The sequence below is a fragment of the Rhinolophus sinicus genome, linkage group LG15 (genome assembly GCF_036562045.2).
Source record: "Rhinolophus sinicus isolate RSC01 linkage group LG15, ASM3656204v1, whole genome shotgun sequence".
Lineage (NCBI taxonomy): Eukaryota > Metazoa > Chordata > Mammalia > Chiroptera > Rhinolophidae > Rhinolophus > Rhinolophus sinicus.
The window spans coordinates 23266304-23337972 of NC_133764.1; the positions used below are offsets into that span (position 1 = coordinate 23266304).

The following is a 71669-nucleotide window of genomic DNA, read 5'->3' on the forward strand; positions in this document are numbered from 1 at the left end:
TGGGGTGGAGTCCCCAAGGCAGGGAGCTCCTGGCCCTGCCCAGGCCTCAGCAGCATGACATCCCAGATCCCTCTCCATGGAAATCTGAGGTCTGCTGGTGAGGTTCACAGCAGCTTAATTACCAAAGTGATTTTAATTTGTTTTTGTTAATTGAAATCTCATTAAGCAAGTAATTTACTCCAACACAGTTCAGGAGTCCACAATTCTACGGGTGAGGAGACTAAAGGGGACGCTCCTTAATCTGAGGATTGTGCCACTTTGTGCTGTGGCCTGTGTGTATCTGAGTGGGTGTCCACATGTGCCTCCTGTGGAAGGGCCCGCCCAGCTGGTCAGGGGCACCCTTTCTCCTTCTTGGCCTATACTCCCCTGCCCACCAACCCAGGGCCCTAAACCCCACCTGCCTTGCCCTGCACCCTGGAATGATGAGAAAAAAGTGAATCCAAGCCCTCCTTCTGGAGAGCATGTGTGCACCCAGGTGTGTGGCAGGTGGCACAGACACACACAGACACCATTTGGTATCCGTCTATCCTTGTGCCAAGCACTGTTCTAGGCATACACTGGAGATGCTGGGGGAACAAAGGGCATTTTTTAAGTGAGGCCCTTTCTGAACCCTGTGCTTTCTTAGTTTGCCTGCAAATGTCCTGAGTCCTCTTTCATTACACCCATTTCCCACGTGGTAATCCCTTGCCATCATCATCCTTCCTGACTGTCATCACCAAGAGGGCAGGGGCCACTAGGCTTCTTCATGACTGTGGCCCTGGCTTAGCTTAGGGTTCTCGTCTGGGTTTGGGGTGGGCAATTCTTTATGGAATGAGACTGTGCTGGGAATTGCAAGCCATTTAGCATTCCTGGGGAGCTTGCTTACTCAGTACCGACAGCATCTCCGCAAATAATTGTGACAACCCAAACATGCCCTCCACACGTTTCCAACCTCCCTGAGTGGGGTGGGGATTTGAAACCAGTGCAAGTGCCCACACACTGGCTGGCACATAGTAGGTGGTCTGTGAGCATTTGTTGAGTGGGTGACAGAGTGTGTATGAGCTATGCTTCTGACCTGGTCCATGTTGCTCCATGATGTATGTGTGTGCATGCGTGACTGTGAAATGTGTGTGTTGCTTTTCTGGCCTGTGTCCCTGGGTGCAGCAGAGGATTCTGGGCCCTAATGCAGTCTGGGGCCCCAGTTCTCCAGAGCTCTGTCTGCACTGGGCATTTTCCCTCTTCTCTCGTGGCCTCCTACCCTGGCTGCCTCTGTAAGGCCCCCACCATTCTGCTGCCTCCTCCTTTTGCCCCTGACTATGGACACTTGGTAGTTTTCCAGGCCTGACATTTCGAACATGCAATGCCATATGTATTGCCACTCTCAGGTAATTATCACGTAAAATTAAGCTAGTCTTGTACATGAAACCAGCAATTAGCTAGGGATTGAAGGTCAGGGAGAGCTCGTTTATAGAGTCGCTAACAAAATGTTAAGTGGGAGTAAGTGTCAGATGGGCCAGGAGGCTGGATTAGCTGGGGTCGCAGTGGTTGGACTGGAGAGTTGCGAGTCTCCCGACTCCCTGGCTCTGCAGTGCTGGGCACAGCAGGAGGAGCTGGGGATTTATGGCTCACACTTTTCTCTTCCAGCTCTCAATCTGGGGCACGGCTTTGAAGGAAGGTTGCTAAGCCTGCTAAATCCGTACACACCAACGCTGCTTCCCCATTCATCCGGAAACCTGGCAGGTCCTGCTTAAAAGCCTGTAAGTCAATTCCACCTCCTGCCTGGCTGCCCACACCCCAGCATTTTACACTCGAGCCTTTCAGATCTGCTTTGGGTCTCTGAAGACAAGATGCGCTTTCAAGGCTCTGAAACTTCGCACATGCCATTCTCTTTGCTTGGAATGCCTTTCCCTCTCTCCTAACTCCCTTATTATCAGCTTGGGAATGTTCTATTTCCCGTCCCCAAATCTGTCTTCACTTCTCCAAGCGCCTTCCCAGGCACCCTCACTCCCAATTTTATTCCAGGAATGACTTCGCTTTTGTACCGTGAGCAGGTTTCCGCATTGTATTTACACTCTATGGCAATTTATAGGTGACTTATCTGCCCCCACTGCTGGACTGTGAATTACTCATTTCTTCCTGGCAACCTGGAGCTGCTCAATAAATGTCTGTGGAATGAATACAGAAATTATTCTCTTTTGCTCTTTGTTCTTTTATGTATTCTTCAAGGCCCTGCTCAGATGTCACCTCCTCTGGGCGGCTTTTCTGGATTCCCTTCCCTTCCCTGCTAGAGTTATTCATGCCTTCCATGTTCCCACAGCACTTGGAACAAATTTTCATTACAGCACTTACCAAATTTCCTCCTATTTCATTATAGGTCTACCTAGAGCTACCACATTGCACACCTCCAGAGAGCACCATTGGTACTACCTGTACCTGCCCACCAGGCAGTGACCTCTGCAGAGCAAAGATCCTATGACTTTGCTAATAACCTGCCTATAATATGCTCTCATTGGCCACGTTAATGTCCATTCAAAGTAGGTACTCAATAGACATGCAATAAACATGCATTTAATTATTGAACAGGAACAGATGGTTCAGGGGAGAGAGCTCTAGATTTGGATTCTGGGGACCTGGGTTACAGTTCTAACTCTGCCACTAAATTGCTGTGCAGCCTTAAGTGAATCACTCAACATCTCTGGTTCTTATCCTTTTAAATCAGATCATATGTGTCAAAGTGCCTGGGACAAAGTATGTGCTCAATGCATATTAGTTTCCCACCTTCCTTTTTTCATCTATAAAATGAGGAATTTTAAGATTCCTTTTGGTCTCGTAGAATTACGGGCTCCCAGGATTAGAGGTTTTGAAAGGCACCTGGTCTGACTTCTGGCGTCTCCAGTAGGTGGTCATGCAGTTCTGGTTTGTACATCTCTAATGATGAGAAGCTCATTTCCTCACAAAGCAGGCCATTCTATTTTCAGACAGCTCTGCCTTAAAAAGAGCCCCCTTCTCTGACGGCTTCCCAGAGCTTCCATCATAGGCCCTGCTTTTGCGTCATGTGGCCAGTCCCATTGCCCAACATGACATTCACAGACAACGATCTGCTCCAGACTCCAAGACAAAGTTCCATCACCGTCCCTCATGTGACTTGATTTCAAGCCTATTCACCCTCTTGGTTACCCTCCTCTGAGCTGGCTTCCCTTTGTCCAAAGACCTCTTGAGATGGGGCATCAGAACAGGGTAGGACTATCACCTTCCTTGACCTAGAATCCGTGCTTCTCTTAAGAAGCCAGGTTGGAACTCAAGGCAAGGTTCCTGTGACCGATATCTCTTTCAACCCTACCAAGTTATTTCACCATGGGAGGCAAAGCTGGGAATGAGCAGAATTCTCCTTAAATTCTATTTCATACTTTAAAAGGCTGCATTAAAAAAATCAACCATAAACAAAGTTCAAGTACAAATGACAAGCTAGAGAAAAATTATTTGTAACTCATACCACAGGCAAAGGGTTTATTTCCTCAATAAAGAGAATCCACAAATCAACATGAAAAAGATCCATCACCTAATAGAAACATGAACGAAGGACAGCAGATAATTGACACAAAAGGATCTGAGTAGTGTTCTTAAATATATGAAAACATGTGTAACCTCGTTCATCACAAGAAAAATGCAAAGTAGCACTACAATCATTTTTCATCTGTCACATTGGCAAAGATCAAAAAGTTTGATAAGATTTTGTTGGTAAAGGATGAGGAAATTCTTTTACACTGCAAGAGTAAATTGGTACAACCTCTCTGGGGGGAAATGTGACTTTATCTACTAGAATTTTAAAATGTACTGACCCTTTGATTCAGTGATTTGACCTCTAGGAATGCATCTTGCAGATCTACTCAGACACATCAGAAGGTATGCTCAACGCGGGCAAGGGCTTTTGCCCGTTTTGTTCACTGCCCTATGTGTGGCACCTGGATTGCTGTCCAGCACATAGTCGGTGTTCAATAAATGTCTGTTGAATGAATGAATGAATATGTAAAATGACACATGTTCAAGGTGATTCATCACAAAGTTTTTGGTAAGAGCCAAAGACCAGACATAATGTACGTGTCCAACTATAACAATGAAATAGTATACTGCTAGTAAAAAGATCAAGGCAGCTCTTCAAGTGCTGATGTGTAAAGATCTCTAAGAGATGTTATTAAATGAGAAAAGCAAGGTACAGAAATATGTGTATAATAAAAATGCAGCTGGATATTTGCCTGAGTATGCACAGAACATCTCTGGAAGGAAGTTTCCAACATGGCCACTGTGCTTGCTTCTAGGTAAAGGAACTGGGGGCCTGGAGCATGGAATGAGGGGGTAGCTTTATTTTTCAGTGTATTCTCTTAGATTCCCTTTTAATTTGAGGTCATGTGAATGTATCACCTATTCAAATAAACAAGTACAATTCAAAATTTAAAAAGAGCTGGGCTCAGGAATTAACCTTATGCTTTTGGGCTTGTGTATTTGTGTATATGTCTATCTTTACCTTTCTGAGGATGTACACGTGTGCATACATGTACATTTCCAATTTACTTTGCTCACCACTGTGGGTTAGTCTTCCTAAATGAAACACAGTGCCCGAGGCCTTCCCCTGCTCAACAATCTTTGATGGCTCCCTATTGTCGATAAGGTCCAAATACCTTGTCCTGGGTCTTGGGATCTTCTGCCATCTGATCCCAGCCCACCTCCCACCATTCCTTTCACACAGCCTTTGCCACAGGAAAAAGGAGCTACTTGCTCTCTCCATGCCCACCTGCTAATATCCCACCTGCGCCTTGGATGGTGCCCCTTGGCAAGTTAAGAACCCCTTCTCCTTTGCCACATCAAGTCACCCTGCTCTTCAAGGCCCATTACACAGAGGCTGGGAAGCCTCTTTCCCAGGAGGGCTTCCTTCATGTCTCAAGCTGAAAGTGGTCTCTCACTTTTTATCTGTATCTCTTACAACATTTAGGTTTCCTTTCACCTTATATTAAAGCCTTTTCTGTAACTGAAAACTGTTCTCATAAGCTATCTGAAGGAAGGCAGAGTTCAGGTTTGATTCCTGTTTGTATTGTTCTCAGGGTCCAATAACATGCCAGGCACACAGTAGGTATTCCAGAACTGCTGAAGGAATGGATATGCCTACATCTAGGGGGTGGGCCATAAGTCTGTCTGGTCTTTGTACCATCTGAGCCATCATTACGGTCTTCATTGTCACTGGGGAAAAGCCTTTTGCATACCTCCTTGCACTCAGCCTGTGTGGGGCCTTCTGTAGAGGAGCTCAGCGTGAACCACTGCAGCCCATCCACGCCCACCAGCCTGGCTGTAGAAGAGGGACCCAGACGTGACCAGACGGTGAGGCAGCCACATTCCAGACGGATGAGGCACGCCTGGGAAGTCACATGTCTGGCTCACCAATCCACCTGAAGGCACTCAAGCTTTGCAGACCCTCAGGCTGACCTGAGGTTCGAATCTTCACTCTCCCTGTGTGACTGTGCAAATGGCAACTTGCTGAATCTCAGGGTCCTCACCTATAAAATAGGGCCAGCGAGACCTGCCCCATGTGCAGCTGTGAGGATTGGAAAGAATGTCTGGGAGGTGCCTTGCCGAGAACCTGGCATCTGGCAGGTTCTCAGGGGCTGATTACCCCAGAACCTGGGGCTGCCAAGCTGCAGACATGCAGGAAACCACATCAGCCTGAGCTAAACCTAGAAAGGTAAACGTATTGCCAAAAACCCCATATGCCAAGCAGTACTTTATTGCAAAGCCAAACAGATTTTTTTGGCTCCACCATTGTTTGGGATTAGCTTGCCACAGTTAATGCTCTGTTGGTGAGAACATGTGAGACCTACCCAGGGTGTGGTATGTATGGTGGGTACACGTGGAAATGAACCTGTGTGCATATCCATCCACATGTGGATGTGGGTGCTTCTCATGCAGAGGTGTGCAAATACGTTCACATGGATGTGGATTCCTCAATGGTCATGCATGTGAGTGTCCATCTATCCATACATGTATGTGTTTGCATATGGCCATTCATGCAATAGTGCTGGCATGGTGAGTGGATAGACTGGAACACACTACATGAAGGAATAAAGGCTGATTAGAGAAATGCTGCGAAAAGATGGGGCAAAAAAGGAAAAAGGAATTTATAGACTAAATGTGTATGTGTGGGGTGAAAGGTAGTAGAGTGTGAGGGCTAAGAGCATGAACTTTGAACTTCTATATTTGAACCCTTCCTCTGTCAATTTCTAGCTTGTGACCTTGGGCAGGTCACTCACCCTCTCTCTGCCTCAGTTTCTCATCTTTAAAATGGGGATCAGAGTCATAGCCCCTGCTGATTAGGACTGTTGTGAGGATTAACTGAGTTGATACATTTAAAGAGCTCAATGGGTCCTGGTACAAAGTAAGTGCTTGCTCAACAAAATGGTGTTGGGAGAGAGTATCTCCCATTAGGCCTCCTTCCTCAGCTTCCTTTTACTCCTCTCTAGGATGTTGCCTCCCAGCTTCTTTCCTTCCCTCCTCCCTCTCTCTCACATCATGCTCCCTCACCCCACCCCGCCCCCCAACATCCTGGTCTTTGCCAGAGCCAGGCTGGGAGCAGGCAGTGTGTGCCATTGGCAGGGAAAGAAAGCCAAAGGGAGCAGGAGGAGGTGGAGAACTGGCTCTGAAATGTTGCCCCCCCCTCACCCGTTTCCCCAGCCATGCTCCCAGAGGCGGGAGGTTTGTGGGGGGGGGGCAGTGGGAGGGCTCCAACGAACAGACAATCCCAGCCATTCCCTGGTGGGCTGGGGGTCAGGCCCCCTCCTAGCTCCATCTGCCTCTGCCGCAGCCTGTGCCATCCGGCTTGCCAGCCCAGCCCAGCCCAACCCAGCAGGCTGGGATCCCAGGCCCTGCCAGCCCCAGCCCAGCTAGGGGTGGGAGTGGGCTGCAGTCCCGGGTCTGTGAAGGGTTCTGCTGCTTTGTTTTATTTTTCCGTATCGCCTCCCTCTTTGCTTTCAAAGCCTTGGTCTTTCCCAGCCCTGAGGCTCTGACTCCATCCTGTGCCAGCCTCTGGCTGTCTTGTCCGTGCCTACATCTCTGCAACCACCTGCCCGGGGTCTCCTGCCAGCTTTGGGCTCAGGGAGCATCAGGCCCTGTCAACCTCAGCTCCCTGGCTGAAGGCTGGCAGCTCCAGCACCTGGAAGAGCTGGCTGTCTGTTCTGACTGCCCTGGGCCCATGGTCTCCCACCCTGTCCCCCACTCCTTCTTCCCCTCTCCCCAGTGACTAGAGTCCTCTCACCCCTCTGCCTCCTCCCTGCCCAGGACAGCTTGCTTCCCTCCAGGCCTTGGCTGGAGGCTCACAAAGAAACTGCCTCCCCCCACAGACTGGGAGGTGGAGAATCACCATGGCAACCAAGAAAGCCTCTCCTCCCTCCCATCCCTTTCCTCTCCTGGCTTCACTGAAGGGGCTAGAGGTCTGGTGGGGAGTCTGAGCATTCAGGGATACAGGATGGAGAATGACAGGGGGACTGGAGCATCTAATGGGACGTTTGTGAGAGAGGTGGGCTATGGAGAGATGGCCTATTGTGGGACCACAACTCTTGAGGAACAGGGTCCAAGTGTTTGACTAGTGTGGTCTCAACCACCAGTTGAGTCCCCAAATGGGGCTGTGATTCATCTGGGCAGCTTGTTAAATACAGAGCCTCAAGTGCCATCTTAGACCTACTGAAGCCCAATATCCAGAGTCGCGCCCTAGGAACCCATATTTTAAAGATTCTCCCCAGGTGATTCTGACACATACTGAAGTTGAAGACCCACCAGTATACAGAAGGCTGGAAAACCACAGTCCTGTGTTTGAATCTTAGCTTGGTCACCCAAAGTCAGGTAGTAAATCTTGTAATCTCTCCAAGCCTCAGTTTTCACTTCTGTAAAATGGTATCAGCTTTGTAGGGTGTTGTGAGAATTGGCCCTCATGGATAAAGCACCTTACCCAGAGCTTGCCATCTCCAGGGGGATAGGTAGGGTCTGTGGGGGAGCGTGACCCCCTCCCCCTGGGACTTGCCATGGCCTGGACCTTCTCTGCTGTTATGTGTTACAAGACACTGTGAATTCTCCACACCAGAGCAACATGAAATCATTAAGGCAAAACAATAAATAAAGGCCTCGAAGTTATTACAGAGCTGACAGCGCACAACGCCGCCCTGCAAAGCAAATATGAATTATTTCAGAACATTTTAAAATGAAAAATCCTCTCTTTTTGTTGCCCGGCCCTGTAATCCATTAACTCCTCTGTTCACGCCCTTCATCCGGGCGGAGAGTGGCCAGGCCAGGGGGGTCCCAGAGCAGGGCTTCCTGTGCCCTGTGTGGGTCCGACTGGAAGCCAGCCTGCTGCTTCTCTGGCCTGAAAACCTTCTGGTTCGCTAAAAGCACCTCCCTATTCTTGTGTCCACCTGGAATCAGTGCACAAGCTTTACTGTGAAGCTCTCCTACACCTAACATTGTACACATTGTTCACAGTTTACAGAGAAACCCCCAGAGAGCTCCTGGAAGGTGGGCTATGTTCTGCCTGTTTCAGAGAGGGGGAAACAGGTTCTGAAGGACTCAGGGACAGGCCCAGGGTCTAGTAAATGGCAGAGCTGGGACTCAAACCTGGGTCTCCTCACTCTAGGTTTCAATGAGACAGTGTATGCAGAGTACTTGCATGACATACTCTAAAAGCTATCGTTGTTATCATTATTTCTAAAGCCATCTGCCATTTTTGACTGTTCAGCATCCCTTCCCTGTTCTTCTGGTAGCAGTCCCCCTTTCCTTTGGAGCACTGCCCTCTGCTTTCCACGTCACTCGATGTGCTGTCAGTCCCTGTTCCATGTCCTCTCATGGCCTCTGGTGTGGATGAGATCCAGACTTGCTCAATCACCGTACCTATCCTTCTGACCACTAGGATTGGACCTGAGCTGGAACCAGCAGAATATTGAGCTGGGATTTTATTTATCAAGTTTCTCCCCTCTCTCCCTTTCCAGCTCCATGGGCCTTGCCCCATACCTTCCCACCCACCTCCCCTGATCCATTGTGGAGGCAGCCCATGAGGGGGAGGTGAGAGTGTGGCCAGCACATGGAGAAGCAGAGGAGAGAGATGTGGCGATCCCGCTGGAGTGCCTGAATCTAGCTGCACCCCAAGGCAGCCTCATCTACCCTTTCCAGTTACACAGGCCAATAATCTGTCCTTTTGGATTGAGCTAGATTAAGTTGAGTTTCAGTCACTTGCTCTGATGGGTACAGGTGCGGTGTACGTGTGTGTGTGGACTCAGTACATGTCCTTTAGCAGTGTACCCAGAGGAGCAGGCCCAACCCAGGAGAGTGAGGGTGATCATATCGCCTCCTAATTTCCTCCAGGCGTGTAGGAGGCTAACTGTGCCCTGGAGCAGCAGGTCAAGCCTGGGACTATAATTCCAGCTGAACCACTGACTAGCCCTCTGGGCAATTCGGAGCAAGCCCCGCCTCTCTCGACCTCAGCTTCCTTCTTTGTAAAATGAAGGTTAACACTGCATTATCTCAAAGGGGTCTTGCACTGCCAATGTTCTAGAACTCATTCTGTATGCCAATGTGTGCAAGCCATGGGTCGCAGGGCCTACCACACGCCCACCCTGCCTGCCTCTTCACTTTCATCTCTCACAATTCCCCTCATCCCACACCCTTGTACTCTGTACGCCTCTGCCGTTCTAAATTCTCATTTCCTTGTAGCTCCTCGAACGAACCACCCTTCCATCAACCCATCCATATTTATCCATCCACCAACCCATCCATCAAGCTCCTGACATGTGTCAGGCACTGCCCCAGATGCTGTAGGTACCACACAGTCCTTGCCCTCATGGAAAAAAACAAGTGAACACGTGTGTTGACAGTTAGGAAAGGGGAGACTCAGGACGCTACGGCAGCGTCTAGACGGGGGCAGAGGCACTGTCTAAGGAAGAAGTAGTTCTTTAAGGCAAGCCTTGAAGGTTGAACAGGGAATGGTCAAGGAAACGAAGGGAAGAACCTATCAGGCAATTGGAACAGCATAGAGAGTGTTAAGGGTAAAAGAAACTCATAACGAAAAGTGCATAGTCAGCAAAAGGGAGAGGAAGGCGTGCAATGTGTGGCCAGAAATGTCAGCAGGAGGCAGGAAATGACAACAATCCCTTTGCCACTCTGTCCACTTGGCAAACTCCTATTCATTCTCAAAAACCCTTCTGCGATATCACCTCCTCTGGGAAGTGCCCCCCGACCCTAGAACTAATTGTTCTTTTCTCCATACATGGCTTGTCCTCCTGTAATTATACTTGTCCCCTGCCCTATAATAACCTCTTTCCATGTTTGTCTCTCCTCTTAGAATGTATGTTCCTTTAAGCATGAAGCTGTTTATAGTTGCGGTGCCTGGCACAGGTAGGTATTCAATAAATACTTTTGGACTGAATTGAATCACATGGTGTGTATGTAGCCATGAGATAACTATGTCCGTGTTTAAGGAAGGGGTAGAAGGAGCGATAGGCGCGTATGTGGGTATCTCTGCATTTGGATTTAAATTCAACAACATTTCCAGAGGGCTGTTTGGAGCCAGTGGACTGTGACAAGCTGCTGACCATTTTCTCAACACCAAGAAAACTCGCTTGGGTAGGGGGTGTGAAGCTAGCGGACCTGAGGCTGAGCTGCTTCCTCCCTGCACCCCCACTCTTCCTCGCTTTCCTGCCCCTTTCTACACGGCCCATATGGATGCCCTCAGCTCTTTAAGGCTCTGTGGCAGGGTGAGGCGGTGGACTGAGGCTGTGGCCCCCACTTGGGGGGGAGGCTGTGGCCCCCCACTAGCTGCTAGCCACGCTGGCTTCTTTGGTGAAAAACCTGACCAATGGGGGCCCCATTCTAATCCATATCGACTGCTCCTTCCTTTGCCTGCCGATTTGTATCTGGCCATTGCCAGGGTTGGTGATGGGGAGCTCTGGCCTCACTCTTGGCAGTCCATGAGGGGGATCAGAAGTCCCTGTGTGGCTGGGGGATGGGCAGAGGAACAGCCCAGCATAGGGAGACAATTAACCACCCGAGTTCTGGTGGAAAGGGCTGCCTCAATGTTCTTGATCTTGTTTATATACTTAAACTCTGAGAGGGCTGGTCCTTTCCTGGAACACGAGAGGACAGCCAGTGGGGAAGGGAGAGGAAAAATGAGCTATTACACCCCCTCCACCACCCCACTATGTCACGTGCAAGCCAGGCCCAGAGCAGAGGCCCTTTACAGTCCCAGCAACCCCAAGACATGATACCCCCACTCCAGCCATTCCCATCAATAGAGAAGCATGTAGCCCACCCCCACACTTTCAGGGCAGCCGGAAGCGGCTGGCATGTATGGAGGATCTACTATGTGCAGGCTCCTGGTACAGTCACACTAAATTCTCTCCACAATCCTGGGATGATACTATTATTATCCCCATTTAGGAGATGGGAAAACTGAGGCTCCAAGAGCCCAGAGCTTCTGCTCTCTTCTCTACTGCTCTGCCTCCCTAAGGCACCAATGTCTGACCCCAGGGAGCTGCCCCATCAAGGTAGAAGACAAGACACACCTGAAGATGTAAAGGGCCATAGTGACCAGGCATGGCCTACATTTATGAACACGTGACCCATAAGCACCTCCTCCCCCCAGTGACGGCCCTGGGGCTCTCCAGGCTTCAGCCAGGACTCCCTGCCCCTACTCTCTGCTTCCAAGGAGGCCTAAGTCCTCATCTTCCTCTTCCTGTCCTTCTGTCCACTAACCGCCAGAAACTCACTCCTCTGCTCTTGCTTTGGTGCAAGAATGCGGGGGAAGGCCCCTCCTCCACTGTCTTTCTGGGGGGAAGGGAAGAGTGGGGGATGGATCCTATGCCTGGAGGCTCAGGTTGGACTTTAGAACGACTTTTCCCTTAGCTTCCCCAAGATGACAGTGACCTTGAGCAGATCATTTAAGCTTTCTGGGCCTCAGTTTCCTCACCTGTAAAATGAGGCTATGCCTCCCAGAGTTTTATAAAGGAGATTAAACAAGATAATGTGTCTATTGCTATGTTGTAGGCACTCAGGAATGTTTAAAAATAATAATGATGAGTTAGAGTTGGAACTGAAGGGGAGAGTCAGGATAAGGTGGGGCAGTAGAGAGAATGGAGCTGTTGTACCTGGAAGGGGTGGTGGGGATGAGAGGAGTAGGGAGAGGTTGGGGAGGGTTCTGAAGGCCAAGCTGACTTTGGACTTTGTCCTATGGGTTAATGGTTTTCACACATGGAGTCCTTTGTTCAAATGAGGTCATTTGGAAATCTAATAGGATAAATGGTTGGATTGACTCTGGGGGACTCCAGAGTCCTCTTTTTCAATCCCCCTGAACCCTGGTCCTAGGACAGGCTCCATGGAATTCACAGAGTGACACTGCGCAGGTTTTCCAAGCTTCCTGGTGGAGAATGAATTAGAATGGAACCAGGAGGCCTGAGTGACGAGGGCAGGAGAAGGGCTTGGTGTTCTTGTCTTCAGGCTTCGTGGGCACTGCCCTCTGTGCCCCTCGTCTTCACCCCATATACAAGGTGACGGTGGCACCTGCTGAGAAGGCTGGGTGCAGCTCTCTGGTTTCTCCCTGAACAGGTGCGAGGGTCACGAGGAAAACCCTGGGAAGTGAAGCTGGTGTCCCCACGGGGGTCCAAGTGAGGGAGTGCAGTAGGTCTCACTGCTGCAGCAAGGCACCAAGGTGGGTGCCTCGTGGGGTACACCACCACATGGTCAAGGGCCCACTGTGCCCCCTCCAGCATGTCCCTACTGTACTGAACTTCTCTGGTCGGGACGGGCACATCTTCTCTTCCACTCCACTTCTCCACCTGGTCGGATCCTGCATGTCATCAGGCCTCGGCTAGGACGTAGCTTCCTCCAGAAAGCCGTCCTTGTGCCCCTCTGCACTGAATTGGCTGCCCCTCCTTTGTGCCTCCGCTGCCGTGGGCTAGCCTGTCCTGTAGCAAGAATCCCTGAGGGCTGTCACTGTCTGCTCATTTCTCTCTCTTCTCTGCTAGGTTTTGAGTTTGAGGGCGGGGATCCCACTGTCAGAGCTTAGCACAGTAGGCTCTGCCTAATGCAGGCTAGGTGCTTAATAAATGCTGGTGAATGAATGAATGAATGAATGAATGAATGAATGAATGAAGTCTTACTCCAGCATGGGTGCAGGGAGAGATCAAACAACAGTGTGTGCTCTTGACAGCTAAGAAATGAACTTCTGAAGAAGGGTTGCTGAAGGGGATGGAGGCCCAGCTGGGGAGAGGTTGGGAGGAGGACCCAGGCACTGGGTTTCCAGGGCTATGGCGGCACAGTCCCACTAAGCCTGTTACCTCTTTTCACTCCCATGTCTTCCCTGCAAGGGGTTTGCTCTCCAAGCCATACTTGGCTCTGGGAGCTGTACCGTCTGCCCACCACCAGTTTGCATGCCCAGGTGTGTGCATGCGTGCGCACAGATGCTGAGGTATATTAGGTAGTTCTTTGTGTCACTAGATCTGAATGAACCTAAGTGAGTGTGTGTGTGTGTGTGTGTGTGTGCGCGTGTGTGTGGGAACACATACACACATGGCAGCACGTTTGATGTACACATGTGTCTTTGTGTATTCAGGTATGGGTGTGACACCTTTGCATGCACGGCTCTGTATGCAAAACATGTCCAGGCGTGTTTTTGTTTCTGTGACTGTATATGTGCTTACACAGACGAGAGTGTGACCGCTGGGGCCGGGTGGGGCCGGGTGTGTTCTGTCACTGCGCCCTGATTAGCCTTCCCTTGGAAGCATTTAGGGGACGATTTACAGCCGCACCTGACCCTGGCCTCTTTGCCCTGTCCCGTGTGTGCTGCTGAGACTGCCCCCTGGCCCCTGCCCACCCCCTGCCCCTTGGCCACATAACTGTGATTTATGGCTGGCCTATGGGGAGTGGCCCCCTCCCCACCGCCCACCTCCCGCAGCTTCCACAGCAGATGGGCTGCCTGCTGCTCCCTGGAGCAGCTCTGCCAGGGAGGGCGAGGCAAGATGACCGCCGCCAGGCCCAGCACGGACCCCTCCCGCACACACTGCTCTCCCCCTTTCAGACCATCCCTGTCAGCGCGTCTTGGGCTTGTTCTTGGCTGTTGGGATTGTGAACTGAGATGGGAGGTCAGAGTCTGTGACATAGAACAGAAACTGCCCCCAATCCTCCATTCATCTCCGCCCCAGACACAGATAGACAGACAGATGGACAGACATACACAGATAAAGGTACTGATAGGTCCTCATGGTCAAGTGTGACAAATGCATGTACACACACACACACACACACACACACACACACACAGTGAGTGTTTGTGGGGGAGCTGCATATGTGTGGGGGCTGGGAAGGGAGCCAGGCCCCCTGCAGCCAGGCCAAGCCTCCCTGCTCCCTGCTGGGTCCCTGCCTCCCTTCCCCCATGTCTACACGCCCTGATGCCAAAGGGTATCTTCTCCAGCTCGTGCCAATCCATTATGAAGCTCCACTCAACCAGCAAGGGCATTTTGGGGGGTGTCCCGGGATGGGCCCTTGGGGGCCAGTCCCCACCTTCTATTCCCAGGCCTGTGTGGCCAGGTGCAGGGGGTGGTAAAGAGACCCTGGTCTGTGTCAGGCTGAAGGTGAGAGCTGGAAACAAAAAGATTGGAGTAAATTATTATTCCCCCCATGGCTTTCCCAAGGAAAGTGGAAGCAGCAGCCTGAGGCCCGTTTTCCTATTTGATGGGGAATCAGATAAATGGCAGGCAGCTTGCTCTGATAAGGCCTTGCTCTGGGCACAACCTCTCTCTCTGAAACCCTCTTACTATGCATAGAGGAAGGCTATCTGTGCAGCTGCACCTTGACACAAATATATCTGCACCCGAGATGAAGCAATTCCCCCAGAAATTACAGCAGGGGGATTGCATCTGAGGAGGGGGCCTTGTGGAAGGGTGGGGGCTGTGAGGAGGGAGGGAGGGATAGAAGAAGGAGAGGTCTGGGCAGGCAGGGAGGAGAAGAGGGAGGTGGCTGGGAGTGGGGAGGAAGAGGTCAAGAGGGCAGAGCCAGGAAGGGGCTCAGAAGCATCACTGTATAAAATGTATATATACATTTATATTTCCCCTCCAAGAAGCTGTCATGGAAATATTCTTTTCCTCCTGCATCATCTTCTTAATAGGGCAACCCTCCCCCCGCCCCTCGCCCACTGCCCTTACCACATTCTCCCCTGCTCATAGAATCAAAAATAAAATGTGAACAATAAAATCGATTTTACAATTAGTTGCCTAAACAGAGGAGTCTCAGCTGCCTTAAAATTTTTCTTTTCAGAGGAGGAGTGGGGTAGTAATGCGATTTAAATAAATAAGTATGTAAATAAATATTTTTAAAAAGATGGAGAGCACAGAGTTCTTACTGTTTGGGCATTTGAAACACTTTTCCAACTTGTCACACGGCTCCGTGTGTGTGTGTGCATGCATGCACATGTGTGCTTGTATGTGTGCACAAATGGGCGTGAATATGCCTGTGTGTTGTCTGGCTGTGTTGTCGCATGTCTAACTCTGCTACACACATATGCACACTTTTCTCTATTCACTTAGTCTGACAATGCGCCATACTCTCCCTCTGTCCCCTACCATCAGCGTCTGCCCATTCCTGTGAGCTTGTGTATCTTACCTCCCCACTTCCTAGTCTGAACACCGGGAGCCTCCAGCCTCTTAGGAGATCCCCAGGATGCCCCCAGCCCCAGGAAGAGAAGCTTAAGTGAGAGGCATCCATCAGGCACAAGCCTCCCCGTCTCCTGCCAGACACCCCATCCTCCTAGCTCCTCCTTGGCTGGGCGAAGGTACCTAAGGGCACCAGCAGCAGGCTCGGCGGAGCCACGTGGGATGGGGGCCCTGTTCCCAAAGCTCTGGGTCTTAGGGTACTGGGGGGGCTTATTGGGATGGGATGGGCAACAGGAGGCACTGGATGTGCAGAGGGGGGTGTGTGCGAGAAAGAAGTGAAGTGTGAGTGCGTGTGTCGATGGTCCCCGCCCTCCCCAAACTGGCACCTGCCTTGGGTCTGACTGTGGAGCAGCTGCAAGACACAAGAGTCAGTTGACAGATGCCATGGTCCAGCCTTTGTCTGAGAGACAGAAAAATCACACCCCACCCCCTAAGCCCCTGTGGAGGCTGAGGCTGGGAGGTTTACCCATGTCACCTTCCGGCTCCATCTCTAACCCTGGAAAGCAACAGAAGCCGTCATCCTGCACCCCCACCCCCCACATCCCCACCCCAAAATGCCCGCGAATTGGAGGGGTGATGGGGAAGATGCGGGAAAGGGAAGATTTAGGGAAGAGATGCTTTCAACCCCTTTGCCCAAACTGTGTGATGAACTCCTAGAACCCACCTATGGCAGGGGTGGTGGTGTTGGCAGGGCCTGGGGGGGCTCTGTCATGGCAGCTTAATACAGCTAGAAAAGGGCTGCGCTGGCTTCTAGTTCTTGATTCCGCTCAACTGTCACTTCTCTGTGGCCAATTAGTTCACTCTTCTGGCCTCACTTTTCTCATCAGTAAAATGGGGGAAAGCAATCATTCAAATGACAGATACAATGTTAAATAACACAGATAACTGGTTTTTAGGCACATATAAGACTGATAAGGCACGAACTGACTGGTTTGACTGTATTTCACCAGCTATAGGTTTGGGCTGAGCCTGGGGGAGGCCAAAGGCCTGGTTTCCCTGCGGCAAATAATCCGTGGAAAATAACTAATCTCTTCCCAGCTGGTGGAATTCTCTGGGTGCACTTGCAAAGCTAGCTCTGGAGACAGGCTAGGGAATAGGTACCCTCCAAGCGAACTGCTGTGGATAACCAGACTGGGCCATGTTGCAGGCAGAACACTGATCCCATCCCCAAGTTTTCTGCAGTAGAGGACTTAGCCAGGGGGTCAGAAGGGCCAGGGAGCTTGGGAACTGTCCCTGTAGAGCAAATAAGAGAGGGAAAAGCTGCCTAGGGAAGCCTACAGGGCACGGATAGGTACTCTATTATTCTTCACGTTGGCAGGATGGTGTCTACATGGGGACATGAACCCCATCCATTCTTATAGTGGGACTTTGGCCATCATTGATCTCACATTGGGACACTGACTGTCACACCCATCACTGTATATCATTAACTGCCATTGATCCTGGTATTGGGGCATTGATTCCCCTTAACTAACTCTGAATTGGGGCATTGATCTCTACATCGGGATGTTGATTCCTGTACCCATTCCTATGGTGGGACTTGATTCCGCTCAACCAACTCTGTACTGGGGGCATTGATCCCCACATGAGACGCTGATGACCTCAACCGCATCTTCACTGGGGTATCGATCCCGACATTGGAATGTTGACTCCCTTTCCCACCCAACTCTGGATTGAGACATTGATCTCACATTGGGAAGTTAATTTATTCTTCTCTCAGTATCTGGACATTATCCACCATTCAACCTTGAATAAAGACACTGATTTTTATTTTAGGGCTTTGGTCCATTCATTCCATCAATCATTCATTTGTTACATCTACTGTGTGCCAGTTTTTGTGCTGGTGGTTGGGATCTCTGCTTTTCTTTCTCTTCCCACCATTGTTCCCCATGTGAAGACCCCGATTCCCCTTCAGTCTTCATAGTTGAATGTTGACCCATCCTCCTGCATCCATCCCCTTACTCTTCCTCCCCCAGTGACTTGAACTAAGCTCTATAGTTATCAGTCAGAGAAAGAGAGCCTAATGAAGTTGGGGGCCAAGTATAGCATATTGGAAAGTGCATAGACTCTGGAGTCCTGAGTTTAAATCCTGGACTTCACCAATAACCAGCCTCAGTTTCTTTATCTTTCAAGTGGGGATATGGATATCTACTCTTCAGGTTTCCCCTCAGATTAAAGGAGAGAATGTATATAAGAGAGAGAATGGGGCATGGAGCATAGAAGACCACAGTACTTAAAGCAAGGCTTTCCCTCCCCTGTCTTCTCTCCGACTAGCCCCGGAGGCTCTTAAACTGACACATCCATGTGCCCTCCTCACATACTGCTGATGGAACAGAGACCTGCCCTCTCTCCAAATCCACCATACGCAGCGTGCCTCATGAAGTAGGTCCCTCACAAAATTCCAGCTCTAGCTCTCATTTTTAAAAAATCCATATTATGTAGATAGCAAAGAGAAGAGCAACTTTTCCACCCGAGCCTGTGTGTAATTACATATTTTGGCCGCGTGCTGGGCCAGGGATAAATCTGTATGGTAATGCAGACCAGGGGCTTACGATGTAGGCACACATGCTAATTTTAAACCACAAAATCGAGGCTGTTTTTCATTTTCATTTCCGACAACACTGGCAGAGATTAGGTCCTATTAAGCACCACGGGGCCTGTCCTCCCCCCACCCCCCAGGCCACCTGCGGGGCTCCTCACGGCTTTCCTGGGCTTGTTGGGCCTGGTGCTGAGGCAAATACAGCCTTCCTAATTGTAGGGCAAAGCTCTATCCAGGAGGAGGTGTCCAGGTTGGCAGACTGAGGCTGTCTACTCCCCTTACCCCTACTGGGGCTGGGACTAGGTCCTACTCCGCCTGGGGAAGGAGGACTCAGAGCCCACAGTGCCGACAGGGATTGAAATTCCAAGCCGATGCCTCTCCTCATGGGAAAGGAAAGTTGGCGATTCTCCTCGGAGCCCCGGGGCTGTCCTTGGGACCCTGAAGAGCAAGGGCTTGGGTCACTGATGCTTCATTCCTAGCCTGGCCCCAACTTGATATGTGACCTTCTGCAAGTCCCTTCCCTTCCCTGGGCTTCTGTTTTCCATCTGTCAAGCCCAGGAAAGTGCAAACGAGGTGAGCTGAACACTTCCTTCCAGTTCTGATGCTCTACATTGGAGCTTCCTGTTCCCACTAAAGGACACACAGAGCAAGGATGGCAGCAGCTAACATGGGCTGCATATGGACCATGTGTTACACTACAAATTTTCACTATCTCATTTAAATCTTCCACTTGACTCCCTGAGGTAGCAGAATGTTAAACAGCAAATCCCATATTCATCACTCACTGGCCAAATCATCTGTTTTCTCATCTGTACAATGGGGATGATAATAGTACTGCCTGATACAGTATTTTTGAGATCAAATGAATTAACTACAAAATACACAAGACACTCAGAACAGTGCCGGGCCCATGGTCAGCATCATATATATGCTGCACGCTATTATTATTTTACAGATAAGGAGATGGAGCTTCAGAGAAGGATGAATAACTCACTCAAGGTCACATTGTTTGAACTGGAATGGGAACCCAGGTCCCTGTTAGCTCCCCAATAGATGTTCTGTCTCATTCACCTCTTCCCCACCAAGAAATAGGGGTAGATCCTCTGCCTCCCATTAGCCCCCATTCCTGGGCACTGAGCAAAATGGCAGCAGTGAGATGCTGAGATCAGCAAAAGGGCCCCCGAATGGGGCCTGACTACCACCCCCAACCTTGACTCTCTGTGGTCCTTGGGTACAAGGGAGCCAGCCCAGGCTCAGTCTGAAGCTGGGGTCTGGCAGACCCTCCGCTTGTCTGAGGAGAGAGGAGGGTGGGGAGGGGCCAAGGAGGAGGAGCTGGCCCAGCCCCCTTCCATTCTCCCTCCATCTGCACCCAGAAGCAGCCAAGCGTGGCACCCGGCCACCCCTCCCACTCCCGCCCCCTCAGCATTCTCCCCTCCTGGGCGAGGGCTGCCCTGTCTCTGGGGGAAACCTGGTCTGTGCTCAATTTCATGCCACTTAATTCCCAAGTCTGCCCGTGAAAATGGCGACAAATCGGCCCCAACTGCCCAAATGTCCCGTCTCATCTCGGACGCCTCTCCTGTAGCAACCCCTCTGTCTGACAGCCCCTCACCCATCAGAATGGAGAAGGAGCATCCAGAGGGCCAGCGCAAGCTGAGAGGGCCTTACTGCTGACTCACACTCATGGGATGGGGGTGGGGGGTGCTCTCTTCCCTGCCCCCCTATAATCCCTTCTCCACCAGGGCCAAGTCCCCAATATGGGCCACAGCCCGGACCCAGAGCTGATCCACTACTTGCTCCTTTAAGTGCACAGTCAATGCCTGGGCACCATTTTATTTTGAATTTTAATGTTATTACATGATTATTCTTTTATTTGTTCATTTTCTAAGAACAATTTAGTTTATTTTTTCAATAGGTGACACATTCATATGATTCAAATTTCAAAAAGCATAAATGGGAGGGTGAAATGTCTCCCTCTTATCCTTGCATCAGTCCCTCTAGTCTCCCCTACCTCTCAGTTCCTATCCCAAGAAAACTAACACTCCCAGTTCTTGGGTATCCTTCCAGAGATCTGTTATACAAAAATAAGCAAATCCATATAGTCTTTTCTGCCTTTTCCACAAATGGCGCACTGTACACGCTGATCTGCACCTCAGTGTTTCCACTTACTGCGCCTCGGTGACCAGTCTCCTTTTCCACCCTTACCTCTCCACACACATTTGAAGTTTTCCTCCTCTCCCTTCCATATTTGAAGTTTTCCTCCTCTCCCTTCCATAAAGGTTTTGAAGTCATACCAACCAGAATTCAATCAAACTTGTGCCACCTACTGTCTGGGTGACCTTGGCAAGTTCATTTTCCTCTTTGCCCTCAATCTCCAAATCAGTAAAATGGAAATATTAATGTACTGCCACCTCACAAGACTATTGGGGGTGGGTGGGTAACACAGAAGATAATGGGTGCAAAGTGCCAGGAGATGAAGCATAACTGCCCATTCCTTTCCCCTTTCTCTCCATCCTCCCATCAGATGAATGCCTACTTGTCCTTCAAGCCCTAGATCAATGTCACCCCCTTTTGTGCACCCCCACTCAAGGAATCAGGCCTCCTCTCTGCATCGATGGTGCTTTGGACTTGCCTCAAGGAGTGTTTGTCACAGTGGTATGGTGTAGCCATCCACACTCACCTTCCCTCTACAAGGCTGCAAGTCAGTTGAGGGCTTCTGATGAGCAGGAACCAAAATATTAAGGTATAAATATTTACAGCATTTTTTCTCCCCTCATGTTCCAACACCTGAGCTGATCAGGGGGACAGGGACAGATGTATAGTTGAAGAAGCTTCCCACCCAAGAAAGAGTATAAAGTTATCAGTGGCAAAAGCTGGATCAGAACAGAATCGATCCAGTTGGCGTGTAGTGGAGGCAAGAGAGAATAGAGTTGGCAGCCCACGTGATGAGCAATGTTCACACATTCATGGCAATGTGTTTCCCAGAAAGCTCCCAGATTTTGAAGACCCACCTCCCAATCCCCAAAATTTGCCCTAAGATTTGTAATTGGCACAACTACTAAGGACATAAAAACACTCCCTCCCAGTGGTTGTGGCATAGTCAGGAGAGGATGGGTATCGGGTGTGATTCTCTACCAGCCTCTTTCTTTTTCCCCTTCTCAAGAAAGCTATCAGGAAGTAGGTCAGCTAGATACTTCTATATAAATATTACCTCATTTTATTCCTTCCAGCAATCTTGTGAGGTGTGATTAACATTCCTATTTTAATTTCAATTCCCAGCTGTTTATTGTTAGCATGTAGAAATATAATTGAGTTTTGTGTATTGAGCCTGTATGCTTCAACTTTTCTAAACTTATTAATTCTAGTAGCTTTTTTTTGTTGTTGTTGAGGGATTGATTCCATAGGGTCTTCTGTGAAGATGATCATGTCTGTGAATAAAGGTGGTTTCTCTTTTTTCCTTTCTAATCTATATGTCTTTTATTTCTTCTTGTCTTATTGCACTGGCCAGGATCCCTAGTACAGTGTGGACTAGGAGTGGTAACAGCAGACATCCTTGCCTTGTTCCCGATATTAGGGGTAAAATTGTCTCCATTTTATAGTTGAAAAATCGAGTCACAGATGTTCAGTAACAAGCCCAGGGGCCCCCAGCTAGTCAGTGACAGTGAGTTCCAAAATCAGAACCCAGATCTTCCTGGCTCCAAAGCCTCTGCCCTTTCTACCTCTCCAAGCTTTGAGGACAGTAAAGTGCTGTACAAAAATGTGGAGTTAAAATAATAATTTCCTCTTTGTCACTCCCCTCACCCCCAGTTCCCTGCCCAATCCCAGGTACATAGCAGCTACTTGGTGAAAACTTGTTTGATTGGAAGTGGTAAGGCATAAGCCAGAGGGTGACACAGATGATCTCCCACCTTGAATGTGGGGGTAAACAGTGGGGTTGGGGACGGGGGACTTTTCATCCCCCTCTGGGGTCTCATTTCAGGAAGAATAGTCACCTGGATGGGCAGAGAGGATGTTTCTTGTAGACAAATGAAGGATTCAGCTTAGAAGATTCTTAGAGGTAAAAGGCAGGTGTTTGGGTCAGCTGGATCTTTAAGAAGAGTAGGTGGTGCATAAAAATGAAGACTGTGGAGACCGATTTCCTTGGCTTCAAGCCCAATTCCACCACCCACCAGCCATGTGACCTTGGGCAAGTTACTTAGTCTCTCTGTGCTTAAGTCTTCTCATCTGTAAACCAGGGATAATTGCATTTCTACCTCATAAACTAAGTGCGAGGATTACACGAGTTAATACATAGTAAATGCCCCATGCTAAGTGCTATACAAGGGTGAATAACTATTATTTTTATTGAGTCACAGGACTGTTGGGTGGGGGGACCTCCAGAGGCCACCAGGAATGGTTTCTCCTCCTTCTTTGAAAACACAACACACACACACACACACACACACACACACACACACACACACCCTCCTTCGAACTCCTACAATAGTATATAGAGAGAGCTATGTCTCAGGTGGCCAAGTTACTTAACCTCTCTGAGCCTTAGTTTCTTCAGCTGTAGAATGGGATAATGAGCCCTATCTCATGCTGTGACGAGACACCCAGCTCAGGCATGATAAAGCATTTGGTAATGTAAAAACAACGACAGTTTCCAAGTGCTCCTCTCTGCAAGGCATCTGGGAGTGCTTAATCAGTGTATTCTCACTTATCCTGGCAACACCCCTGTGAAGTAGATGCGTTGTCCCATTTCCTACATGAGGAAACCAAGCCCCACAGGGCAAATGACATATTCAGCCAGGATTGAACCCAGGTAGGCCCATCTCCAAAGTCTAGATCTTGATTATTTTGCATGGTTCTTTTGGGAGCAAGAGGCCTGAGCCACAGCATCTGGGTACAGGTGCTCCCTCCCCCAGGCAATCCCTCCCGGACCCTCTCCTGGGTGAGGGGCTGCCCTTTAGTCGCTCACTTGTCCAGCCAAATGCAAGCGGGCGGCGGGCGGCTTTGGTGCATGAGGCAGATGGGACCTTCACAAAAGCCCCTGTACCTCTCCAAGCTGGTCCCCCCCACACGCCTGATTACCCCCCAATACCCAAGTTACCATTGATACAGTGGTGCCGGGTGATTCAATTAGTGCAGCCGGCATGAAGGCAACAGCACAAAGAGCAGGGGTAGTTAGAAACTCATTTTCTTTTGATTATTATAGCATCTCACACGTGGAAGCAGAAAATTATAGGCTCATGTGTCTTTGCTTAATATCCTCTGGGGCCAGATTTGTCGTCATGTTGAAGTTAGCTGTCAGAATTGACAAAATCATGTGGAGTTGATGGATTTACAGTGCCTGGGCCCAGCCAAGCTGGAGAGGCGCAGACCCACACAGATACACAGATATATAGACACACACACAGACCCTCACACACACTGGTACACTCCACTCAGGCACAGGGATACATACACACCCTACTTTCCAGGTGCTGATAAACAGACACTCTCACAGGGTTTTATGCAGAGATACACACTCCCCACACACTGAAACACACCTATTCAGACCCACACAGAGATACGTACACACTTAAGGGTACACACACTCCACACACTGATAGACCCCAAAATACACCCCCCCACATACTGCTATGTACTCATCCAGTCTCACATAGGATATATATCCCCCACACACTGACATCCCACCCAGACACACACCCAGATACTCACACCGTCCCACACATGGATACATGCCCGCTTAGGCACACACAGACACTTAGGCCCATGCACACTGATACAGACCCACACAGATACACATACACACGTGCTTATTTACCCCCAGTCAGTTACAGCTTCCACACTCACACACTCACCTGGACACACACTCAGAGTCGACCCACATTGATACGCTCCCACGTGGACACACACAGAAACTCACACCCACACCTACTGACACCCATTCAAACACACACACACACACACACACATCACATACTAGACACTCCCCATTCAGACACACCTGTACACAGAGACCGCCCACCCCCCGGACTCACACACACATACCCAGACCCATACACACATTGTGCGCAGAGACAGGTGGGCACACACAGAGCAGCAGACACACAGACTTCGATCACAGGCACAGGCAAAAAGTCCCAGGGATACACTTACAGGCACACACAGGAGTCCAGGCAAGGACCTGACCCAACGTGGACAGAGAGAGAACAATACAGAGTCACAGACACATGAAAAAGGAACACGTTCACAGGACGCCTGAGCCTGAACGCAGCAGGCAGCTCCCAGCTTCCCCCACTGCAGACCCCTCTGCTTTCTTTCCCTTTCCCTCCTCACACTCATCCTTGCTTGCCCTGGCTGGGCAGGGGAGGTCTTGGGGAGTGATACGGAGATAGAAACATAGATAGGGTGAAGACTAGGGCAACCCTCTACCCACACACACTTCTGGGTGCCTAGGAAGCCCCAGCTCCAGGTTTCTGTGTGTTAGAGTGACTGGTGGATACAGGGGTGCTGGGGAGAGATTGGCAGCAAGGAGAGGTTGTGTGGACACAAAAGGGGAGGGAGGCAGGAGCATCATCACTGACTCTACTTTACAGAGGAGAAGACTGAGGCCTGCAGACGAAGTTCTTTCCTGATGGCACATAGGAGCTTTCGTGACAATTAGCAAAAGAAGCACAGGTTGGTGAGTGGGCTGGATTTCAGCCCCACTTGGCCCCTCATGTAGGATATAACCATACTCAGCAGCCATGACCACAGAATAGTTCTCTGAGGCAAATTCCTGGAAGACGAAAGGAAGGCTGCCTGGTGTTAGAAGGTTCCTTGGCGATGGCCCAGGCCTTATACCTCTCTTTATAGAGGGGAACTCAAAGGCCAGAGCTCCCCCACCCCTGCTCACCAACAGGTAATGGGGCACCTGCTATGGGAGAGGTGCTGGGGACCGCACCCCAAGTTTTCTGGGGGAGGACAGAGGAGTCCTGCCCAAGTAGGATCCTGGGGCAAAGGGTCCAGTCCCAGCCATTGTATGGTGGGGATACCGGTTAGCAACCCAGACACGACTCAGACAGGCCTGGGTTGGCCCTGACACATCACGTAGGAGGCACGGGGTTAAGGATGGTGTTGGTGCCGCACCAACAGAGTGGAAGGGGAGCCTGTGGTTGCTCCGCCAAGGCTCTGGGCCTCTGAGGGTGGCAGTGAAGAGTCACGAGTTCTAGAATCTTTGAGCCTTGGCTCAGCCAGCCTCTATCCCCTTGCAAGAGGAAAATCTACCCTCTCTGAACTCCATGCCATCCGGGTGCAACCTGAGCTCATCTCTTTCTCTCAGCAACCCTGGAAGTTGGTCTTATCATCCCTGTTAGACCAAGGAGGAGTGTGACATTCTGAGACGGTAAATGACTTGCCCAAGGTCACAGAGTTAACAAAAGACAGAACCGGAAGCCAGGGTTGCCTGACTTCCAAGCTCCTGCTCACACCCCTCCACCGCGTGAGGTCAGCTGATTTAGGCATGGCAGGTAGGGAGGGACTTCCAGCACAGTCAGGCCTTAGGGCCCAGGATCCAGTCATTAACTTCCTGGGGGTAAGGTCACCCAGGGGTAGGAGGTAATGGCTAGAGTGCAAAGGGCTTGGGCTTTGGGGGGTCAGACCAAGCTAGGTTTGAATCCTGACTCTACAACATTAAGGAAATCACCTTGCCTCTCTGAGCCTGATTTCCTATCTGTCAAATGGAAATGATAATGTCTCCACTTGAGGGCTGGAGAGACTATATGTGTAGGGCATACACACACACACACACACACACACACACACACACACACACACACACAGAGTAGGTATTTGATACACTAGGGCTGTTTTTAGCACTTAAGCAGCAAGGCTCCCAGCAGGCCCAGGGCAGTGTCCTAGGTTCATTCCCACTTTGGGTTATTCACTCCATCTCCCGGACCTCCCCGCTTCTTCCATGGCACCCACCTTGGTCCCTGCCCAGGACCTTGGCATCTGGAGACTTGGAATAGATTCCTGGACGTTTCAAGATCCCAGGCATCATTCAGGCCAGAGTTCCCAGCCGACACATGAGCATCATCATTAGAACACTGAGCTGAGCCCTCGGAAGTGTGGCCTTGGGGACCAGCAGCTTCAGCAACACCTGCGAGCTGGTTAGAAATGCAGGTTCCCATGCTTCTCTGCCCCACGACCCACAGAATCAGAACTTGCGTCTCAGGAAGACCTTCAGGTGATTCGGCTTTCTCTTAAAGCAAGAAGCCCTGCTCTGGGGCACTCTCGCTGGAGAGAAGAACAAGCTGAGCCCAGGGAGTTCTGATGGACACAGCATGATCAAGGCTCTCGTTAAGGTCTTCACTGACCAAACTCCTTTCCAGAAAAGGCCATCAGGGAGCAGACATGTCTGACCAACGTCTCCGCGTGGGAGCCCTGGTCAGCACATCGCCACATGTCCATCTCTGGGTCCTCACCTCCTCCATCTTGTCTGGTCTTGAAGATATGCTAATCAGTGCGGGAGTCCACCCTTCCACAGAATTATCATATGTGAGCCGCTCTTCATCTCAGGATAATTTTCTCATCTGCATAATCGTATTTGACTTCCTTACGGAAGATGTAAAAACCCCCTTACCTTGGGCGAGTTAATCTTCATTGATTGAATATCAAATTCATTCGAATGTGGGAGAAGAGGCTTTTCTTTCTCAGCAGCAGAACGACGTCTGAAAGCCCAGCTCAGCTGGGGGCCAAGGGGGGTCAGCTTTGTCTCTGTCCTTGCCCAGCTGCTGGAGGGACCCTTCCCTTCCAACCCATTTTTTCTGTTGCGGCATCTTTCCAGCTTCAAATACTTCCCTCTTTTTTTGTTCTTTCTCTGTTTAGTCTCCATTTTTCTATCTCTGTTGTGACCCATAGTGTTTTGGTCTTTGGGTTCTGTTGTTTTTCTTTTCTTTCTATTGTACCTCAATCTCCTTTCCTTCTTGGTTTCTCTTTTTCACTCCCCTCCCCTCTCCTCCCTGCCCCTCCCTTCCCCTTCTTTCCTTTTCCCTTCCTTCCCCTCCCCTCCCCTCCCCTCCTCTCCTCTCCCTTTCCCCTGCTTCTCTAAGTCTCAGATTCTCTGTTTACCTGAAACCCCAAGTGTCTCGGCTGTGTCGTCTCCCACAACTTGGTGGAAGAAAAACAAATCCAGCATGAACCTCTTGCAGAAGCAGCTGAGATTCTCAGGGAGACAGAGGGCCCCACAGGGGTGAAGTTGGGGAATGAGGAGGGAGGAGGACAGATACCCTGATTCCCTGCGAACCTGCGCTGCCCTGGTTCCCAGGCCCTGGCTGGGAGGCTTGTTCTTAGGTTAGAAAATGTCAGTCCTACTCAATAAGGGAGGGTCTGGATGTTCACAACGATCCTGTCAGCTGGGGGCTATTTTCCCATTTTACAGCAGAGGGCATGAGCAATATGTCCAAGTCCCATGGGTAGTGATGGGACCAGGATTTGAATCCAGGCCAGCCTAACCCTGCAGGTAGCCTGTGATTATCTAGGAAGGGGCTGAGGTCAGGCCTTCTGCTCCCAGGAAGCCTGGAAGCAGGTGAATGAATCAGCTTAATGAGACTAGAACTTGTCATTTCTCCTCAGGCTTACATTGTCATTTTGAGTGCTTAGCAAACCATCTGGTACACAGAAAGTACCCAGTACACGCTAGATAGTTATCACCGCCATTGTTGTTCTTCAAAGACAGGCCAGGATTCAAATTCTCGCTCAGGTGCATGGCACCTGAGTGACCTTAGACACTTCGCCTCTTTGAGCCTCAGTTGACTCATCTGTACTGTGGTAATAATAACAGTAACTGCCAGGCAGGGCTACAATAAAGATCATGCATATAAAACACCTAGCTCAGTGCCAAGCACACAGTAGGAACTCAGTAAACGTCAGTAATTGCTTTTACATTATTACTGTCATGTTGCTATTATCAATGTTGCTATTATCATTGATGCTATTCTCATCATCATTATTGTTATCTCTGAGGCCTAGCACCTAGTAGATGCTTGATAAATATCAAATCAGTGAATGAATGACCTCCTGTCGAAGCTCCTTTTATGCCTTCATTACAATTCCTGACTCCCTGACTTCGTTTCTCCTATACATTTTAGCAGCATCTGCTTTGTGGCAAGCCAGGGTAACAGTTAAGAGCTGGACTGAGCAAACTATGGTTGTGCATCCCAAATCTGCCACCTGCTAGCTTGAACCTCTCTGAGTCTCAGTCCTTCCATCTGTAGAATGGGGCCATTAACAGTACACAAGTCATGGGGTAGTGGGAGGCACAGCTGAGACTGGCACAGAACAGAGCTAAGGGGGCAGGTATGAGCAGAAGTTTCTTACAGGGGCAGAGAGACCAGGCTGTGAGGGCTTTGAATGTCAGGCTAGGGGGTTCTAACTAGGCCTGGCTTCCTCTTTCCCAGATTGCTGCATAGGGGTCCTGGTCTGAGGGCTCCGCCTGCAGAACCTTGGAGACAAAGCCAGGCTACAGGCATCCTGCAGGCGCAAGAACACCTCTCTGAACTCGTCTGTCCTCAGCTCCAGCGAGAGCCAGAGTGGTAAGGAAGGGAAGGCCATTTGCAATTCAGATCTGGGGCAGATGGAAGGACTTCCTTGGGGGAGGGGTGGGACACTGGTAGAGTCAGCTGCCCCATTTCTTACACACATCTCCCACCTTAGACCAACCCCTTCTGGCCACCACCCCTCAGAGTACCACCCAGACTCTGACCTATACCCAACACTGCTCTAAGTGCTTTCATAAGTTAATTGATAGTCATAAGAGGGAGACACCATTATGACCTCATTTTACAGATAAGGGAAGGGAGGTCCAGAGAGGCAAAACAACTTGCCCAAGGTCACAGAGTAGTCAGTGGCAGAGCGGGCATTCACATCAGGCCACCTGACTGCAGATCCCACGCTCTCACTCATGCATCACACCACCTAAAACTCCCTCCGAATTGCAACCCCTCCAACTTCTGCCCTAAAGCCCTGGAAGGATGTTATATGAAACATGTTTAGCATACTTTGCTGAATTACTACTGTGAACCAGACCCAGGGTTATCTCCCACCTTCCTCACAGCCTGTACAGCTCTGGGGCTACAAGGCCACATTAGCAGACAGGTAATGGGGCCCAGGACCCTCCTATTCTCTGGGCCTCATGGGACCTCTAGACCATCAGAGGGGACCCTGATGCAGTGAGTGACAAGGCAAGTCAGGTACAGGGACTCACAGGCAGGTGACCCCTGGATAGATGGTCAATCAGCCTGGAATAAAGCAGCTCAAATCGCTGGAGGTTACTGTGTCTCTCTCCCTTTCCACAGAGAGGAAGTGCCAGGTGTGAAGCATTTTCACTCACTCACATCTCGCCCTTTCCAGCCACCCTGTGGTCTTGGGAGGCAGGCACTACTGGCTCCATTTTACAAAAGAGGAAATGGCTATTCCAACAAGGCCCTCAGTCAGTCTTTGTTCCTGGATGGAGAAAAAGGTCCACCCTTCTTCCATCGGTTTCCCTCCCTTCCCTGACCCCCACACCTGGGGGAGAATGAACAGGTGGGGTGGTAGCTCCCCCATCTGGACAGTCATTTCCCCTCTAAGGGGTTTCCATGCTGACGAGACTTTCAGGAACCTATCTTCCAGTCCACAGGGAGGCAATGTGTGTGTGTGTGTGTGTGTGTGTGTGTGTGTGTGTGTGTGTGTGACAGGAAAGAGCTGGTGATGGTGCTAGATAGACCCTCCATGCTAAAGCCGGGCTTTGGCCCTCACTAGCTGTGTGCCTTTGTACAAGCCACATTCTCTCTGCCAGCACCACTGTCCCGCCTGTGAAATGGGTAGCAGACTCCTTCCTTCCCAGCATGAGTTTAAAATCTAATCAGCTAGCACCTGTGTAAGCCCCATGCTTAATGAGTGAATGCACTAGTCACTGCCCCCCACAAGTTCTTGGTTCTCTAGTGGAGCCTGTCCTCCTCCCTCTGTGACCTCTGACCCCTCCTCCTCCTCCCTCAATTCCTTCTCAGCAGGGGCTGTGAATCCCTTCCCCCCACAAGGCCCAGGGGGCCCAGAGAAATTAGACCGAATCAAAGCAGAAAATGAGTTTTCATTCATCTTGGAATGATGCGAGAGGTTACGGGCAAGACAAATAGCAGCGTCCCCCCTTCCTTTATCACTGTCATCGCAATTAATAGGCTGTGGCCTTCGTTATCCAGGCCTCTGCTAAGGAGGGCGCAGGCCCCCAGGCGACACTAACGAGGGAAAGGAAGCCGACCCTTCTCTGACCAAGTTCTGTATGAGGCCGGCCATATGCTCACCTGGCTCTTCAAACTCACGGTCAGCACGGATGAGGGTGGGTGTGCGGCAGCCCATGGGACAGCCGAATAGTTCCCAACTCGCTTCAGTGACAGGGGAACAACAGTCCCTGACACCCCTGGGAGCACCCATCAGTCTGGGGTCTGATGGTCAATACAGCTGCTGTGCCCCTTGAGTGTTTCCAGTGTCTCAAGTACAGGCACGTGTAATTTCCGCCTTATACAACAATATATGAATGAGGCATCTGTTTTCCAATTTTTCTAAGGAAACTGGGATTCAGAGAAGTACAGCTACTTGTTCACAGTCTCACAGATTTGGAAAAGGAGCACTCAAGATTTCAACACAGACCTGCTTGACCCCAAAGCTTGGATTCCTCATTATCACATTCTACCTTCCAACAATATGGAGGGAGTAAGGACTCGAAGACAGATTCCTGAAATTCTCTGATTCCAGAGTTTTAGTAGGAAAGGAGCTGTGACGATCCACTGAGTCAGCAGTAGCTCGCCACCCCGATCCAGGCCTGGGGGCCTCAGACCCTTGAGGGACCTTGAAGCCATTGCAGTCCTTAGCCTGAACAAAGTTTCTGTCATGCGCCAAAATGAAGGTCCTTTTTTTCAAGCATGAGTAGATACTATTAAGATACTTTTAAAAAGGAATTCCTTGAAAGGGTTACTGAAAGCCTAGGGGGTTTGACTCATTGGGTATTTGCTCAATCAATGAATACTGTATTGCTTATCTATTGCTGTGAACACATTACCCCAACCCTCCTAAATTAATAGCTTAAAATAATAATACACATTTATTGTCTTTCACAGTTTCCATGGGTCAGGAATTCAGAAATGGACAGGCTGGCAGTTCTGGCATAGGGTCTCCTATGAAGTTACAATTATATGTTGGCTTGGGCTACAGCCATCTGAAGGCTTAACTGGGGCTGGAAGATCTGCTTCCAAGATGGCGCACTCATATGACTGGTATGCTGGTGCTGGCTATTGGGTGGGAGGCCTCAGTTCTCTGCATGTGGAGCTCTCCACAGGATGGTTCATACTGTGGCAGCTAGCTCCCTCTGAGCTAGTGATCCAATAGAGCAAGCAAAAGCTACCATGCTTTTAATGTCATGACCTAGCTTCAGAAGCCATACCGTCTCCTCTGCTAGACTCTACTGGTCACAAAGGCCACCCTGATTCAGTGTGGGAGGGGACTACACAAGGATGTGAATACCGGCAGGCCAGCAGCATTGGAGGTCATCTTGGAGGCTGGCTACCACAGATACTAAAGTCAAAAGAGCATTTTGTAGAGGTTAAAAAGGGATCCTCAAGTTTCAAACAAACAGGCAAAACTTAACCTATAGTGTTAAAAATCAGGAGACTCTTTACCTTTGGGGGAGAGAGGAACTGGGAAAGGCCCCAAGGGGGCTTTTGGGAAACTGGTAATGTTTCATTTCTTGATCAGCGTGCTGGTCACATGACCATGTTGATTTTGTGAAAAATCATTGCATAGGATGTGTGTACTTTTCTGTATGTATGTGATGCTTCAATTAAAAATGTTTGAAGGGGACCCTCATACTTGAAAAGGTGTGGAGGGATTCATGTGCTCAAATCTCCTCATTTTGTTGCAGAGAAAACACTGGGACTCAGAGAGGGAAGGTGACTTGCTCCAGGTCCCTTGGTGGGTCAGGGGTGGGGTTCTGGATTGGCATTTGAGCCTCCTGGGTCCTGGGAATGGCACTTTGCAGGCACAGTAGGTACAGGAGTGGCCGCCATCAGAGGGCTGGGGCGGGGGGCTCCATAGCTTGTGCTTTTGCTGCCCTTCCTCTCCCCAGCTCCCCAAGCGGTGCTCCAGAACTGAGAGGCTGTGCCAGGGTAACACCCGAGCAGGCTATATAACAACTATTTCATTTTAAAAGAAATAAACAAATGATATGTTAAAAACAAACAAACATGCTGGCTGTGCCAGGGGGAGCCATGTCCATCCGGCTCACACAGCTCTCTCCCGCTGGCCCTTCCTGAGTGTTCAGAGAAAGGGCGCATCTCAGGAGAGGGCCATGTCCTGAGGTGGAGAGGTGACAAGTGTTGGGGGCGCTGCGCTTTCTCTGGAGTCACCTTCGTGAGAGAACAGGCCTCTCACGCAGACGACAAAGTCCTTCCCCCTTGGCTGGACTTTGAGGCCTTTCAGGGCAGGGACCCAGCCTTATTCATCTCTGTGTCTCTTGTCCATCTATTCATCCATCCATCCATCACTTTACCAAACATTTACTGAGCACCTGTTACAGGCCCTGGAGATATGACAACAAACAGAATAGGCAAAATCCCTGCCCTCAGGGAACTCACACTCAGCTAAGGAGAGTCGCAACGGACGAAATATAGGGTCATGGGGACACGGGAGTCTGAGTGTGTGTGTATAGTTGTGTCAGGGAAGTCTATTAAGGAAATGACACTTGAGCAAAGATTTAAAGGAGGAGAGGGGGTGAGCCTGAGGTTATCGGCAAGAAGAGAATTCCAGGCAGAAGGAACAGCACGTACAAAGGCTCGGAGGCAAGGGCATGCCTGGCACGCTAAGGACTAGCAAGGAGGCCAGTGAGGCCTGAGCAGGGTGAGCAAGAAGGAGCAGAATTGTGCAATGGAGATTCCCCAGCTCGGCGCCTAGCAGACCTAGGTTTGAACCCCCATCCTACTCTTCCCTAACTGAGTGACCCTAGGGCTCTTGGTCATACAGTCAGGATAATACCACCTACCTCACAGGGCCTTCTGAGGCTTAAACTCAACCACATCTTTAGTGATATGCCCACGGCGGTTGACCCACACAGACAATCCTGTTCCATCCACCTCCACTAGAATATAAGTTTCAGGAAGGCCAGGGATTTTGTCTCTTTTGTTCACCACTAAATCCCCAGGCCCAGAATGATGCCCTCAACAAGGGCCCTCACAGACTTTACAATTAGACATGACAATACACTGTGATGATATATATCTTGAAGGGGAAATGCAGGGAGCCAGAGGGAGCTCTTGGAGAGGAAGCCTAACATGGACCCAGAGAAAGGCAGGGAGGGCTTCCTGGAGGAAGTTACAGCTGAGACCTGCTGATGAGTAGGAGACAGTCAAGGAGTATTCCAGGCAGAGGGAACAGCATGTGCAAAAGCTCAGAGGCTGGAGAGAGCAAATTATTTTGAAGGATTGCAATACGGCTAGGATAGAGCATTAGGAGGGATAAAGGGGCAGGAGGGTATGGGAGGGTGGTGCAAGAGGGACTGGGCTGGGAGTGGCTAGAAATTAGGTAAGCAGAGTACTGTGTCGTAAGAGCAGTGGAAGACCCTTGCTTGGTAGGCATCATGTACGTAACAATGTACCTGGCACAAAAAAGTGAGATGGAGAGGGAGAGAGTGAGAGGGCGGGAGAAGAAAGGAAGGAAACAAAGTTTGAGCCAACCATGGTCTAGCCGCATGCCAGTTTTCAACAGCAGCTGTGGATGGAGCTCATCCGTAACCCTGCAGCTCAGCGGGACTCCTGGGAAGTCCAGCCCAGGACCCCTCTGCCAGGACCCCAAGGCCTCCCAGGACCAAATCTATCCTGCTCCCTCCTTCTCTGCACTCCTGGCAAGGCAGGGCGGGGCGGGGCAGGTGGGCCCCAGGGTCCCAGCAGTGGACACAATGTTCTGGTTCAGTGAAAGGACCTTAAACTCTGAGACAAGGACACAGCAGTAAAGGATGATGTGGCCGAACCCCCCGGTTCCGCAGTGAGCAGACCCCAGGTGTGTGATCGGGAGCAGTTAAATTTCATCATTACCCTTTCTCCGATGGTGTTTTTTATAGTCTTTTTTACTACTGGCACTAAAGGTTCTGGACTCATCCTGGCGGAGTGGAGGACATCACTCGTAGGGCTGACGGCTCCGTGATATAAAAAAATGACAAGTCCTGGCTTAATCTTTCTGATGACTATGTTCCGCGCCCCCATCCATCTCTACCAAGGGGTTTGGGCGAAGCTGGAAGACAAGAGCATCCCAGCATTTAAGAATGAAAAATTAAGTGCCCTTTTTAAGCACAGCGTGAAGCTCCCTGGCTTGGTGCTGTTCTGGAGATGGGGGCCTGTGGGGTGGGGGATGGAGGGTGGGGAGAGGGGAGTGAGAACAAGTCAAGCAGTGTCACCTCTAGGTCCTGGGACAGAAGAGGTGGAACGTGGGTCCCACACGGTGTCATGGTGCATGAGCACGTACACTTGGAAGTGCGTGCCAGTCTTGTGCCCACCTGGGTGGCCCCTTGCGTGTGCTCTGAGTCTATGAGGCTCTGTGGCTGTTGCTGTGCGAGTGTCTGCATCTGGTGGTTGGGACGCATGTAATATGAAAGAGTGGACACAGCCTTGCACTGCAGAGAGACTCGATTCTCAGCTCTGCTTTAATTACCTATGTAGGCTTTTGTAAGTCATTCCCCCTCTCTGGGACTCAGTTTCCTCATATGTAAAACTGGCGAGTTGGGACCTCACTGGCTGGATGACCCTGGGCATGTCACCCTGCTGCTCTAGGCCTCTGTTTCCCCATCTATTCATTGAGACCCTGGCTCTAGCTGACCTCCAAGGCTGTTTCAGCTCTGGGATGCAAAGGCTGTAGATTTGGGGGCCGGCAATGTTCCCTCAGCCCAGGTCTCGGGCCCAGTACCCCAGCCCTGGCTCAAAGCCAGCTTCCAGCTGTGGCTGAGACTTTTCTGCTTGTGCCTAGGAGAGCAGCCCCTTGTTTCTTCTCCGTGACCCAGAAATGGCCAGATTCAGGGGCTAACCTTGGGAACAGGGTACAGAGGGCAAGAGCACAGGACTTGGAGCCTCTTGACTTGGCTTTCAATTCCAGCTTTATATACCGGTTGTGTCTGGGACCTTCTGAGCCTCAGTTACCTTATCTATGAGATGGAAACAAAGGAGACAAGAGGCCTCTCCCATCGGATCAAATACGCTATACCTAACATATAATAAGCACTCAATATTTTTGTAGGTGTCCCTTTAGCAAGGGCACCCCATCCCAAGCCTTTATAACCATACGGAACCCTCTAAATAGAACTTGCCTGTCTGTCACTGCCTAATCCCATCTCCTATGCCTTCCTCTCCTCCTGTGGAAGTCCAACAGAGGGGACAAATGGCCCTCTTGCAAAGAGTTGCAAGAGAGAAAGGGAGGGGAAGCTGAACTGGGAGACTCTGGCTGCCGGAGGACTGGTTTGTCCCGGAAGGGGCCAAACATTTGTTGTTAATAAGAGTGAGAGGGAAAAAAAACATACGCACAAAAAAAACAAACCTGCAAAAAGCTCCCACCTGGGCCCAGGCAGATGCAGCCCCACACAATCCCTTTATCACCAGCAATGTGGTTTGGAGAACAAGATGACAGGCTGATAGGCCAGAGCTATCTGGGACAGGCAGCCTTTATCTGGGGAGTTTCCGTAGGCCAGGGTCCCTATTGGTGTGTGTGTTATCTAGGCCAGAGAGGCTGGGGACTTGGGGCCCCCTCCCCCACTGGGCAGCTTCAGGATGGCGAGGGAGAGGGACAATAAGGGTCTCCTGTGTGGCTGGTAAGATTTGTGGTTAAGAATGGCCAGGACCCTGGGGCCTTGTCCCAGTGATTTGGTGCCACCCCTACAGCAACGGGTGTCACTGCTAGAGCCCTTGCCAGGTAGAGACAGTGACCTCCTTCATTCTGTAGGCAGAAAAGTGTCCATCCCATTTTGTAGACAGGTTATGTCACTTGTCTAAAGGTGCCTGACCAGAAAATGGCAGAACCAGGATTTGAACTCTGGTCTGCCTGATTCCAAAAGCACTGACCTCCAAACACATCCTATAACCTGGGCAGAGTAGACTTTAACGCCTTGCAAAGAAGTGACACTTAATATTGTCAGAGATGGTTTGGGTCCATTTGCTCTGTTGATCCCACACCGGCCTAAGGGCAAGGGAGCTTGAGCTTTATCCTGGTTCCCATTTTACAGGTGAGGAGACAGAGGCGCAGAGAGATACAGCCCTTTGGCCAAGGTCACCCACCTTAGGGCACAGCTGGGACTTTGAACCCAGTCCCCTGGCTCCAAGTCTGCCTGCAGCCCTGTCCCCCTCTATCCCCAAGGCCCTTAACAAGGAGGGGCTTTCCCTCTCCTCTGACCCCCTGAGGCAATTACCATCTGCACCACTCACATGGCCCTTAATCATTTACTGCCCTTGTAAACAGCCTTGGTCAAAAGCAATAAAGTTCTGACTTGGACAGATCAGACCCCGTGTTGCTGCCATTTGTGCACGTGGCCCACCTCCCCTGCGGACTGGAAGGGCCCAGAGGGCAAGAACCAGGTGGCTGTATATTTCTGTGTCTTTCCTACCCTGCTGACATGCTGAGGAGGTTTGGAGAGCGAAGGCTCAAACTTCAGCCCGATGCCTAGAACACTGGGTGCAGAGGAACCACACGGGACAGGGACAGCAGGAGGAATGGGCACCTCCGACTCTCTGACCAATGTTGTACCCAGGTCTGCTCCATCCCCTTCAGTCCCCTGCTTATGCCCTGGTGTCCCATATTTGGTGACGGCCACCAGAGCCATGAGTTGGCTAAGCAGACTCCAGAGTCTCCTTCTTGGCACCTCCTGTTCCCTCACCCCCACCAGCCAGTCATTGCCAGGTCCTGTCAGTTCTGCATCTTACTTTTCTTTTAGAACGGGCCCCCCGGGGCTGCTATTCTAGCCTGCTAACTGGCCTCCCTGCCTCCAGTCTGCTCTCTCCTTGCAAGCAGAGTGCTCTTCTTCAAATGCAAACCTGAGCTTGTCCCTCCTCTCTTTAAACCCTCCAGGGCCTCCCAGGCCTTCAAAATGAAGTTCAAATGTCTTAACTCCTCTGGGATCTGGCTCTGGCCCAGCACGCTAGCCCACCACTCCAGCCTTGCCTTCCACCCTTCCTGGCCACAGGAATGGTTCCTGGGGATGCCCCCCTCATCCTGCCCTGGGCCTTTGCACATATGGCTCTCTGTCAGGAACACTCCTCCATGGCCCATTCCTTTCTTGGACAGCCCCCCTTATCTTTCGGGTCTCAGTTTGGTGCTGCTTCCTCCAGGAAGCCTCCCCTGACCCTTCCCAAGTTAGGTGCCCACTTGCCCATGTAAGCTTTTGCTCACACCTGTTTAGCCCTTAAATATGGACTGGGAATTAATTGCCTGTGAACTTGCCTTTTGTCTGTCTCTTCCATTAGACTCTAAGCTCCATGAAGGCAAGGGCTGTGTTCCTTTTTACTGAGGCCTTTTCTCAGGAAATGTTTGTGAAGGAGCAAGTGCTTGACAGCATCCCCTCTTCCTGGATTCCTTCAACTTCTCAAACGGACGTGAGCAGAGAGCTCTAGGAATAGAGCATAGAGCATGGAGCCCACCCTGGGTGGTTCTTTTCTCTTTCCTTTCTCATTTGCTTTTAAATGTTTGTGATATTTTTGATACACAGTTTAAACCTTTAACTTTTATTTAAAAAAATGAAATATATCATTTGTACAAAAGGACATGTAAATAGACATATGCTGTTTGAATAATAGTAATAAAATAAGTAACCCTACACTCACGTTCCAGTTTAAGAACAGCATATTCCCCAAAACAGTCAAAGCTTGCGTGAGCCCCTCTCATATCACATTTCCCCTTCTCTCTGGAGGTAACCAATTTCCTTAATTTTGTTCTTATTTTCTTTGCAGTATTATCACATATGGATAATTCCTAAATAATATATTATTTAATTTTATATATTATTGAACTATATATAACTAGAATCATACGTTATGAATTCTTTTGTGACTTCCTTTCCTTTCTAAACTGCACATTATCTATTGAGAATCACCCTAGTTGATGCATTCTTTTTAATGCATGTATGGTATTTACTGTGTGGCCACGTCACAATGTATGTATTCGTTCTTCTGTTGTTTCCAGTTTTTTTGTGATTATAACCTAGATTGTTTGTAATATTTTCTTCCCCACCCATTCCTGGGACCTGTCTTATCCTGTGCAAACCTACCATCCTCCTGCTGCCACATTACAGCCCACTCCCCTCATGGAGAGGGGAGAACGAGGCTCCCCATAGGAACTGCCTCTACAGATCCCCTAAAGTCACCCACCAGTCAGGGTGTGGCTGCCTGAGTCTGGATGGCCTCCTGGAGGAGACCTGGGGCTCTGGGGCTGGCCTCCCTTCTCCCTCCCACACTTCTTCCCACCCCACCTCCCCACCTCAATAGCTGCGGAATTGTCCTCCCTGGCACTTGCCCGGGCCCAGGCCCTCCCCAACTGCCCAGCCCTGGCAGAGGGCGTGGGACCATGCATCCTGGTGTGTGTATCCAGCTGCTGCTTGCCACAGCTGGCTGCATCAGGCTCTGGGAGGGCAGGCTATGTGTTCTCCCTTCCCCCACTCCATTTAATGCCTGAGATTGGATGAGGGTGAACAGAACCTGGGGAACATTCCTGGCTGGGGGTGGAACACATTTATTCAGTCCTAAGCCCAGACGGATGGTGTCCCCTCCTTTCTTCCTTCTTGAATTCCTGAGCCCTGGCTCTCCTGGCTGCCTCCACTCAGGACTGTGAGAAGTGGTACCATTCCCGCTTCTGGGGCCTCTGTTTTCTCTTCTGTACAATGGGATGTAGGCTGCTTCAAGAAGGCCCTCTCCTGATGGGCAAGGGCCTTGACAGGCCAGGGAGGGTGTTTACACTCCACTGAGCAGCCCCAGGGAGTCAGGGGAAAGGCTCCTGGTGGAGGCCAGGACTGGAGTCCTGCTTGGAGGAGATTAGGCCTGAATTGGGTAGGGGAGCAGTCAGAGGCAGGGAGACTGCAGGAGGAGGCTGTGGGAATCGTATAGAGGGGAGGGAAGTGCAGAACAGCCAGCCTAAGGCTGCAGTGTGGCAGAATCCCTCCCCAGATTGGGGCTAGGATGGAGCTGCCTACAGCACTGCGAATGGCACCATCCTCGATGAAGCAGCAAGGCCGAGGGCCTCACAGCGTGGGCTGGGCATGCTGTCCAACAACACGTCCACAATGGCAGACCAGGCCCCAGCATAGGCCACTCACCTGGCCAACGAGCCAACAAGCATTTACTGCGTGCCTGCCTCATGTCAGGGAAGGGCCAAGCCTCTGCCCCTGGCCATGAGTCCAGCACGATAACAGAAACTGCATTGCAGAGGAGTAACTGAGCGGCCCAGATACATGGAACACCCATGTGCTACGTCATTTCCTGCACCTCACAGGTATTCACTCATTTGTTTACCCTCACAACACCCCTCTGAGGTAGGTACTATTGTCATCATCCCCATTTTGTAGATAAGGAAAGTGAGGCACAGAGAGGTGAAGTTCCTCATCCAAGAGCACACAGTTGCATTCCCAAGGGAAGAGCCTGCATTCAAACTTGGCTGTCTGGCTCCAGAGAAGTCTCCCAACCCCACGTCACCCTGCCTCTTCCCAGAGGAGTCTGGGGAAAGACACCTCAGGGCAGCTGTCTTTCCAAATACCTTCTCCACATTCTGCAGCGGAGGGAAGCAGAGCTCAGAGTGCTCAGGCAACTTGCCCACCAGAATTCAATCTCAGGCAGATTTGACTTAAGGCCATATGGAAATGCTACACTGCCCCCTGCAACCTGGGGCACACACTAGTATTCATGACCTAGAGATCAGGGTGAAAGGCGTCTTCAGGATGGATGAGTTTTCTTGGGAAACAGGTGCCTGAGTCAGCTGGGACAAAGTTACCAGAAACACACAGAACATATATGTGTGTAGGTAGGTGTGTGTGCGTGTATGAGTGTGTATGTGCACTGCACCCTATAGCATCAGGCAGCCAGCGACCAGGAGCCCCATTTAAGGGGAGGAATAGAACATCAGGACACAGTGGCTAAAAATGCTGTCAGACTTTCACTCACATGGTCATGAGATCTTGGGCAAGTGGTTTCATCTCTGTGACCCTCAATTTCATCATCTGAAAAATGGAGAAAAAATAGCACCTACCTGACAGGGCACAAAATGAGATTACTTTATTTACTTCTCACAACAATCCTCTGAGATACTTTCTACCATTGACAGATGGAAAACAAGGAACAGAGAGGTTAAGTCACTTGCCCAAGGTCACACAGCTGGAAAGTGGCAGTCAAGATTTGAACTCAGGCTATCTGACCCCTGAAACCACAGTCTCAACTTCTGCCCTGTTGTGAAATAATAGCAACAATGACACAGGCACTGAAGACTTACTGTGCTTCAGGCATTGGGCTAACCATTTCACCTGGATTATCAGATGAAATCATCTAGTGCAATCTCTTCTTTTCCAAATGAGGAACAGACTCAGAGATGGGAAGGAACTGGCCTGGGGACACCCAACTCCCATCCCACACTCTTTTGCCATCACACAGGGAAATCATGAAGCCCAACTTTGTTGTGGGTAGGGGGCTGCCCCCACCCTGCCCCCAGGCATCCTGTGCTGGGGACAGATGCAAGCCCATCTGTCCCAAGACATGGGTGCCCAGCTCCTGTAGCCGAGCCTAGGCCTCCCCCCACCCTGATGCCCCAGCCTCTGCTGGTGCCATCTGGCGGGTGGCAGGGTGCCCACCCCCAGGGTGTGGGTGCCAGGGGCCAAGAGGGGAGCAGCTGGGAAGCTGGGCTGACCCCATGAGCAGGCCAGTCCCAGGGCTCTGTCTGGGAAGCTGCACCTCCCAAACCCTGAGTGACAATAAGGGTCTTCCACCATCCTGCCAGCCACGCCAGCTGGCCTCAACACCAGGAACCAGGTCAAACTTTTACCCTTGGGAATTCCCATCTCTAGGGACTCACCCCACCCTACAATTCACTCCAGTGAAGGGGCATGGAGTATAAAGGCTTCCCAAACACCCTAACCCAAAGCATTCAGCTCACCATCCTGCCACAGTCTGTCGAGCAACAACAGCTCACACGTAAGAACCATGCGCCGGGCTCTGTTCTAATCCCTTTACATTGAGTAACTCATTTAATCTTCACACAACTCTGTAAGGCAGTTGCAATTATTATCCCCACTTCACAGATGGGGAAACTGAGCTACATAGTGGTTAGTAACATACTCAAGGTCACACTGCCGGTAGATGGCACGGTTGGGATTAGAACCCAAGCAATCTGAATTGGTAACATTGATCTTGTGCTTCCTATAAACCAGGCCCTGTTTTGAGTTTATATGGATTAGCTCCTTTAATCCTCACAATGCTGTTATCATTCCCATTTTACAGATGAATAAACTGGGGGCACAGAGAGTTTCTGTAGCTTGCCTAAGGTCACACAGTTAGGAAGAGGAACTGGTGGGATTTGAACCCAGCTAGTCTGGCTAATCACAGGAATCCTGAGGTTCCTGGGTGGAAAGGGCTCAATAAAGTACTGTAAGAATAAATGGAGTTGGGCTCATTCCTGCCCTCTCCAGTCCAGCGGCCTCCCGACTCCCCTCTCCCCATATCCCTTCTCCCCATTGTCCCATTCTCCGTGGTCATAGCCAGGGAAACAAGGTGCAGGGAGGAGAGAGCATCTGTGAGTCGGGCAGGCAGGCAGGCGCAAGCAGAGGCTGCACATGCTCAAGACGTCTCTTTTGTGGCCAATTAAACAAATTGCAGCAAAACAGCATTTTATTAGTATTTGCCCATAGCAGTCTGGGGCTGCAATAAATTTCCTCCTGGCTGCAGCACTGGAGAGGCAGGCGGAGGGTGTGTGTGTATGGGGGGAGAGATCGGTGCCACTGATGGAGGGTGTTGGGAGCAGGATGTGGGAGAGAGCTGGCATGTTAAGCAGTGGATGGTAGAGGAGAAACATCAGGAATGGCCCTGGGGGCTGTTGGGTATCAGAGTGGCTGTCTTCCCAAACAACTGCTCTGCTTCATCATAAACACAGTGAGTTATGAGGTGGCATTGTACATTGCACACCAGCAGCAGTGCCAAAGATGCTGCCTGCCCGGGGTGGGGCGGGGGTAGGCATGGAAGCCCTGTGCCTGGCTGTGGGTTCCACCCGACCGCATGACACCTGCCCTGGGTCTACCCCTCACCATGGGACACTTGGGTTGCTGAAATGGTCTCCTTACTCGTCCCTCTTCCTCCAAGCTCCATTCATTCATTAACTTATTCAAGAAGTATTTATTACATGTCTGCTGTTTGCCAGGTCCTGGAGTGAACTGTCTGTACAGCATGTCATCCTTTTGCTTAAAAAAATCTTTGTTGCTTCCCTGCTGCTTTCAGGATCAATCCCAAGCTCCAGGGCCTGGTGGTTAAGATGCTTCAAGAGCAGGCTTCTGCTTCCTTTCGAGGCTTTTTTGTGGCCAGCGATCTCTGCCACTCCAACAATACTACTAACAGCAGCTCACATTTATCGAATGTAAAGTGCCGGGCTATGTGTAAAGTGCTTTACCTGTATTAACTTATGGTGTCCCCATCACAACATTCAGTCAGCGTGGGATAAATTACGCTGCACTAACAAACAACTCCAGAGTCTCAGTGACTTACACAAGCAAGGTTTACATCCTGCTAAAGTGCACGTCCCACGTGCATTGTCAGGACTCAGCTCATCAGAGAGATTTATGGACTCAGACTGATCACACAGTCACATCTCAAACGATGGTGGGCTCTGTACTGTGTCCGAAAAACAACAACAACAACAACAAAAACAGAGCACTAGAGGCCTTCCCACTGAACATTAAACATCCAGGCCTGGAATTGACTCCTGCTCACAACTGGCTGACCTGGACTAGTCCGTCACATGAGCCCACCTAACCACAGGGGGGCCAGAAAATGCACTCCTACCCGTGCCTGGAAGGGGAGACAGCCACAAGTGTTGGCAAACAGCATTAATGACTACCACAACTATTACTAGCACCTGTTAACAGACGCGGGTATAGAAGCACAGAGAGGTTGCAATCTGCCCCAGCTGGCACAGCTAGGAGGTGGAGGTGGACCTCGCACAGGGGCATTCTGGTTCCACTCCTGCACCGCAGCCTCACAGGTTCTCACACCCAGCTCTCCTCACCCCTGCATGCTTCGCTCAGGCTTTGCCTCTACCAAGAATGCCCTCCCACCACCTTTTAGCCTGGCAAACTCCTACTGCACCATCCAGAGCCTGCTTGATATGATACCCTCTCTTCTCTCTAGTTTCAGGAAGAGGGCACTGTTCCGGTCTGAGCTTGCCCAGCCCCGGTAGGTGCCACAAACATGGCACTGATCATAGCATCTTGAGCAATTTCCCCCTTCTGTGCTCCATGGGGGCGGGGGTGCAGGACCTGCTTTATTATCTTTGCATCCTTGGTGCCTCATGCTGACATTGAACTAGCATGGGGCTGCCTGGCAGGGGCCGGAGGCAGTAAGCCCTGAGGCCTAGCGGGGCACATGTAGTGAGAGGTCACCCCTTTCCCAGTCTGGAAGTCCCTGGGCCTAGGCCCTCCCTTTCTTGAGACCTCAGACTAAAGAAGCCCAATGAGACATGAGGCTGGAGGAACAGAGATAAGGTGGAGCTCTGGAGGGTGGCCTGGGGAGGGAGCCACAGCACTCTCCCCACCCCCAAAGCCTTACCAAGGGCACAGAAGAGTCGCCAGATCCTGGGACCTGCCATGCCCTACCTCCTGGCTTAGGGCCCCACTGTCGGGCTGTTCCAGCTGAGAACTGAATCACAAAGGTTGTTTTGTTGTTGTATTTTTACCTAAACTATATCCCCTCCTCTCTACACCTACCTCCAGGCTCAGAAAGTCTAACTCAGATCAGACCTGTCCTTCCCCTTTCTCTCCACAAGCATCACTGGATTTCAGGAGTTGGATGCCAAGGGACAGCCAACTGCCCAGCCCTCTTCCATGGCTGCAGCAGCGTCCATTCATAGATCAGCAGAGGGAGTGGGAGGCGGGTTAGAGGTTCCTTCCAGCGCCCTCTCCCAGACTCACTGTCCACTATGACCACTGGGGCTCTCCCACCCCCGGAAAGAGCCAGCCACTTAGCCTCTCTCTCCTCCCTGCCTCCCTCACCCCCACTCAGTGTTCCTTCTTCTCCAAGAAAATGTCTGGGAGGCCATGTTTCCTTCATTTGAGTGCCCTTCCCTCTCCACCACTGAGCCCCCCTCCGCAGGCTGGCACACGGAAGGGATTCAGTGAGTATTTGCTGAGTGCATGAACGAAGGAAAAAAATTCCATTCAAAAGAGAGAACATAGCACCTTCTACCCCCTATACAGAAGCAGAGCCTGAATCCTCATCTTCATCTCATCATGAAAAGGATCATTATTTTGCTGATACTGAGTCATTCCACCCTATATCGTAATTTCTGAACTCCTAATGGTACCTAAATCCAGCTGGCCCCCCAAGAGCCCTCTTGCTCTCAAAAGGATTGTACCAAAGTCTGAGGAAATCTGCCCTCAGTTGGTCAGCCAACATTTACGGAGCACCTACTGTGTGTAGGGCATGGGGCTGGGAGGCCCAGAGACCAGGATGCCCCATCACTGTCGCTGGCTACTCACAAGCTGGGAGCTGCACCAAGCCAGGTGGGCTCGAGTAAGGGCAGGTCTGGAGCGCATCCTATAGACTGGACAGAGGGGAAAGGAGGAAGTCCTTTTTTTCTTTATTTTTCTGTATGTCCTTTACTTAAGTGTTTTCTAAGGAATATATTTTGTTCTTGTAATTTTTCAAACGATATTGAATTTTTTACCAAGACAGCATGGTGCCCATTTGCAGGAGACTTGGGAGAAGGTGGAGTAGAGGCCTGCCCCCTCTCCTAGACCCAACTTCAACAGTCTTGGGGGCATACAACTCTCAGACAGCAAGGCAGGAAGGCCAGGTTCAAGGCCTTGGATGACGGGGTGATGGCTGAGGTTATGGGCCAAGGCCATTGGGTGAGAGCCGGGCTGGAAGCTTCATCCTGGCCTGGCTCAGCCCCAGATGGTGAGGGGATCTCTGGGATGGTTTGAGTCAGCAGGACAAGAGCCCCATTCTCCAGTGAATCAAGTCTAGGCAGTCTTGGCATTGACAAATGGCCTGGGGGTGGGGTGGGGCGGAGGTGTCAACAGAGCAAGGGGGGTAGATGGCAGGAAGACTGGGTGAGACCCCCCGTGACTGGCTGGCTATAGGAAAGGGGATATACAGAGGACGCCAAAAAAATGTATACACATTTTAAGAAAGGAAAAAACTGTATTAATTGTAATACTCAATATATACCGATAACAAAAGATGAATACAAGTCACGTTTGACTTCTGCAATTACAAGAGGTGCTCAAAGTGGTTACCATCAGCATCCAGACACTTCTGATTACAGCAAACTACTGCTTGAGCATAGATAACATCTCTTAAAATGTGTACACATTTTTTTGGCACCCCCAGTATAAAGCTGTATGATTATGTGTGTGGCCCAGTATGTCTACAAAGCACTTTCACATTCCTAAGGACTTGTCACCAACAGCCCAATGAGACGTTATCCCCGTTTTACAGATTAGAATCCCAAGGCTCAGAGAGGCAAAATAATTTGCCAGAGATCACACTATTGATGAGATGATACTTAACACAAGTCTTCTGATTACAATGGGTCTTTTTCTATAATGCCATTTGTCTGAGAGTTCTGGGTCATGAAGGGGACAGAGAAAATAGCCCAAGAGAGCTTCCAAGCCCCCTCCTCCAAACAGTTGTGGGGGGAGAGCAGGGAAAAAACAAAGGGCCCCCACCAACTCGGTGGTTCTGCTGCAGAACCCAGAGCTCCCAGCTTTCCTTCAGGATACACTGAGTCATATGGCACTTTGGGGCCTATATGATATTCTCTTGGGCTTCTTGTGAGCCTTAAAATGTACCATCCTGAGAAAGGTATGGCTGGTAAGACAGTCCAAGTTGAAGAAACTGAAACTCAGCGAGGTGAGGCAATTAGCCCAAGGTCACACAGCAAGTAAAGGTCTGAGCCAGGACTAGAACTAAGGGTGTAACTCAAAGCCCTTGGTCTTCTGGGTCCTGTGTCATATCCATCTTCCCGCTCCCTTTCCCATCTCTCCTCCAGGGGCTGGAGCTGGCAGTTTCTAGGTATCAGATGCTGTCATTCTCCTCCCAAGGTAGCTGAGCCTTTATAGAGAATTCCCTACCCTTTCCCCAGAGAGAACTTCCAGGATTCTAGCATAAGCTCCACATGGCAAGGCTGTGGCTAGGAGTCTGGGCCAGAAGGGGCAGGTTCCTCTAAAGACCCAGCTGGGTGAGTCACCCTTTTGGGGCCCCTAATCGAACCTCCCTTTCCATTTGAATAACCAGAGAGATCTTGGGCCCATTAGTGGACACATTCCCCTGTTGAGGTAACAAGGCAGGCACTGGGCGGGGGTGACTGACAGTAGCAGGTCCCAGCAGCAGACAATGAAGATAACTGCTCCTGACAGATGAAGACGCAGCACAGGCAAAAGCTACATCCTATTTGGCTTTTAATTTGGAGGCCCCGAGAGTGAATTCTGAAGCTCCTGCTCTCATCCGCACGTGCAAAGTGGATCTGACTTTCAGGAAATGACCTGAAGTGAAACCACATTACTTATCAGCGGTGTCTCTGGGATTCACAGCCTTCACACTTTTGAAGGGGTCATGGCTTCCGCTTGTGTCCCTTCACACACACCTTTATCTTCTAGGGGCAGCTAGCAGGGCCCAGGTTCCTGGTAACCCAGGGGTGTGTGGCTGGTGAGTGGTGTTCAGCTCTAAGCATGCAATCGGGAAACTACCACCCACAATTCACTGAAATCTGGAATCTGCAAATGACAGCCAAATCCAGCCAGCCCACCCCCATTTTTATATGGCCTTGAGCTAAAGATGACTTGAAAAAAATCAGAAGAAATTGCATGATGTGAAAAGGATATGAAATTAGAATTTCAGCACCCATAAATAAAATGTTATTGGAACACAGCCATGCCCACTCATTTATTAATATATATTGTCCATGGCTGCTTTTCAGCTGTCACAGCAGAGTAGTTGAGACACAGACAGTAGGGCCCGCATGGCTTAAAATATTTACTACCTGGCCCTTTACAGAAAAACTTTGCCAGCTCCTACTCCAAACTCTCATGTCCCCCAATTGAAAGCATGTAAAAGTTGTTGGTGGTACTGGAGGGGAACAGAGAAGGAATTGTCTTGAAACCTGACCCCCAAAAGGCAAGATGAGGGACCGTCTGCAAACTCTTCCCACATCCTCCGTAGCAGAGGGGGAAATGTGACCATCAGGCATTCAGTGCACAGTTACCTCATTTCTGGAGCACGACCTCTAACCAGAGCACTGACTCAATGGGGAGTGGAGGCAGGAAGATGACTAAAGCTTGCTTCCAGCATTCCCTCCTTCAGTGCTGGGTATCATTGGCCCACCACCTGCAGGATTAAGGCCCAGGGGACAATGGTGTTTGCCCCTTGCCCCTACACCCAGGGTGATCACAGTCTGAGGCGGGAGGTCTAGACAGACAGGTAAACAAAATCACCAAGTGGTAGGTGCGACTTGCGGAGAGATATCCCAGGGAGCGGAAGAGACAGAGGGGGTGGGTACCTAACCCAGCTAGGGGCTTCCTAGACAAGTAGAGCTTCACCCCGCCTGCACTTGAGAATCTCCAGAAGGGCTTTGACAACCATGCCAATACCTGAGCCCCCCAGAGATTCTGGTTCCATCTGTCTCAAGTGGGTCCTGGACATGGCTAAGTTTGTCAAGTCTCCCGGGTGATCTGGATGTTCAATCAGGGCTGTGGCCCCTGTAAAGGATGAGTACGAATTGGTTGGGTAAAGTGGGCAGAAGATGGTCTAGCAGGGCAGGGAGCAGACAGGGACAGAGGCAGGGATTCCCTACATGGATGTGTGAGCTGCGCCAGCCTGCAGGCCACAGGGACCCTCCCCACAGTGAGTCCCCCACCCAACTCAGGTTCTCAGGAACCCTCCCCCTGAGGAACTACACCTCCATCCCCACCACCCCCTTATCTCTTCAGGAAAAGTGCTGATCCAATCAGGCTCATTCACAAACCGAGCCAATTCCCTGGGCTCAGGAAAAAGAATGTCCTTTGGTGTGAAGATAAGGGAGGAAATGATAATCTACACATCATTAGGTCAGAGACACCCCCCCCACCCCCCCATTCCCTCACTCACACCCAGAACAGGCTGTGATTTATCCCAGGGCAGAGAGCTCTCCAGGCCCAGGTGGGAAGATGCTCTGAGCCTCTACTTCCCCTTCTCCCTGATCCCTTAGAATTTCCTCAGGCCTGGGAGAGTGTGTGTGTGTGTGTGTGTGTGTGTGTGTGTGTGTGTGTGTTGGGGTGGGGGTGGGGGCTCTAGTCCAGGCCTCCCTCTTGGGGCTCGTCCAGCTTCTGGTCCTCCAGGCGCTGACTCACAGGCCCTATCTTTGATCACTCAGGTAATGGCCTGGCTTGCTCTCAGCGGAGGCTGGGAATAGAGTTAGCACCCACGCTCTGGGAGCCCTGACAGCCCGTTAAACAAGGTGTCCAACATCCTATTTCCTCTGCACTTCCTCTTGCCTTAATCCTTTTATGCGAAACTCACTCAAGAGCAAGCCCTGTGAAATTGAGGCCTCTCCACACGCAGGCCTGGCCTGTTCCCTGCTCCTCCCTGAGCACAGCCCCTCCCACCCCTGGCTCCTGGGAAAAGAAGGGCTGGGCATGGGGAGGGAACTTGGGGGCCCTCAGAGTCATAACTGGAAGTAGGAAGAAGGAAGCTCCCGATGGCTCCAAGGAAACCTCTGACCCCATATCCTCTCCCTTCCAAAAACCACAAATCATTAACATTTTAGCATTAACCTCTGGGGGAAATGAGAGTCCTCCAGGCCATCAGCCAGGGCACAGATAACAGTCAGGTTATCTCAGCATGTAAAATGTTAATACTCAAGGAGAGGCAGTGGAAAAAGGCAGGCAGTCCTGTCTTCCACCTTCTCTGGCTTGGTTTCCTTCTGGCCTTCACGCCAGCCGCACTCCCCACCACGGATTCTGCCAGGATTCCACTCATGTGTAGCATGACACGGGACAAACACCACAGTTTCCCAGTGGAAGATGGGGACAAAACTCCATCTTCACTAACGTGGGGAGAGCACCTGGCAGACGGTAAACACTCCAACGGTTTCCCACTCCTCCCCTCCCCACAACAAAGATTCTTTGCTTGGCCAAACTTTAGTCAGGTTCCTGAACCTTCTCCTAGGCCTATCTATGCACTTCCTTGTACAATCCAGTTTTAGCAAGAACCCTGCTAAGTCAGTTTAGCAAGAGTCTCCCCCCTCCATATCTGCTCAGGTTCTTCACCCGCTACTCCCCACTAACAGGTGATATCTGATCAGCCTGGCCTGTCTTCAGCAAGAATCCTTTTAGGTCGGTTGGGCCAGAATCCCCCTTAACCCTGACGTTTCCTCTTAGTAATTTTCTACCCACTGACCCCCACCCTGCTCCCTGGCTATGAAGTCCCACTTGCCCATGTGTATTTGGACTTGAGCCCTGAATGCCTACAAAACCCGACTGCAGTGGTCCCTGTACTCAAGCCTACCTTACCATCTTCACTAAGTGTCATGAGTAATTTTTCTTTAACTCCTTCCTGCCATCTATGCTCGCCAAGGCCTGCAGGGTAGGGGTGGGGGTCAGGACCAGGTCCCTTCTCCTTTTTCTCCTCAAACCTACCTTTGCTGTAAACACAGGATAGGTGAGAGCCACACCTGCACAGTGGCCATGATGAGAAATGTAGCTTTAGCTTGGGGTGGTGGTGGTGGTGGTGGTGGGGGAAGCAAGGGCTCCCATGGTCCACAGGGTGTCCCCACCCCTTTTCCTCCCTGGGACTCAGGACCTCACAGGCAACCTAGCTTAGAGTGTGTCTTCCTCAGGAGGGGCCTGTCTATCCCCCACCCCCACCCCTAACCTCACTGCCTCATGTACAGCTTGGAAAGGGGATTTGCAGCTGTGCCCTTGGCTCACCAATGATCTCTAAGGTTGAAATATCCTGGAAGATAGGGCTGGATTATACATGGGCAGGCCAAGCACATGCTGAGAGCACCGGCAAAGCCGAGCCACCTAAACATAATTTTTGAAAGAATTTCGTATTCCAAAGAAAGCATATAAATAATAGGAGGGAATCACAACTTTATTGGCTTTCCTTACACCGATTTATCACTGAGCTGTTGGGTTTTTAAATTACATTTGGGGAGGGGCATCTAAAGGTCTGAATGTGGCCCTGATGCCCACCTATTACAGAAGCTACGAGCACAGACCTCTCCCTTGCCCCATCCCTGGGCAAGATTTGGATGTCAGCCAGCATAGGATTATAGGACTCGGAGCAGGGCACCCCCCCTCCCAGGACCCCATTTGATGAAGGAGGGTAAAGGCCTACCAGCTCTAAGGCGTCTCCTCCTTTGGACCTGTCACCTCAATCTTAAGGGTCCTGTTGTCCGACCCCGTCAATTTGTGGAGGAGAAAACAGAGGTCCTGAGAGCTTCTCTGATTTGGCCAAAGACACACAGCATGGACAGGGGGCTCTGCCAGGCTGGGCCTTGCCCACTCTCCTCTGGGCCTCGTGACCCCTTGCAATTCTGAGGAGGGCCTGGCCGGTTGTCCGCGAGCATTGAGGCAGGGCAGAGAAAGACGGCGAGGGAGTCCCAGAAACTGAAAAAAGCACAGAGACAGACATGGGGCCCAAAAAGAGTATGTGAGCTGCAAAGGGAGACAGAGAGAACAGGGAAAGGAAGGTAAGGCAGAGAAGTGGAGAGCGAGGAAGATGGAGCAGCCTCTGAGGAATGCTGATCTTTAAGGCTGACTGATAAAAAGCTTGTTCCAAAGACAAACTCTTTCACACCAACAGCTCCAATGAGACTTTCCGTCATTCTCCCTATCACAGCCTGGCCCCTTCGCTCCAGGAAGAAGAGGAAAGAACATCTCCATCTCCTGCTCTGCCTCCTGTCCTCCCTCCCTGCTCTCTCTCCTCTCCCAGCACTTGCCATAATCAAACCTCCTTCAAACCTCCCTGGGAGCTGGGAGGTTTGCTCTGCCACCTGCCATTCTGTACCCCTCTTGCCCCTGCCGCTCTACCTCCCATTTCCCATCCCCCCCCCATTTCCTGTTTCTCTGGATCAAGAGCATCTCCAGTACACAATTCTCTTTCCTTCTCCTTCCCTCTCTGGTCTCCTCCCCCCACCATCATTACTTCTGACATGGCCCCTACCCCACCGCCCCCATGATGGCTCATGAGCAAACACCCCTAGATTTCTGAAGCAATCATATTAGCCAAAGCTTCTCAGCTGGGGAAATCGAGGCCAGAAGGGCCCATCTCCTCATCTCCTCAATTCTTGCTGTGCTGGCCCCTCAGAGGGTCGGGGAACCAGGTGTGGTCCCTGGTCTTGGGCTTGAGGTCTCCTTTCAGGGTCAGGGGGTGGGCCTTCTCTCCCTGCTCTGCCTCCCCCTTCCCAGCTACGGCCCCTTTTCTCCCCACTCCCTCCAGCTTCCCCTGCCCCTCCACAATTAGGTCTTCTTAGTGTGGGGAACCACCTCCCAGATGGGTCTCACTCCAGCTTGAAGAGCATCTTGGTCCAAGATTCAGAAAAGAATTCCATCTCTTTTTGTTCCCACTCGGGGTCTCTCTTCTGTCAAAAATCTCTACTCCCTTCAAATTCTTTCCCTCTTTCTCTGGAACAACCCCTACTTATTCTTAAAGACCCTACTTGACTGCCACCTCCACTGGGAAGCCCTCCTGACTTACCCAGCTGCCTCTGAGCTCATTTTACACTGTAACAACTTGTATGTGGGCCCATCCCTGCTGAGATTGTGAATGCCTTGAAAGCATTAACTTCACTATTTTAGAGCAAACATTTGTTGAGCATCTACGGTGTGCCAGGCTGGGGATATAGTGGTGACCCAAACAGGCACAATTCCTACCCCCTCCTCACCCGCCTCAGGGCTTACACTCCATTAGGGGATACGGAATCACGAAAGAGTTATCACAGAGGACGGTGAGCAGTGTGGCAGAGGGAAGTGAAGGGTACTCTGGACCCCCAAGGAGGGCACCAAATCCTCCAGCTGGGAGAGTTGGGAAGGCTTCCTGGCAGAGGGTGAATGGGATTTATTTAGGTGAAGACGAGAGGCGTGGAGGTCCTGGCTGAGGGCATTGAAAGCTTGAGGGAGCACAGTTCAGGTGGTGACCTGAAGAGGTAGGTAACACAGGAGCCTTTGCTGGGAGTAGCAGGTGGGTGGAGGTGAGGAACCATACTTCAATCACCAGCTTTCTCCAGAGCCTTTACTGTGACTAGAGCCCAGAGTGGGAGCCAGATACATTTCTTGACATTGAATGGATGGAGCCCAGCTGATACACACGAATCAAGTGTCTACCACGTGCAGGGCACTGGGGCTTGGGATAGAAGACTAGATTTAGAAGGGTAGTAATAACACACAATAGCTAACAAGTATTAAGTCGCTTACCTACTGTGTGCCGGGCACTGTGCCATATGTTTTACAGGTATCATCTCACTCATTCCCTATGAGAGCCCTGTACGGGATAATTACGGTGAGCCCAATAGGTGTCCTAAGCTCAGAGAGGTGAAGTGAATTTTCCAAAGTCACACTGGAGCTGACACTTGAACACTGGCTTAATTGCAACAGAAGTACCCTCTCCCCAGACAAAGAAGGCACTGGCTTTGCCAAATCTGCTGAAGTCCATCTTGCAGAAACCCTGGTACCCTCTGAACTGTCACCTTTCTTCCTTTGGAGCCAGCTTTTCCAAGAAACTCTTTGCATCCTCCCTCCCTCCTCTTTCTTTCCTCTGCCCCCACAGCCTGGGTTACTTCCATTCTTCCCTGGCTAGTCCCCTCCCCCCAAAGAGAGAAAATGGATCTTTAAAGATACATGTATCCATCACTATTATTTACATTCTAATGTGCGTCTGTGGTTCTGCTCCAGTGGGGGAAATGTAAATCAGGTGGACACCGCTCCCGAAAGCCCTAAAGAGCTTGGCTCCCCCAAATTAGAATAGAAAATGCTCTTTTAAAATGCACCTTTAATATGTAAAAGCCTGCCGACCTGGGCTCTAAATAAACCAAACTTGAACCAGATGCCAAATAGAGTAGATGAAGGACAGGTGCACAGAAGGTCCCAGGCTGGGGAATGAGGCCTAAACAGCTATTTATATTAATGCAAAGAAAGTTCAACATTCTTCCCCTTGATATATGCTGCAGTGGGAGGTGGTTTTTGTCCCACCAGCGAGAATAAAACCTACAGCTCATGATGGGCAGGGTCACATGTGCGAGATAAAAAGCTCTGGGTATAATATATGTCTCTACAGCGTATTCTCAGCAGGCTTTGCGTTAGATCTGTGGATGACAACAAGAAAACACTTACTCAAGGTTAGAGTCTGCTCACCAGGCTCCTAATCACAGGTCCCTGTTCCTGAGGGAATGTGGCCACCTCAAAATGGGCCCAGCGAGTCCCGTGCTGAGCTCCTGGGGCTCCCAGCCTGCCTTGGTGCTGAGCCAGCAGGTGGGTCCTGCTTGCGGCCAGAAGTTGGAGCGGGGGGAGCGGGGTTAGCTGCTGGCTCTGGTTAGGGAATGCCTGCATGTGCCAGCTGGGGGAGGAGGGAGATTGTGTCCTTCCCACTGGGGACACCCCTGACTGTTCATAGACTCCCTCACAGCTGCCTGAGCAGTTTATAAAGCAGGCATATATGACTTGGGGCAGGAGTTGTGCTTTCCCAGGTGTGTTACATGAAGTCCTGGCTGCTTCTTTGTGTATAGTCAGGATTGACTTATTCATTTATTAGTTCCATGCAGGCAACATTCATTCATTCAACAGAGTATTGTTGAGAAACTGCAGAACCATGAGGGGAGGCAGTAGCATGTAGAGGTTCCGAAGGGTATAGAATGAAGAGAATGACAGTACTGGTTCAAAGAGAGCAGCCAGGTCTGGTGTGTAGCCCAGTGCCAGGGAGTGGTAAGCAATCAATAAATATTGGTCTCGTGCTCGGAGTTGTCAGGCAACGTGCTGGAGTGAGAGGGGAAACCAAATGATAACTGAAGTGCTGGTCATGTCATGAGAACCTTACAGTCTACGGAGGACTGAGCATACAGACGCATAAGCAAATGAGGTCAAGTTCACATGCTAAGTCTACAATAGAAGTACAGTAAGTCCTCACAATGTTGTTGATAGGTTCTGCGGCTTTAAGCAAATCAACACATAATGAAACCAATTTAATTGATATAAACAAGAGTTAAGTTCCTACGGCATATTTCCAATCAGAAAATGTTATAATGAAATGACATTGAACAAAAAGACGTTATTCAAAGACCTGCTGTATGTGCACAGAACTACGAGGGGTACAGGTCAGACTGGACCAGGAAAGACTACGCACTTTAAAGACCTAGGCCTTTCAAAAATCAATGCAATCGCCTCAGGAGGAGATGTGAATGGAAAAGCATTTTAGGCGAAGGGAACAGCATGTACGAACAGATACTTTGTGACAGCTTGATGTGACGAGGGAATGAGGAGAAGCTCAATGTCCCTGGGCCTGAGATGTAAAACAGGATTGGGAACAGCAAGAAAGGTGGTTGGAGGCACAGGCAGGGGTCAGCTCACTGAGGGCGGTGTAGGCCAAAATAAGTTAAACATTTATTCTGTTGAGTGTGGGAAACTTAGAAATTGAAAAACATTTTCCCCAATCAGGGGGAAATGCATTTGACCCCAAAAAGGCAACTAATCCTCACACTGGCTCAATGAATGGCCTGGCCCGGGCAGAGGATTAGCTGGACCAGCCCGAGGCTCTTTCTTAATGGATTAGTCAGGACAGGCTAGGTTACACTGTGTTTGTCACACTGTGGTAACAAGCATCACCAAGTCTCTGCAGCGTAACACGACAAAGATCTACTCTTTGCTCGTGTAAATTCTTTGCTGGATCCAGCCAACTCTTCAGAGCAGTTGCCACCATGTGAGGACAATACCCTGGGCCAGTTCCACCCTGGCACCCCCATAGCAGCAAATGCTTCAGTGGGGGCTGGGAAAGAAGGCATGCAGAATTGTACATTGGCTCTTAAATACGTCTACCTGGAAGTGACACATACTACTTCTGCTCACATTTCATTGGCCCAAGCAAGCCACATAGCTATGCCAAACCTCAGTGGGGCAGGAAGTCCAATCTTCCTGTGTGCCCAGAGGGCAAGCACTTGGGAAATACAGACAGAAAGAGCTAGTTCTCAGGGAAAGGAGAAGTTGAGAGGAGACTGAGGAGAGGAGCCACAGACCCATGGTGACTGTGAACAAGAGATGGTTACAGCAGTTGGCTGCTGAGGAGGAGGTCTTTTGTTCCTGACTTCTGGTTTGGTATGGGCCTTGGTTTGCTCTTTTGTAATGTACCTCCCAGTTCTAAACCGTGGGGATGCTAAGACTTCACAGAAGCTTTGTGATCTCCAGGAGTGGGGAGGGGAAGCTGACCGGACAGAGGAAGGCTAAGGGGGTCCCAGCCATAAGTCAGTCATTCTCTACCCAGAATTTCAGTAAACCTTGGAGAAGAGCTGGATTGTGCCGATAGGCCTACCACTCCGGGCTCCCCATCAAGATCCTCGAGTTGATCTTGATTCATAAGTTAGAAACCTCTGGTTGACAGAAAAGGAAGGAAGATGGAAGGGCAGGGCTGGTTTTAGAAGGCCTGAACCCAAAACCCTAATTCCCCTAAGTCCTGAAGCTGGTGGCTGCAGGCTTGGAAGGGCAACAGTTTGGGGAGAAGGGAGTGCTTGGGTGGTTCAGAGATAGGGAGCAGTGTTCACCAGCTCCCTTAGGTCCCAGGGGGCCCTGGCAGATGAGTGAAAGGATAATGCCTTTTCAGGGGCATTTTGCCAGCAAGGCAAACACCACAGCTCTTTGCACTGCCTCTCACTACTTCCCCTTCCCTCAGAGGAGGAAGGGTGGTAGGAGTGAGGTCATAACCCCTGCCCCTCATCCCCTCAAACACCTCCAGATTGCTTCAGGGTTTGGGTCCCAAGGAGTTTAACTGATGCCACAAATCATAGAGGTGGCAGGTCAGGCTAGATGGCCTCTGAGGTCCTTTACAACATGGATGGGAAACGAGGGGCCAAGAGCGGGGTCCTACGGGAGGGTGGGGGGAAGGGGAAAAGCTGCCTGTGTGTCCAGCCTGCTCCTGAGGGACCCTGGGAAGAGCAGGCAGGGGCCTGGCGCTGTGGCCCAGGGAAGGGGGGAAGCAGGGAAAAGAGGAGGAGATGGAGAAGGGAGAGAGAGAGAGAAGAAAGCAGTGAGTGTGAAGGAGAAAGAAGAAGGAAAGTAAGGAGGAAAAGGAGGTAAAGAAGTCAAAAAGGGAACAGAAGGAAAAAGAGAAGGAAGAGAGAGGAGGAAGGAAGAAAGGAGAAGGGACGTAGAAACAAAGAAGAGGAGAAAGGCAAGTGGGAAGGAAGAGGGAGGAAGAAAGAGCTGGAGCCACACAGCACTTGGGGGCGCTGGGAGCCAAAGTCCGGGCACCCGGCTGCCTGGAGGGGAGCCTGGGCAGGCCGACCCTCCCGCAATAAAGGAGAGCACAGTAGGCCGCTATGAAGATCTATTGGGCCCCGCAGTGCCATTGTCTTCAGAAGGAATTAAAAACAAATTGCTGAGGGCCAGCACATAATTTAAAGACTCACGGCAATTTTATGACTTGCTAATGTTCCTAATTACATGCCCGTGAAAGGCTTAATTAATTGGGGGATGTAGCAAAAAGTGGAGCCTGTGTTTGTTATCGTGGTTCCACTGCATTGATTTTAGTGCCTATGGAGAATTTAGGGCCTCTTTATTTGCACAAAGAAAATGCAAGTCTCTCGAAAAAATGCACATTAAGATCAACCCCTCGCTGCTATCTAATATACTTTCCTCTACTTAACCAAAGCACTTGTAATCATATTTTGTAAATGTTGGTGCCGTTAATTGCATTGTGAGGGAAAATAGGTTCCGCTTGGCTGATTGTGGAGAATTTTATAAAGTTCGCTTCCTGCGCCCCATTCCGGAGAACTCTTTCCAGGGAACTTGTGGAGAAGTTGGGATGCCCAGTCAGGGAAGTTGGCTCGGCCGCTCCGAGATTTCCTGCTCCTGGCTGAAGCTCAGCTGTCACTGCCTCTGGCTCTCAGGGCCCTGGTGGCGAGCAGAGGGCAGCTGGGCCTGGGTGGGACTGGGAGTGAGGGCAGTGGGCACGAAGGAAGGACCACACACAGCCATTCCTCTCAAGAGCACTGAAACAGAAGACTCAGTTCTGGTGTGGACCCAGCCATACCTTCCTGGGGAGACCTTGGATAAGGCACTTAGCTTTCTTGGGCCTCCGTTTCTTCATCTGTTTAATGGGGGTAATGATCACTGCCCTGCTGATATCATCAAACAAGGGAATAGAAGTGAAAGAGGTCCAGATCTAAGGCTTATGATTCTTGTCATTAGCCTCTGTCTCCTCCTTTCCTCACTTAGGGGACTGCAGGGACATTGTCCTTCCAGCTGGGGGTCCTCTGCGGGAGAGGCACAGCCACCCCACACTCTGCCTTTTTAAGGGAGAGGCTCAAAAAGGTTCACTGGGAGAAGTGGTGGGTTCTGGGAGATAGAGGGGAGGAGCAGCTCGTATCACTTCCTCTAAGAAATTTTTCCTGACACTTCCCTCCCTGAGAACAGGCACTCACTCTTCTTCCTCTGTGCTCCCAGAGGGTTTCCCCGGCCCGGAATCTTTTCCCTGGGTTGCCATTGTTTGATTATTGTAAACTGCTTGAGGACAGAGACTGGACTTCTCAGCTCTCCATCCCCAGGGATGAGGTTCCTACCTATGGTTAGTCCTGCCCCATAGGAGACACACAAGAGCATTTTACTGAATGAATGAGTCAATGAATGAAGTCACTAATTTGGGCAATGGGGCTTGGTCAGAGTGGGGTCTCCAGGCTCAGTGCCTTATTTCTGCCTGTCTGGCTGAGTTCATGATCAACAGCTTCTCCCCATTCAGACCCCACCCCTAATCTCACACACTCCCCCACAGACTCCTCTGGGCCCCCTCTGGCTGAGGAGGGTCTTCTAGAAATGATTCGAGTTGGAATTTTAGGCTCTAACACGGACCCTGTCACTCTCCTTTCTCCACATGGTGACCAAAGTGATCTTTTAAATATGCAAATCAGATCATGTCAAATTCCTGCTTAAAGCCTGGAGGGTTTCCCATCATGGCAATTAAAATAAAAGCCATGGGCAGCCTGTTGGCTCAGTTGGTTATAGCACAGTGCTCATAACACCAAGGCCGCCGGTTCAATTCCCACATGGGCCAGTGAGCTACATCCTCCACAACTAGATTGAAACCAATGACTTGACATGGAGCTGATGGGTCCTGGAAAAACACACTGTTCCCCAATATTCCCCAATAAAGAAAAATAAATAAATAAAAAATAAAAAAAGTAAAACCCAGACTTCTCACCAGGACCTACAGGGCCCATCACCAAGATCCTGGGCCCTTTCTTATCCTCTCACCTCATCCTGTATCACATTCCTGCAAAGCACACTGGCCTTTTTCTGCTCCTCAAAGAGCCAAGTTCAGTCATGCCTCTGGGTCCTTGCACTTGCTATTTCCTCCACCAGAGATGTTCTTGTCCATCATTGCGTGGCTGGCCTCTTCTCTTCATTCAAGTCTTATCTCAAAAGTCTTTTCCTCACAAGTTCTTCCCTGACCACCAATCCAATGTTGCCCTCTTCTTATTATGACTATATTATTATTATTAAATATGACTATATTTAATTCTCTTTATGTCGCTTTACACATGTTAAATATACATACTTTTCGGTTCTCTGTTTGATGCCTCCATGAGATGAAACTCACAGGGACCTACATCGTGTGCTCATTGTTTTGGCGGACTCTCACTCACAGTTGTTTATTTCCTTGTTCAGTGTACAGTTTGGAATGTGGGCTCCTGCCTGAAGAGCTTTACTTATGAGAATGCTGAGATGCCTGGGTTGGAGGTAAGTCCCTCCAGAGAGGATGTGTCTTTGTTTCAACCCTAAGGCTGGTAACAACTTAGGCTCATTGTAGCTCATTTATTGCCTTAGGTTTCCCTGCTCTCCACCTGGTGGAGAGTTGAACCCCACCCCATATGGAGGCTAAGAACTTTCAGGAGGTACTTTTTCATTTTCATTCAGTGTCCGGGTGAAGATAGGAATGGTCAAGTTTTTCTGTTGTTTCCTTTGCATACGGAGATCTTTCCCCCCTAGTTCATCCTTTTACTGAGGGTGTAGCATTTCCAGGGTCTCGGCTTTATGAGTGTGTGTAGTAGATGAGTGTCTCGATCCCATCTCCCTACCTTGTCTCCTGACTCCCTCAAGCAAGGCCTTTAACACTTTAAGTTCCATGCTGCCAAAAGCAGCAGTAGAAGCTTCAGGTTTCCAGGTTCTTCTTTGGTTTTGACTCCTGATGATTTGACCTCATGTTTTTGTGTGTGTGTGCCACCTCAGCTGTACCCATAATGAGATGTCTGTATATCTCACCCAGCATTTCTAGGTAGTTTGTATTGGAAGATTTTTTTTGGGGGGTGGGGTACAGGGTATCTAGTTCATTATATTGTAAGGAATGGAAGGCCCTCGGGCACTCTCAATCATATTTCCCACGTTTACTGTCTTCCCAGCACTTGTCATTACTTGACATGACCACAGTCATTTGTTCACTCGTTTACTGCCTGCCTGCTCCAACTGGAATGTAAGCTCCACGAGAATAGGGACCTCACTTCCCTGCTCACTGCTGCCCTCAGCACCTGGAATAGTGCCTGGCTCCTACAGGAAGTATTTGTTGTTAGACAGCTTGGGTTCAGATCCCAGCGTGGAGACCTGGAAGAGTTACCCAGCCCCTTTGGGCTCATTTCCTCATTTATACCACAGGACTAGTAGTCATTTTTACCTTCTGGGGGAGTTTGTGAAAATGACACGAGGTATGTGTCAAGCACTTAACTTGAATCACTGCCGGACACTTAGTTAGTGGTAGTGACTATGATTGATGACTTCTGGGTACCTTGTTGCCCTGTCCCACTCACCTCCTGTGAAGCCCCAGCTCTTCCCGCCTCCCTGGGTTCTGCCAATTGGAAATCAGGGCTCCATTCTTCCCATCTCTGTCCAGGAGCTGAGTGACCCTTTCTGACCTCACAAACACAAGAGATAAAGTTCCTGGCCTCCATCACATGGCAGGCCCGCTTGGCCCCTGTGTCACTCACAGTCCCTCCTCCCTGCCTCAAGAAAAGGCCTTAGGCCTGATGGGAGGTGAGAGGTAGGGGAGGAGATAAAGGTGCTACTTTGTGTAGAGACATGTGGAAAGAAACCCCAGAAGAACCTGAGCGGAAGGCCGGGGAGGGTACAGAGGGTGATACTGCAGAGTGCTTAACTACATCCTGACTCTGTCACTTATTCTGCTGGTCTTGGGCAAGATACTTAACCGCTCTGTGCCTCAGTTTCCCCATCTGTAATATGGGATAATCATAGTGCCTACTTCATAGAGCTGTTGTGAGGACAAGTTAACAAATGTAAAGTGTTTAGAAGTAGCCCTGAGATTTATGTGTTGATTTTTTTATATCTATTTTATTCGCTGTTGAGTTTCCAGGACCTTGCACAGTGCCTGGGACATAGTAAGTACTCAATAAATGCTTCTTGAATAAATGGATGGATGGATGGATAGACTAGCCTGAAGGGAAGCATGTACAGCAGACCCCTCAGATGTGCCCTATAAATTCTGCTGACAATCCTAACAGAATTTAGATAGAGCCTGCCACATGTAGAATTCTAAAAGGCTGGGACCCAAGAGAGGTCATTTCAGCCAGGTGCGGGTACCATAATCCCCAGGGGATTTTTCAAATACCTGCTCTCCCTTCCTTTATGGAAAGAGATTGGTCACGTTGGCTGGGTGTGCAGAGAGCAAATGTTGTTTCTGAGCTCTGCCCTGTTGACTGTCCATGATCTAATCCACTAATCTCAAACTGAGGCTCAGAGAGAGAGAGAGAGAGAGAGAGAGAGAGAGAGAGAGGTTGTGCAAGGTCACGAAGGGAGTTGTGAAAGAGTTGGGACCCAAAGTCAGGTCTTCTAAGCCCTGGTCAGGTGCTCTACAGATAGTCTGCTTCCCTGGGACCGCTCCCACTGGCTGAAGCAACTCAACTATATGAAGTCTTTTTTTCTAAACAGAAAGGAAGCCTCAAGGGGGTTTGGGGGGGATGGGTGAAAAAGGTGAAGGGATTAAGATGTGTAAATTGCCAGTTATAAAATCAGTCACGGGTATGTAAAGCACAGCATAGGGAATATAGTCAACAATATTGTAATAATTATGTATGGATGGTGTCAGAGGGGTACTAGACGTATAGGGGTGATCATTTCATAAGGTGTATAAATGTCTGATCACTATGTTGTACACCTGAAACTAATATATTGCGTATCACATGTAATTGCAAAATTAAAAAATATTTTTAAAATTAATTAATAAAAAAGAAAGAAAGAAAGAGGACTCTATGATAAGAATGCAGGGAAGATTTGAGGAACCCATGGGCAGGAATGCAGCCGGCCTGAGGAGTGGGAGGCTGGCAGGTCCAGGAGGCATCAGAACCTTCTCTCTGTATCTATGTTCTCTTAAATTATCCTTCACCATTCTGAGCCTCCCACCTCCATTCTTATTTTTGAAATTATCTTTTTTTATTATGAAATATTTCTCCTGCAGAGAAAACTATAAACAATAATATAATGAACAGCCATGTATCTTCCACCCAGCTTTGTTAAATCTTAACGTTTTGCCATATTTGCTTCAGATTTATATATATATTTTAAAAGAAACAGAACATTATAGATACAATGATATTCCCCGTCGGTTCCTGCTGAGTCTCATTCTCCTTCTTCCCTCCCTCCCCAGAGGTAACCACTCTCCTGAATTTAGGGTCCATTCTTTCCACGCAAGTTTTCAGTACAGATAATACACACAGCAGCACTATATTGCACTGGTTTGCATGCTTCTAAACTCTATATAAATCTCATTCAGTATGTGAACTTCTACACCTTGGGTGTTCTGTTCAGTATGTATTTGGTTTTACCGTTGTTGTTACATGTAGCTCTGTGCATATTCAGTGCATGAGGACATATGCCTCAGTTCACCCTTCATTTATTGATAGGCTGTGATAAGCACCCTGTACCTATTTCCTTGTGCACATGGGCAAGGGTTTCTCTGGGACACCGAGCTAGGAATAGAATTGCTGGATGACAGGTCTACCATTTTTCTGTTGCTGCACCATGAACCACCCTGAAACTTTTTATTTGCTCACAATTCTGTGGGTTAGGAATTCAAGCTAGGCACAGTGGCGACAACTTGTCTCTTTTCCACAATGGGGTCTCAGCCTGGGCAGCTTGAACATCAGGGACAGTTCAACTGGGGCCATATGTAGCATGGGGCTTTGGGTCTAGCTGTCAGATGTGTTCCTCAGCTTTCTTCCAGATGGCCTGTCCCTGTGGATAGCTTGGGCTTACTCTCAGCATGGCGGTCTTGGGAATCCAAGGGACAATCCACATTGTGCAAATGCTTATTAAACCCCTGCTTGTTTCACTCAGACTAATAACCCCTTGGCCAAAGCAAGTCACGTGGCCAGGCCTAGAGTTCAGGCAGGATGCGGATACTGGGAGACGTGGTTCCCTGGGGGCAGCTGATGTAGCAGTCTACCACATAAGGTGTAGCAACCATTGATTTTATGAGATATTGCCAAATGTCTCTCCAAAGGTAGGATCTATTTATAATCTCCCAACCCTGGTATGACCCCCTCCCAAAGGTGTCTGGGTTGTTCTACATCCACACTAATATAGGTAGTAAGTCTTCACTTCACATCATCGATACGTTCTTGGAAACTGTGACTTTAAATGAAACAATGGATAACGAAACCAATTTTACCACAGGCTAATTGAGATAAACGAGAGTTAGGTTCCTAGGGCATATTTCTGGTCACAAAAACATCACCAAACTTGCAGATAAAACCCCCACACACTTCTAATATTAAACACTGAGATAAATGTGAGCTATACATACAATTAAGACAAATAATAACAAGTAAGATAGTAATTCTTTCCCAGCCCACTTATTCCAGTTCAGCGTTGAGGGTGGCTGGAGTCGATCCCAGGAGCTCAGGGTGCAAGGTGGGAACTGACCCCTGACAGGATGCCCTCCCATCGCAGGGCACACTCACACACACACACTCAGATTGGGATAATGTAGACACACCAGTTCACCTCACATACACATCTTTGGGATGTGGCAGGAAACTGGAGCCCCGGAGAAAACCCAGGCAGACATGGGGAGAACGTGCAAACTCCACACAGACAGTGGCCCTGGTGGGGAATAAATTTCCTTTTTCTCATTAACATTATAACGAAACCACGTTGAATGACATGACATTATTCAAGGACCTGCTGTGTATGGGTATTGCCAGACTTTTAATGTTTGCCAGTCTAATGGCTATGAAATGTGATTGCATTGCCCTGATTACTAGTGGGGTTGATTTTTCCCCCCAACTCTGTTGAGATATAGACATATAACATGTAAGTTTAAGGTATACAACATGTCAAGGGTTGATTATTCTTTCCTGTTTATTGATGATTTATCTGGGTTTCCTCATCTGTGAATTGCCTGTTCCTATCTTTTGCCCATCTTCCTGTCAAGTACTTTTTCTTTGTCATATTAATTTGTAGTTGTTTTTATTTTCTGGATTCCCAATTCTTTTTTTCTTTTTTAAAGATTTTTTTTTATTGGGGAAGGGGAACAGTTCTTTATTGGGGAACAGTGTGTACTTCCAGGACTTTTTTCCAAGTCAAGTTGTTGTCCTTTCAATCTTAGTTGTGGTGGGTGCCATTCAGCTTCAAGTTGTTGTTGTTTCAGTCTTAATTGTGGAGGGCACAGCTCAGCTCCAGATCTAGTTGCCGTTGCTAGTTGCAGGGGGCGCAGCCCACCATCCCTTGCCAGAGTCAAAATTGGCAACCTTGTGGTTGAGAGGACGCGCTCCAACCAACTGAGCCATCCAGGAGGCAGCTCAGCTCAAGGGGCCGTGTTCAATTTTAGTTGAAGGGGTCACTGTCCACCATCCCTTGTGGGAGTCGAGGAATCGAACTGGCAACCTTTTGGTTGAGAGCCGGTGCTCTAACCAACCAAGCCATCTGGGAGACAGCTCAGCTCAAGGTGCCGTGTTCAATCTTAGTTGCAGGGGGCGCGGCCCACCATCTCTTGCGGAACTCAAGGAATTGAACTGGCAACCTTGTGGTTGAGAGCCCACTGGCCCATGTGGGAATCAAGCCGGTGGCCTTCGGAGTTAGGAGCACGGAGCTCTAACCGCCTGAGCCACCGGGCCGGCCCTGGATTCCCAATTCTTAAACGTTTAACCTGACTGTGGAGGGGATGCCTCTTACTCTCAAACCCTGGGGACAGAAGGCTGTTACTGAGGACCCTGGGGCAGCAAATTAGGCGAGGAGTTTGGGATACTAAAGTTCCTTGGGTTATGACTCTAAATGACCTCAGCATCTGTCCAGCCCTCCAGCTGTCTCAGCCAGACTTAGGGTGCAGATGGGGAGACCAGGGGCTCCCCATCATTATTCAGTTCTCACATGCCTAATAGCCATTGGCCTTGCTTCCTCTTTCCCCTCCATCACTCCTCCTCCTCCTGCACACAAGGCCACCACACCCCCCATGGGAAAACTGGACAGTGGTCAGAGCATGACAAGGTGAAAGAGTCTGCTCAGAGGACCAGGAAATCTCTGTGTCTGGCTGAGCCTCTCTGCACCCTCTGCACTAGACAATGGTCTTGGGCATAGCTTGCATTTCCTGCCTCTGTGCTTTACTTATGCTGTTCCTGCTGCCTCCATGCTCTACCTAATGTCCACTCCAGAAAACCCTCGCCTAGGGGGTCCTACACCGTACCAGACGCAACGGATCCCTCTTCTGACGCTCCGCAGGGTGTTCTTTGTACCATTTGGAACCTTTTACAGACTGTAATTTGAGTTCCAGACAGGACAAGATTACTCAACAGACAGATTTAGTGTTTTAGGGTGCCCCTAAAACTCAAACCCAAAAGTTGAGCCTTGAGGAACTTAACCAGAATTTTGCAAACAGAAGATCTAGAAAGAAGTGATGTGATGTTAACTTAGCATATAGCTCTGAGCTGTCCAATTCAACAGCCAGTAGCCACATGTGGCTAGCATCTCCTCAGTCACACTAGCCACATGTCAAGCACTGAGTAGCAGCATGTGGCCACTGGCTACCCTATTGGACAGTGTCAATATAGAACATTTCCATCACTGCTGAAAGTCGGTCGGACAGTACTGATTTGTATTAGTTCTATGTTTTACAACTTAACGTTGTTTCTATTTTGAAATACCTGTGCCAGGAGAGAAATAAAATCTCATCATTATTTAAGCTTTCCAAGGTCTAAATATTGCCCCAGTCTCAACTCAGCCACTAATTTGCTGTGCAACCTTAAGAAAGGTCACCCTCTTTGGGCCTCAGCTTGCTCATCTGTAAAACGAGGGAGCTGATGTAGAAGGCCCCTCCATCTCTGACCCAGTCTGGTTCCACCTCCGGAAACAGTTACTCATGTACTGGCAGGAAGAACAGAGGGAGGGTGAGAAGGGTGAGGAGGGAGCAGGAGGAAGGGCAGATCATTAATGGCTCCCAGATTCTTGCCTTTGATCAGGTAGTCTGGAGTGAGGTGAGGGGCCAGGAGATCAGGTGGTGGGAGGCAGAGAGGAAGCAGAGGGCCAGGTGAGGGGTCAGGTAAGATGCAGCTGCTTGAACTGGAATGGGGCGGGCGGTGTCTTCCACCCTGTTTCTTTCCACCTGGGAAAGAGCTGAGCCCCTGCCCAGGGGCCCACCCCTCCCACTCCTGTAGTATTCCACTGGGAGTTCATCGAAGAGACTGGGTATCCTTTCTCAACCCCGTCACCGGTCTCCAGTCCCAGCTGACATACAGCAAATACAAAGACAAAGTGAGGGCTACTGTGCTTGGAGGAGAAGGAAAATTGGGCTGCCCGGTGGAGCCCTGGATGCCTGTTCATCCTGCATGTGCAGGTAGGGTAGGGAGCCCACTAAAACGAATACACTTTGAAACAAGAAAGGGGCAGCCTTTTTTGAGTTGTTGGCTTTGGGGACTGGAGCATATAACTGGGTTGGTGACCAGGAATTGGAAATTGTCTTCCACCTTGGGATGGGGATAGGACTTTCCAGTGGGGAGACAACCCTGAAATTGTGATCAAGTTTCCAATCTTAACTCCTTGGATGAGTTATTTAACTCCTCAAAGCCTTAGTTTGTTCATCTGTAAATTGGGACCCAGGATACAATTAACAACGGTGAGGAAGAAATAAGGCCAACTCTTTGTGGAGAGGACCCATACATATTTGGGAGCATATGTATTTTGGAGTCTTCTAAAATTGGAGCTTATACCCTTGAAGGGACCCTGTGCACGTTGCCCTGACAGTCACCCCCAACCCAGGGCTCTAACTGCATGGTGGGGAGGGGGCCAGGACCCTTTGATCTTTGATCTCACAGATCAGAAACCACAACATCTCTGTTGGGCGGGTGGTTGGAAAGAGGGCACTGGCATCTGGGTCCCCTTGGCTCAGACCCAGGAGTCCGGGTTTCAAAGGTGAGCTTCAAAGGCAGGGCTGTGTTAATGTGGCTTCCTTTGTACCTGCTCAAGGAAGGAAAACAAGCCAGTGCCCCCTCCTGCCCCAGGGTGGCAGCTCAGATCCTAGAAGATACTCCCTGCCCCCCTTCACGCCCTAATACAACTAGCTTGATCTCCCCAACTGGATGGAGGATTTTCCTCTCATCAAAGCAGTGATGAAAAAGCTGATTAGGGTGGGCCCTGCCCCGCTCAGGCTGCCCTGGGGGTTATGGTGACAGGTGGGGGTGGGGCATGGGAGGAAAGGAAGGCCAGGAACTACAGCTTTAATGGGATGGGGCGTAGTAGCAGCAGTGACGCAGAGAGGTTTGAAAACCAGAAAACTGGCTGGGAGTGGTGGCAGAAAGATGCCTACTGGGGCCTGTAGGCATGGGGGAAGCTGAGCGGTCTTGCCTTTACTCCCTGCCTTCCTCCAGCTCTCAGAGGAGGCTGCTTACCTGTCATCAGATCTGAGCGTTCCCTCCCCTTCCTCTTCTTTGGCTGGCTAAACCTCACCCTGGCTAGTTACGGGGGCCCCCTGCCCGGCTCCCCACCTCATGGGCTGGCTGTGCCAGCATTTCAGTGACCCCATAGGTGCCCTGGCCGGGCTCCAGTGGGGGAGAGGGGTGAAGGGAAGGTGAGCATCGCAGCCCCTCCCACAGAGGGGCCAGAGCCACTCCAGTGGAACAGGGCTGGGGCAGGAGGTGGCTGGAAGATGAATGAAGTACTTTATTTTTCTGTCAAGTTACCCACACTTTGGCCTGAAATCCTGGGGCCTCAACCACATGGATAAACTCTGCCTCTTGAAAAGAAAAGACTCCCAGTGCCTGGTGACAACGAGGATTCTCTTGGGATTGGTTTGCAGATCTTAGATTTCTAAGTGGAGCACCTCATCCCTCTCCCAGTGAATGGCCCAAGTGTCAATTCATTCATTCATTCATTCATTCATTCATGCAGCAACTTTTTATTGAACACATACATGTGTCAGGCATTCTCACTACAAGTCTATAATTTACGCATGATTATCTCCATTTTATAAGTGAGGAAATTGAGAGTCAGGGGGTTAGGCAGCTTGCCCAAGATCACAGGCTGCGAGGTTGGTAGGACATTAGTGCCCAGAGCCCACTGTGCTGCCTGGTATGTTCTAGTCTTGGCTCTGCTGTGAGACCCAGAGCCAGCCTTTCTCGTGGGACACAGCTACACTGTTGTCGTCATTATCTGGGCCACCCGTCCTCATCGGTAAAGTAAGGTTGATGGACTGACTAAGCAGTTCTTTTGACCCTGGCTGCACATTAGTTAGTATTTATAAAAAACAACAGGTCCTAGAATCACGTCATTTCGTTAGAACATTGATGAGATGCCTAGGAAGTTAATTCTTGTTTGTACCAATTAGCCTATGGTAACATTGGTTTTGTTATACATCGTTGCGCTGCAGTTCCAAGGACCTATCGATGTTAAGTGAGGACTTAACTGTACTGATGCCTCCTCCCCCACCCCCCACACAGCCCAAGAAATTCTGGTGTAAGTAGCCTGGGCTGGGCTGCAGGCATCAGTATCTCTCTCTTAAAGCTGCCTAGGTGATTTAAGTGTGTGGTCAGATCTGAGAACTCCTTTGCCTAGATGATGGCTGATTCTCAGGGGTTAAGCGTGGAGCCCAGCCCCTTCTCCAGGCTGAGAGACCATGGCCTCTGAGCCTGTTCTCTGTGCAGAAACATGGAATGGCTGTCTCTTTAAGGAGATGGCATGCTGGGAGCCAGCAAAGGACCCAACCCTATGGGCCAGGTGGCCAGAGAAGGCTGGGGAGGAGCTGGTGCCTCAGCAAGAGCTGAGGAGGCAAACTTCCAAAGGGAACCAAGGAGGAGGGCAAACTCCTTCAGGCCTAGGGCAGGCGCAGAGGACTGAGGAGCATCCCCACCTTTCTGGAGAGAAGCAGCTCTTTGGTCTGATCCTCTGGGGCCAGTTTTGGGAGTGCAGGGCCAGGAGGGGCAGGGCCAGGCCACATGGACCACAGTGCCTGTGGGGAAGGTGAACCCAGTGTCCTTGGCCACCTGCCCTGCCATCCCTGCACGTGGTGTTCTTATGCTCGGTCCCCACGTGGGAGGGGAGGGAACTAGGGGCACCTTGTCTCTCCTTCCAGAAAGATCTGCTGACAGAGACAAACTCACCCACCCCCATCCTCTCTGGCTGTGGCTGGCAGGCACCCCAAGCGGTTCAGGTGGGGGTGGGCCTCCTCCCTCCCTCCTTCCCCTGCGCCCATAGCTACACATTGTCAGGTCTCAGCAATCCCTGAGTCTATTTGAGCTGCTCAGAACTGAAGGGCCCAGGGCGGGGGGAAGAGAGGCCTTTGAGACCTGGGTTTGTCCTTCATCTATTCAGATTTCAGCCAGAGCAGGGCTTCTTAATCTGGGATGGACAGACACATTAATAAGACCCCCAGATCTTATTAAATACAAATTCTGATTCAGTAGGTATGGCCCGACACTCTGCATTCCTAACAACCCTCAGGTGACACTGCTGGTCCATGGACCACACTCAGCGGCAAGGAGCTAGAACTCCCCCATGGCGTTCTCTGAGCTCGGCCCTCTGATAAGCCTGCAAGCAGCTGGCACTCACCAGGGTATGGCCAGGCTGGGCCAGGCTGGGCAGACGGCCACCAGCCCCTGGTGCCCCTAAGGAACAAGTGGTCCTCACCAGCCTGGCACGTGGCACCATTGATGGCTCAGTGCCCAGAGCAGGGAAAACATAAAATCTCATTTCAAGCCTCAATGATGGTTTGGTTCAGCTTTCCTAGCTTTTTAGGAACTTAATTCCATGCATTTTTCTTAAATGCAAGGCTGCAAGGCACCTGCTTAAAATGATTTTTTCCCCCTTTACATTTGAGTAGAGACAGTCAAAGGGAGGCAAATGCTTTTCCTTTCCTTTTTCAGATCTCGGCTTTGCTCTGTCTCTGCTGTGTCTGTTTTGATGTCTGTCTGTGTTGGCTTTTCTTGTCTGTTTTCTGTTTTTTCCTTGAAATAGTGCAGGCTCACATCTGTAGAGACCTAACTTTGAGTCCTTCCTTTGCCACTTTGGGCAAGTCTCTTCATTTCTCTGACCCTCAATTTCTTCATCTATAAAATGGGCTCATTAATGGGTGCTTCATAGAGCAGATGTGAATATTTTGTTTATTAAATTTATTGAGGTGACATTGGTTAATAACATTATGTAAATTTGAGGTGTACAACAGCATAATTCAATATCTGTCTACTCTATTGTATGATCACCACTGACTATTTTTATATAAGATCATATACATTAAAGCACCTTGTAAAGTAAAAAGGACTGGCCAACAATATGGGATCACTATAGGGTGGAACCTGGGAAAGACCTTCACTCCCTTGAGCCTCAGTTTTCTCATCTGCTAAAGGGGATCAAAGAGCATCTACGGCTCGGGGCAGTTGGGAGGATATCATGAAAGCATGCCCATAAAATAGCACATGCCCCTTAGTGAGGGTTCAAAGAATGTAGCAGCTGCTATTATTATAGTCTTTCCCGTTTCCTGGTTGTAGTGTATCCATCCCCTTTCTTTGCCCCTCCACCCCTTTCCTAGCATCTCATTGTCAGCCACACTTCAACAGCCTTCCCCTCTAATAAACTCAAACTCTCCCGTGGGAGACATTACCAAAGCCCTGGTGTTAGGGCTCACCCCTCCCTACTGGAGCAGGGTGTCCAGAGGCCATGGGGAAGTGGCGTGGTGGTGCCAGGAAGGACATACGCGCTGGTGGGCAGGGTCCCAGGAACTGGCGGTGCCCCAGCTTCAAGCACATGACCTTTGTCATCGGTAGTGTGTTTCACAAAGGGCCATACCAAATAGCCTTCCATATCCCCAGAAGACCCAACAAGAGTCAGTGGATTAAATTAAAGCAGCAGAGATTTGTGTGGGATAGAAGGCAGGCTCACTTGACAGCCTGGGATAACACACAGGAGAGGCCGAAGAAGGAAGACTGTGCCGCCCTGTCCCAGGAAGGAGGCCTACCGTGGATTAGGTCTGAGAGCTGGCGCAGGTGCTCAAGGAAGGCAGGTCCATTGAATAAACGAGAGGCAGGAGGGTGAATTATCTCGTCTCTCCTCGTCCAGAATTTAATAATTTTAGTGTGACACCTAAATTTCTCTTAAGCTTCAAGATGAAAAGTAATCTATCTGAGTTTGACTGTGGCATTCAGCAAAGGCCTTCACGGGCAGGGTCCCCACCCTCACCCTCCAGGCTTCCTAAAGGCTCGTTTTGGCTAAGAGACAAAGTTCAAGGTGTGAAACCCAACTGTCGATACAGTCACTCTCTGCAATCAGGCAGAATTAATTGTGTGAACACCATTGATCAAACCACTTAATACTTACAGGGGCTGAGAAGGAGCTGAAATGTAATTTCATTACCAACCTGCTCACCCCTAATGAAACTCCTAATAACTCTCTAATTTTTCTATCAGATAAGGCTGATAGGTGGAAATGGGGGAGAGTAAGTGGGAAGGGGGGGGAGGGACAGGGAAACTTATTTTCTCTTTTTTGCTAGACTCTATGTAGATAG

General features: G+C 50.0%; 2 long non-coding RNA genes across 3 annotated transcripts in view; both read left to right on the forward strand.

Annotated features, from left to right (window-relative positions):
* LOC141568807 (uncharacterized) overlaps positions 1 to 2164 on the forward strand; it is a 23992-nt gene extending 21828 nt beyond the window's left edge. For both annotated transcript variants that reach the window (XR_012492023.1, XR_012492024.1), the window contains one exon: positions 1624 to 2164. This is a non-coding gene — a long non-coding RNA (uncharacterized LOC141568807). The remainder of the gene's footprint in view (positions 1 to 1623) is intronic.
* Positions 2165 to 24823: 22659 nt separating this feature from the next.
* LOC141568935 (uncharacterized) lies at positions 24824 to 32087 on the forward strand. The gene is made up of 3 exons (XR_012492272.1): positions 24824 to 24909; positions 28671 to 28805; positions 31365 to 32087. It is a non-coding gene; the product is annotated as an uncharacterized LOC141568935 (long non-coding RNA).
* Positions 32088 to 71669: the final 39582 nt, after the last annotated feature.